Source organism: Chenopodium album, chromosome 7, assembly GCF_948465745.1.
Source record: "Chenopodium album chromosome 7, dcCheAlbu1.1, whole genome shotgun sequence".
NCBI lineage: Eukaryota > Viridiplantae > Streptophyta > Magnoliopsida > Caryophyllales > Amaranthaceae > Chenopodium > Chenopodium album.
Genome location: NC_137840.1, coordinates 67,536,280 through 67,606,026, shown reverse-complemented (window position 1 = coordinate 67,606,026; position 69,747 = coordinate 67,536,280). Strand labels below are relative to the sequence as shown.

Here is a 69,747-nt window from a genome sequence, read left to right as displayed (position 1 = left end):
TAGGGATGTGCCAAAATCAATAAAGGGTGTGTCAAAATCAATTTCCGATTTTCTATGATAGAAAACTTTTGTTGGGGCTTAGTTGACCTTGACCCGTACAGCTCTGGCTTAAACAGAATTTGTACACCAATAAATAATACTCCCTCCGTTTTTAAATACTTGCTCCATTTCTATTTTTTGCACTATTCATTTGTCCTACTTTGACTAATGTTTGTGATTTATACATAAGAAAAAATATAGTCTTGTGAGTACTTGTTGAAAATTTCAATTGTTAGAATTTATACTTATTGATAATTAAAGATATTAGTGATCAAAGATTAGCATCGGCATGCGTGTTCAAGGGAAATGGAGCAAGTATTTAAAACGGATGGAGTACAGAGTAAATCACTTATAATGGTAAAGGAGTTGGATATTTTGAGTTTTCATTAATTTCTCTCTTATAAACACACACGGAGACACTTATTTATTTATTTATTTATTTTTTTTTTTTTTGAAGAAACACACTAGTTGACTTAAGTTTTGAAGAAGGTTCCTTAAAACCACGGCAGTGACATGCTTTGTCTGTGCAACTACCTCAGCTATGATTCAAATTAGTGGTAAACGAATTAATTAAGCTATAAAATTTAAATCATAGCAACTTATCCCTTTCTTCTTATAGATGGTAAAATTTTGTAAATTAATTTATACGTTTACCAAGTGTAATATCTTTCTTAAAATGCGTGCTGAAGGGGTGTGTTGCAACTAAATATAAACGGAGGAAGTATTTATTTATATGTTTTCTTTCACTAAATTTGCCAATAACTTAATTTGTGATGTAAGACAAAATCGAAAGAAACTTTGAATACAGCTAGCTATAGCGCACATTGCACGCGTTGGTTGCCCTAGTACACTAAAAATTACAAGTATGATTTTCGGACCTGAAATTTGTTTTTATACACCTTATAATGTTCATGCAGCATGCACATTAGAATATTTTCTCATAGAAGCTAGTGTCAAAAACAATACCATTGGAGAGACACATTACTTTTAATTAATTAAGGCCTTAAATTTAAGTGAAACAATATACCGAGTAATATTCTTTGAGCCAACTTATTAGCAGAGTTGAGACACATTTGAGCCATATTATAAGCAGAGTACAAACTAGATCCAACAATCTGTGAGTAAAATCCTTGGATAAACTCACTTTTTAGACTAAAAAGGAACACACGTCTTAAATGAGTAAAATCCTGAAAGCAAAATTAGCAATACAGCCAAGGTTAATTAGTAATATGCAAAATACATAATTCACTCACTTTTCAACAACAAAGTAGTGTATAAAATCAAAGAGATTAAAGTGAATGTCAAATTAACCAAGCTTCAATGGAAATCAAACATCACATAATCACACTAGCATAATTTGTCAAAAAAAAAAAAGGAAGGGAACCACTCAACCACATTATAGTATAATTCATTAATTTGTCAAAGAAAGAGGAGGGGGTACCACATTATAGTATGCATCAGAAAAACTCTTTCTTTAACGCATATACGAAGGTTTATAAACCATCACCCAGATCTATGTACAAACATACTTGAAAATATGATGTAGGTCAAAAGATAAAGATACATCTTCCAGCTAGCATAACTATCTACATCTATAAACATGGAAAAATTGATGTAGATCAAAAGAAATGATTAGGGATACTCACCTAAGATATTTAATCCTAGAATTTGAAAACCTTGGCGTTATAAAACAACTTAACTATACATTCACTCTGGCCGCGACATAGAAATAGAAACTCTTCTGACTGCCAAGTAACCTTCAGCGCTCAATACAAGCTTAAAACATAGCATGAAGTACTATAGTTAAGCCATTTCATTTATCAGCAGTCGAATAGAATATCCACCATCGTTGATACTTAAGCCGAACAAGACTGAGTAGCAAAGGTGCAGCTGTTAGTCTGGTACTAGTAAATATCTGAACCAAAGATTACCCTTACGTTTGTTAAAGCCCTTGGAAAGCTACATAATTGCTTCACAAACTTAAAGTCCTCAACTACATTACACATACTGGGTAAAATTACCATCTTTTCCAAGTTGACACAACTTTTAAGCGAAAATTTTGCTAGCAGAAGTAGACTCTGACAAGGTACGGCACAGCAATGCACGGTGACAGTTTTGAGTTGTGGAATCACACAAGGGGAAGAGAGCTCTTCGGAGAGCATGTGGTGGTCATGTGTTTTATCCTGTACATCATTGAATGAAAAAACTATTAAAGAAAAGTCAGGCTAATAATAGAATTCAAATACCCGTCAAAAAATAATACATTTCAAATAAATATGATGCACTGCATACACCTACCTTCCCCCATGAAGATACTATGAGCTCTTCCAAGTGAGGTAAACTTCTCAAGACTCTGCAAATACCTATGAACTGGTCTTCATATAACACAATATGTAAACACTTCCATCTGGTTTGTGGAACATGTAACTCCTTGAAGAATGATTGCTGAATGAAAATTACAGGTATGTCATCGATAACCTAACTTTCTACTTTCTCCTATAACTTGTCCAATGATTGTATAATATATTAATACTCTGTATTCCGTAATATACTAAACACAAATAGATGATCTAGTAAAGAAGCACAATCATGTTATCAAATCAGAGTTTTCTGGTTAATGATAACCGCATGTCAAGTAGTACATTTGATTAATAATAATCCCATGATTATTTTGAGTGTTTTAAATCCATTGTAAATATACACGATTAAATTGACTTAATACCAATGTTGCAATGGTCAATAATTAGCACTAGTAGAGCTTTACAAGGCAAGATATCTAGCTACTCAAGATTGATTTAGTACAAAATTTGATTACTCAAGGCATAATGAACAGAATGCTATTGTAAGATGAAAGATGAAGGGCATATGGTTGCATTAACTAACATCAAGACAACACGACCAGAAGACAACAAAGTTGGAATTTTTTTGCCAACAAGAGATTGAAGTATTGGACAATGTAAAAAATCAAACTAAGTGTAAGGTTCTAGGTTAAACAGGAAAACTCACCAGAAAAGCTCCATCCGAAATTTTAACAACCTCAGCTTTACAAATCTGGTTCACAATCTTTTCAAACCGGGGCACATATCCAATATGAACTTCACGAACAGATGAAATATTAACTATTTGAAGACATGATACTGTGCTACAATTGAGATGAATATTTAGAATTTTCAGGTTGGGGCAATCAAGCACACTTAAGTAACGGGATTTAAGATCTAACTTTTCAATGTTTGGAGCAGTAAATTGCAGCTCGTTCAAGCCATATGCATACCTCAGAACCAACTCTTGTAAAGAAGGGCATCCAAATATGACTTTCTTGAACATCTCATTACTCACCTTAACAAAGGTAAGTGATAATTTTCTTAGAGATCCCATTTGGACTCTACTTAGCCCTTCAATTTCACAGCGATCAAATTTCAGCTTAACAAGAAACTGACTTGTGAAGACACAGCGAGGCAAAATTAAATCAAAATCATCAATTTCAAATTGAACTTCTAATTCCTTGACTTCTCTACCTATTGCAAATCTTATCCACAATTTTATATCTGTGATAAATGATTCACAATCATCATCACACACATCCACATCGAGGAAACGAAGCAGGAATTTATCAACGGGGATCCCTTTGTGAAGCATCAGCACATTGCGTACAAAACTAGTAAAACGAGGAATATGTTCATCATAGTCTATTCTGATACCAGGCCAATTCTCCGCTTTGAAAAATTCATAGTCTTTAAAATGAAGGGAGGAAACCAAAGTCCAAAGATTACCAAATCTACGAATCAACACGGTTCTAACAGCATCTAAAATTGGCAGAAATGAAAGAATGTGCACCAGAATTTCATCAGGCAATTCACTCAACCTATCTCTTGCATCGTTTCTCATAGAAGCCTTACTTTTCTTTGAAGTAGATTCCATGTTTATTAAGCTCATCATAATTCTAGCAAAAAAACAATACTGAAAGGTTCAATTCAGAGAATATCATCAAGCAAGCATAAAATTAGTGGTATAATTGAATAGAGCAACAACATTGAAAAGCTTAATTCAGATAGTATTTACATCAAACATATATTTAGGTCAAAATTAGTGGTATAATTGTATAAGTTAACAAAATAAGGGCTTAGCGGTACAATTGAACAGAATAACATAACATATAATTAGGTCAAAATTGGGGAATAATTTGAACAGAAAAATATCAAAATTGAGAACGAAGAAAAGCAAATTTACCTGATTAAAAGAGAAGGGGTTTGAGGGCAAGATGTAACAGTAGAAATTCTTCAGAAAGGCATGATATTTGGATTTGTTGCAAAAACCAAGTGAAGGGATTACAAGCGAGTTGGTGTTGGACTGTTGGTTGAAGTAGAACTACAGAGAAAGAAACTGGAAATAAAATTGGATCAGTTCAATATTTTCTCAACTCTTCTTTGGTGAAGACGTGAAGTGGCCTAGGACTCCAAGAGCTCGCCTCGAGGTGCAAGGTTCAATTCTCATATGTGACAAATTTCCTCCCCTTTTGACCTTACCAGCTTACCTTAGAGCATTCCCAACAATGAGCAAAAATTGGTTTCCTCATTTTCTCTATACCCATTTTCTCTCTCTTCTAACCCATGAGCATTTTTGTGATCATATTTTTATCCCACCAATGATAAAAATAAAAAATTCTTCCTCATTCTCTCTCTACTCCATCTTCTCTCTTACTTTTACTAATACCCTTTTATATTTCTCTCTACTATATTATTTTTCGGTTATTTCACCAAATGCCACTGAGTAATTTAAAAATTCACCAAATGCCATCGGACTTTTCAGAATTCACCAAATGCCACTGAGTTTTTAAAAAATTCACCGAGTGTCATTAATGACTAACGGCATTTAACTCCGTTAGTCATTAAGGCTAATTATGCCACGTGGTGTATTCTAATTGGTTCACTTTATTATTATTATTTTATTTATCAAAAAAAATTAAAATTAGAAGTTTTCAAAAAAAAAAAATAAATAAATAAAAATAAAAAAATAATAATAAAAAAAAAAAAACTAAACCCCAGCCACTCTTCCCACCGCACCACGGCACCACCGCCCCTACGCCAGCGACCAACATCCTCTTTGGTGTCGGCGGCCACCCTTCCCCTACCATCTCCATCCACTCCCCCCCCCCCTTAAACCACCATCCTCGACACCCTAAAACCCCAAAATTGAAATCTCCAAAATCGAAACCCTAAATTTCAATTTTAAGGTTTTCGATTTTGGGGTTTAAGTGAGGTGGTTCAGGGGGTGGAGATGGGAGGGGAAGGGCTGGTTTGGGTTCGCCGGAGCGGGGAAGAGGCTTCGAATTAAGGGAAATCGATATTGGGGGTTTAAGGTGTCGAAACCCTAGATTTCGATTTTTGGGGTTTTTAATTAAGGGATCCGGCGTGATGGTTGAAAGGGTGGAGCTCAGAGGGGATGAACTGATTTGGGTTCTCCGGCGTGGGGGGGGGAGTTTGGTCATCGGCGGTGGGGAGGGGAGGGATTGTCGAGGGAGAAAGAGAGTTTGTGAATCGCGGCTGGGTTGCGTCGTCGGCGTGGGTTGGCTAGGCTGGGTTGCGTCGTTGGCGCGGGTTAGCTAGGCTGGGTTGCGTCGTTGCCGGTGCGGTTGTTCAGGGCTGGGTTGTGCCGCGGTGGGGACTGGCTGGAGGCGGAGATATGGTGGTAGCAGTGACAGACGGTGGTTGGGGCTGGGTCATGGTGGGTGTTTTTTTTTTTTTTTTTTAAAGTTTTTTATTAAGTAATTAATTTACTAATTTAATAAGCAACCAATTAGAATACACCACGTGACATAATTAGCCTTAATGACTAACGGAGTTAACTGCCGTTAGTCATTAATGGCACTCGGTGAATTTTTTAAAAACTCAGTGGCATTTGGTGAATTCTGAAAAGTCCGATGGCATTTGGTGAATTTTTAAATTACTCAGTGGCATTTGGTGAAATAGCCGATAATTTTTTATTCTTTTTTTTACTTGTATTGTGGACCCCACATGATTACTATTCATCTTAAAAAATGCTCATCCTATGAGCAATTTTCATTTTGCTCATGAGCATTTTAACTTTTGCTCATTGATGTAAGTCATTTTTGTTTTAATTTCACCCAAAGTTTTGCTCATGAGCATTTTTTTGCTCATTGTTGGAAATGCTCTTAGTGAGTGTAACTAGGCGCATATAGGAGGGAAAAATTTTAAATTTGACAACCTTTTGGAAAAAGTTCATCCTACAGTGATATATTATAACGTACCATTATGTACCATTATGCATATATAATGTACTATTAAAATATAAATAATAGTACTTTTTGTGTACTATTATGCATGTAGTGATACTTTTTTACCATCATATACGTTGAATATTTTCCCCCAAAATATTAACCACCTATCACCTACGGAGTAATATACATGTAATGGTATATTTTTCATCCTATATGTTTGCTAAACAGGGTTAATCTACCTTAGTACCCAATTACCCATGTTGTACCCATTTCGAGGCTCATCTTTACCCATGTTATAGTTGACCCATACAACTATGGTGAAGATGTTTGACAAAATATAATGAATAATTCTCTGTGCAATTCTCATTCATCACAATGGCCACATACAATATATTTATCAGTTAGGTATACTTGGAGGACAAGACCAAAATAACTCACAATATTCTCTAGGATATATTCTCACAATATTCACAATTATCTTGTTTCCTAAAATATATCACTGTAAAGCACTATCACACCAACCTTCCAACTGTAAAGCACTATCAGATCTCAACAAAATCCCCTGTCCCGGACTCTTCTTCAAATATCTAACAACTCGCAGAGCTGCTTCCCAATGATCAATCCTGGGATTTTGCATAAACTGTGATAAAATATGAACATAATATGCTAAATCCGGTCTCGTAACAGACAAATAAATCAGTCGATTTATGAGACGACGATATTTCTCCACATCATGAAAAAACTCTCCTTGAGCCAAATCCAACCTGTGATTTTGCTCCATAGGGAACTCTGCAGGTTTAGCATCTAGTAAACCTGCCTCAGTAATGATATCCCTGTAGGGAATTATAGGTACTACGCAGCGGAAATAAACATGAATCATATTCATACAGTACCTAATCCCAAGATCTAATGCATAACACATAAAGAACATATAATCGTACCTTTGAAGCGTGATTCCACGTGCGATTGAGCAAGAACAATGGGAGATAAAGAACCTCAAGCGTGATTCCTCTACTTGGTCCACGGGCACAGATTAAGACCTCCACTAATGCTAGTTAGTTGCATTTGAACCCTTCAATTGACCTTCTATGGAGAAGTGCGAGCAACGAACCACCATAAACCACCACGAACCACCACACACGCCACCAAGGGTGGCCGGCCGTGAGTCCAAAGGGGAAGGAGAGGGAGCCGTGAATTAGAGAGGAAATAAGGGTTTTGGGATTGGTTGCCTTGATGTCAAAATTCACCGTGTGTGAATTATGACTACTTAATTGCAACCCTAGGCATGGATCTTATTTATAGATCTCATCTCTAAATAAGAGCCCATGTCAAAAGCCCAAAACTTATTTCCAATCTAACTATGCTAGCCCAATCCATTTCATGATTAGTTAATTGCTCATGAGGCCCATTAATGGGCCTCTAACTTGCTTAACCCAATACCCTTGTGTGTGACCTCATAGGATCCATTCTAGCGGGATTTGGACCATTTGACTAGCCCAAAGATCATCTCTCATAGTCTAGCAACAGATGATGACGCCCCAAGAGAACGAACTTATTATCTCCATAATAGTGATCCTTGATATATCTAGTAATTGCACTTATCGAAGACACAACTCCTTCAATCTCCCACTTGTCTGAGACAAGTGCGCAATATTCAAATTCCTTAAGTCAATGTGTGTCGATTTGATAATATGATTGCATCTCATGTCGTGATCATATTAGTCTACAAATCTTTTCTTGAAAACTGAGTGAGAATTACAAAACAAATGGTTACTATGTAATCCATTTAAGCACGGCCATGCATTTTCTGAATTCTCCCTCTTCAAGGGGCCAAGACACATTCCTAATTAAATAGGTAGACTCTATCCAATCTTGTGGCAACCAAAGCTCCCACTCAACTTCTGAAATAACCGGGAAACACCCTTTATAATCTCCAGTTACGGGCAGACGTTTGAGTGTACCACAGCCATAACATCCATTGAATGAAATCAATGTTCCACTCATGTCAAAGGAATCCACTAATATATCCGGAAGCTCTATACTTGAACTTCAAAGTAGGTCTATAGTTCGATCATGCATCATTCATGCATATCCATGTGATTGACCGAGCTTCACTACGCTCCTATAGCCCATGAAACTGCGCTATCCAATCAATTTTACATGCTAGTCCATTAATTGAAATAATTTATGTCCACTTTAATGATTTCGAACTAGGAACTTAAATAATATATGAATTTAGTTCACCTGTGGGGTTCCATTCACCAGGTCATCAACCTGATGAGCCCATCAATTCATAATTATTTTGGACATTTTATTTAATCTTGAAACCACGATTAAATAAGATTGAAACTTTGTTTCAATTGATAAACATAATTCTGCAAATGAATGTATTACATATGTAGCTTGTTTTTCTCCAAAAACAAATACAACTTCTAATTACATTATTTGCCTCAATCCAGTTTCATCAGCATGTTTCCCATGCTTTGGAAATGGAAGGGGTTTACTAAGTAGAGTTCATGAGACATTCTCATAAACATGAATTTTGCAATTTCTAAATCTTATAATCATTTTCATCTCCATACACTAAGAATTTTCCTTCGTCCTTTAGCAAGGAAATTAGAAATTTCTAATTTGTATTCCAACATCACATTGGATTTCGATTGAAACCTATTATCACTTGTTCTAAAAACATGTGAATCAAATAGACGAGTATAGTCCATGACATACATGATGCATCCTTTGCAAATTGCATGAGGATCATCACTCAACACCTTAATTTCATCAATCTTTCTCAAAGTATTGAATCATTAAGCAATGTGTCATGTTACATGGGATTGAAACTCCTTTCACTATAATGTTGAACCTTATAAGAATCTTATCAATATAAGCTTCTTAACCAAACTCAAACATCAATCAAAACCTATCTCTATAGATTTTGAATCCCAAATGTACTCATCTTCTTCTTCAAGATTTCCATACAAAATGCATTAGCCATCACTTGACCCTTCAAGAGATGAATAATTGCTCTTTGTACTAGACCAAGAAGACTTCATAGCTCCCACTAAACATCTTGTACACACAAGACCTTTTCTTCATTTTACGAGAACATCAAACAATTTGATTTACTCACAAAATTAAGAACACTAACTCCATGATGCTATGCATCCCTAGGATTATTGGATCTTCAAACTTTTGATTGTATCATATACAAATCTTCTTTCATGAACAATTTCAATAAAGTGTTTTGAAGTCCATCTACCATATCTTATAAGGTAATAATCACTAAAATATCTTTAATAGATCTTTGCAACATGACTAATATAAAGTTTTCATCGTAGTCATAGTCATACTATGAATTAGTTGAATCCTTTAATAAGTCTTTGCTTTAGTTAGAAAACATTTTTCTTTCTTGTCTGTTTTGCTTATAATGGGTGTCACCCAATTAGGCAAATTATCCAAGTGTCATACACTTGATTATAGATTTAGAATCTATTTCAGATTTCCTGGTTTTTAAACCACTTGGAGTCATTACTTGTCAAATCATCTTTGTTACTTGCATAATCATCATGTTCCAAAATGTATATTTTAGAACTCTTAATCAATACGAAATCATATTTCTTTGGCTAAGTTTTACATATGCTAGTCATCATTGTGGGTTTTGATGCAACAATTGAAACTTATACAACAACTTTGTTTAGTTTCAATGAGAAACGACAATTGAGGATGTGCACTTGGAATGTACTACCTTCGACACATGGTTATTATTCCCATTACACTTAATGAGACCACGCGTTGTCATTTGTAACATGAGGTGAATCATGCTCATATTGTTGCTTTGATTCGATTACTTCTCAAATTTCTTCAAGATTTTCAAATCACTTTTCTTGAACTCTTTCAAGGATCTCAAACTTTTCGAGATTCTTATACTCCCACTTGCCTTTTGAGGAGGCACTTTTAGCATAGGGTAAACCAACCATGGTTTGAACCATGTTTGTTTGTTGCTTTTCTCGAACTCTTTTGAGATTTATACTACTCCCACTTGACCTTTTGGAACAATTTCCATAAGGGCACCTACTTGAGAAACAAACATTTTGTGCTAATTATGATTTGTGTAGTAGTACCCTGTGCTCTGTATAGGAATTGATCGTGCATTAAACGATTTAATACAATATTTATTCCTTGCTTTGTAGAAAGACTTAATAAGAACTTTTCTTATCCATATCACATATGAAGTCTTTGCTACAATTTGATTTGACTTATGTAGTTTATTTAGTTTTGTAGCTTATCTTAAAAGTATATCCCTTGAACAATGGTTGGAAGATAGGTAATTTACATCCATTATCAAAATATATCTTATATAGATTGATAGCTCCCTTCATAAACACTTCACAAGGTTTTCTTTCGGAGTTTGTCGTAAAACGATTTCACAACTCTTGGATGTTCATCAAGGTCTTGGCTTAAATTCTCATTATTACGATCATATCGCAATAATTTGAATGTGTTGCCAAGTATATGTCTTGACTTAAATTTTCACAATTACAATCATATTGTAATGTAATAATTATTTTGTCAAGTTGATACTGAACTTCATACTGAACATTTTGAACTTTTCAAAATTTTCACTCTTATGCTTCAACTAAGCACGTGTGATCATATCACAAATGAAGTTTTATTGTGCATCTCTAGTCTTTGAACCTTTGGTTTTCTTACATCAATATGTATTCGACCTTGAGTTCACATCATCATTTCTCTAAATGGTGATTTTGTCAAAATTTCAAATTAGAATGATAATTACATATATCAATGGATTCATAATCTAATGATATTGAAAGTCCATCCCTTTGGATCTTTCGCATGCAATGTTCATTTTTATTCGAATTATTTAACATTTTAGAGACAATTCATTTATAGAAATGGTTCAATTATTTCTATCATATAGAACTTTGAACCTATTTAGCAACTCAAAACACATTATGACTCAATGAAGCATAGAATAACATTTATTCCACGTTTTTGAATCTTCGACGCTTAGTCAGTACTAACATTGAATGTTGTTTTGATGATGGCAAGAATGAATAACATTTATTTAATTCTAGCCAATAACAAGGTAAGGCGAAATATAGGTTCTACTTGTAAAGTTGCAACTTTTGCTTCCAGACTCGTAGACTCTACTTGTGAAGTAGCAACATTTTCTTCTAAACTTATAGATTTATTTCTCCTTTAGCCATACTTCTTCATTTAGTTCAACCTCATTCTCAATGAGAGAGAACTAAACAAGACATCATATGTCCAAGAAGTAGCAATGTGCTAAATCAATTTCTATAATATACTTCTTAAATTGGAACATTTCCATTCTTTTACCTTCCAACTATATGAGGTAGTTTCTAATCAATTGGAATTGGTCCATTTAATTTGAAACATTTGTTATTCATAACAACTTTTAGCATGTAAGTAGTTCTTGGTTTGAGAATGAAGTAGCAACTTGTTTGCATTTCTGGCCTATAACTTCTTAATGCAATCCTCATATATTCCTAAACCTTTCTCATTTGAGCCACTTAGAACACTTCTCTTAGGTTCAAAATGATGCTTTGCTTAACTACTTTAAGCACATTTCATGATTTTGCTAAGTCTATTCAAGCATCATTCATATTAGAGTTTAATAAACTATTTAACTCTTATATAAAGTGGATGAAGAATAGCGTCAATTGATCAACTTTTGATCATAGAGATTTCCAATCACTTTCTTATATTCAATCATATTGAAGATAAGAGATGTTATTGGACTTTTATACTTGTCTTTTAGAGGGTTTGTACCTCCCATATCATTATATCCCTTGAAACGCTTTTCAAAATGAAGATGTGTTGGCATTTTACTCAAACATTTTGAATAAAACCAACCTTAGACATGTGACATGGATTTCTAAAACTTGCCTTTTAGAACCATCTTAGCAAAATTGGAATATAGTTTTATGGATTATCTTTTAACCTTTTGAGAACGTTTCTCAACTTTATTTTCAATCGAGGAGATTATATATAATAAAATTAGAACGACGTGTTACTTAAAAGTAAACGCAAAATTCAATCATGTTTAATAAAAATTTTAAAGTACCATAAACGGTTTTAAAACTGGTAACTTTAAAACATTTATTCAATTTTAATTGATCCCTATTGAATAAAATGATTCCAAGATCCTTTATTTGTGCAATGATTGACCGGACTTTGGCCCTACCATCAACCATTACATTTTCAAGGTGAGTAAACTCTTTACTGATTACAACTCTTTGTAATTCTTGGTTGAATAATTAACCATCACATGTTTAATTATTACCCTCAGCTTCAAGGTTCTAAACTCTTTAGGTAACCTTGTTGAGTATAACCAATCAAAAGTGTAAAATTTGTTTTACCCCCACTCCCCTAAGATATAATATGACACCCTGCTTTGGCATGACCCATCATAAATATCGAAGGTTTCATCGGGTTTTTGATTGGAAAAGCAACCTCAATATTACTGGGACCTAGATTATTATGTTGTGATTAAATAGTGAACTCTAGCGCATCATCACAAAACATCAATAAAATCTAACATGCATAATAAACTGAATGCATAAACAAGACATAGCATGGCCCCTAATCTTAAGAAACTAATAAAGCAAAAAGCTCCCACTTGAACCTTCATGGATCTCATCCACCTTGCTCCTTTGGGCCTTCACTTCATGGGCTTCTTGGATTAACTGCAACCTGAAATTTTACTCTATTCTATCTACTACTTAAATAAAATGAAATAAAATTACAAAAATACTTTATCGGTACGTAGACCGTACTAAGATTACAAAAATACATCACGATGCGCAGATCGTATTTAGCAATCTACTGGGCCATACTAGTCATTATATAGTAGTAAATAATATCATATATTATAAAGTGCCACATAATAAATCACTCATCATGCTTTCCTAAACTACAACATCGAATGTTCACAATTAAGGAAACATGGCACCAAAATATCTCATATTTTAATTAATGCAATTAGATAATATCATATATTATTCATGACCATCAATAAAATATCATATATTCTAAATTAGTCATGAGATAAAATCAAATCTTATTTTAATCTTAAAAGATAAATCATATTTATCCTCAAAGATTATCCTAACAAAGTTAGGAAATTCTATCCTAATTACTAGCCAATCACAAAATTTTAAATCAATTATATCCAATATTAATTATGGGATAATCACATTATTTAAATCAATTATTATCCTTTTGGAATATGCTCAGAATATCCTAACAAATCTTATCCAAAATTAACCACTTTAATTATGGATAATTACCAATTTAACAACTTTAAATATGGATAATATCAAATATAACAAATTTTGAATATTTGATTTTATCCTAAAATAAAAGATTTTATCCAAATAAAACCAATTTTATCTTTTAAAATTAAAAGATCATATTTTCAAAATATTTTATCTCATCCAAAATAAATCATATTTATCTTGAAATATTTTTAAAATAAAATAATAATAATAATTTAAATTATTTTTTTTTTTTTTAAAATCGTGTACCACCACACCGGCCACCGTGGTTGGCCAGCCGAAGCTAGCCACGGTGGCTGGCTGCCAACAGCAGCCACTACCGCAAGGGCAGCAGCGTGGCAGCAGCACTAGTAGCCGTGGCAGCAGCCGTGCAACGCTTGCACGCTGCTGCCCATAGCCACCTTGGACCGCCGCCCTCCCTCCCTCCCTCTTGGACTGCCACCAGGTCGGCAGCCGCCGTGGCTGCGCCACCCAGCCGCGGCTGCCGGCCTCAAAACCTTTTTTTTTTTGTTTTCAATTTAATTAAAATAACTTTTATTAAAATTAAATCAAATCAGTCCAAAAATTAAAATTAAATCAATATTCAATCTTAAAATTAGGGTTCATCATAAAATTAATCCCAATTTAATTTTAACTTTTAAAATTAAATTGATCATCATACATAAAACATTTTTATGCATAAATCAATCCGATTAAAATTATGAATCATAAAATAAACCGAATTAAATCAAAATCAAGCACAAAAATCATATTTTAGGGCTAGGATTTTCGAAAAATTCGAAATTTAAGGTTAGGGGGTTCGAAATTTTCGAACATATTAGGGCTAAAAACGGTCATCTTCATGGCTATTTGAGCATAATTAAATCACATTTAATCGATTCCAAAATTTTAATCACATTAAAATAATAATTGAACCATAATTAAATTAATCTCCCTCTTAATTGAATTAAAATTGTGGACTATCAAAGAATTATAGTCAATATGCGTAAATGCAATAGGCTAACTGATACCACTGTAGGGAATTATAGGTACTACGCAGCGGAAATAAACATGAATCATATTCATACAGTACCTAATCCCAAGATCTAATGCATAACACATAAAGAACATATAATCATACCTTTGAAGCGTGATTCCACGTGCGATCGAGCAAGAACAATGGGAGATAAAGAACCTCAAGCGTGATTCCTCTACTTGGTCCACGGGCACAGATTAAGACCTCCACTAATGCTAGTTAGTTGTAATTGAACCCTTCAATTGACCTTCTATGGAGAAGTGCGAGCAACGAACCACCATAAACCACCACGAACCACCACACGCGCCACCAAGGGTGGCCGGCCGTGAGTCCAAAGGGGAAGGAGAGGGAGCCGTGAATTAGAGAGGGAATAAGGGTTTTGGGATTGGTTGCCTTGATGTCAAAATTCACTGTGTGTGAATTATGACTACTTAATTGCAACCCTAGGCATGGATCTTATTTATAGATCTCATCTCTAAATAAGAGCCCATGTCAAAAGCCCAAAACTTATTTCCAATCTAACTATGCTAGCTCAATCCATTTCATGATTAGTTAATTGCTCATGAGGCCCATTAATGGGCCTCTAACTTGCTTAACCCAATACCCTTGTGTGTGACCTCATAGGATCCATTCTAGCGGGATTGGACCATTTGACTAGCCCAAAGATCATCTCTCATAGTCTAGCAACAGATGATGACGCCCCTAGAGAACGAACTTATTATCTCCATAATAGTGATCCTTGATATATCTAGTAATTGCACTTATCGAAGACACAACTCCTTCAATCCAACGCATACTTCCTCTGGCAAATAAAAATTCCCTATTTATTCCGGGCTATCTCTAGCCCCAAAAAATATTTCAACACTCCAAGATCTTTCATCTTGAAACAATTTCCCAGATATGATTTAAAACTGAGCATAGCATTTTGATCATTGCCTGCGACAATTAAATCATCGACATATACTCATCGACATATACTAACACATTGAGCTGCATTTTACCCTTTGTCAGAGTAAATAAATAATAATCATAATATGACTGTTTAAAGCCATACTTTTTCAAAGCTGTAGCAAGCTTTGCAAACCAGCATCTTAGAGCTTGTTTAAGCCCGTACAACGATTTCTTCATCCTGCAAACTTTGTCAGAATTATCTTTCTCAAAACCAGGAGGAATTTTCATATATACCTCTTCTTCCAAATCACCATGAAGAAATGCATTATGAACGTCCATTTGATGGACTTCCCAATTTTTCACCGCCGCTACTTCAAGAAAGATCCGAACTGTCACCATTTTTGCCACTAGAGCAAATGTCTCATTGTAGTCTAGACCTTCAACTTGATGATTGCCAAAGATAACTAGCCTCGCCTTTAATCTCTGCAAATTTCCATGCTCATCATATTTCTCTTTGTACATCCACTTGCTCCCGAGAGCCTTTTTACCGGGTGGTAATTTTTCTAGCACCCAAGTGCCCTGTTCTTCAAGCGCCTGTATCTCATATGCCATTGCCTTTCTCCAACCCTCATGTTTCATGGCGTCCCTGAAAATTTTGGGTTCATTTCCTCCTGTAATAGCAGCAATATATTTTCTATGTTTCACAGAAAATTGGTGAGAATCAATATAATGTGTTATAGGGTATTCAGTACCTGAGGGAGATGATGTCACAAGTGAACTCTGAGTTGGAGTAGATGGACTATTATTTCGGATAGTGTGTGTTACATAGTCACGGAGTTTCACGGAAGGAATTTTTGGTCTCATGCCTTTACCCAAGGCCTCAATACTCACTGGCTGCCTAAGAATAGTCGTGCCACTGCTATCCCCGTACTGCACATCTTGTTGTTCTGCTGCTTGATGCGAGTGGGCAGGAAAAACGTGCTGCCCAGGAGCACCTTGCGGGCTGCTGCACTGATCAATCCCACCAGCGCCCGCTGGAGAGTCAGCGGCCTGATCAGATGGCCTGGCAGACTCTCCCGCGGCCTGGCTGCGGGTTGTAGTGGCTGCGGTATCACCTGCTGCCCCATCATCATTTATCACGCACTCCCCTTCATCCTCCAGGCATCTCACATTACTTCCCACATCTCTGACGCACTCCTCTTCATCCTCTAAACACCACTCATCATCACTCACACCCCTATTTACACACGACAAGGAGCTTGGCACCGAATTATCACTCACAGTAGGAGTTATGAAGGGAAATTCATTCTAAAAAAAAGTCACATCTCTAGACACAAATAATTCCCGGGTTTCCAAGTCATACACCTTCCATCCCTTTTTCCCGAAAGGATATCCAATGAACACACATTTTCGGCTTCGACTAGCGAATTTGTCACCCTTACTTTTAAGATTATAAGCATAACACAAACACCCAAATACCCGAATATACTCATATGAGGGCGATTTGCCAAATAACATGTCAATAGGAGTTTTATAATCAAGCAATCGAGAAGGTGACATGCTGCTTGCACACACTCCCCCCAAAATTTCAAAGGCAAATTTGCTTGAAACCTTAAAGCTCTAGTAACATTCAAGATATGTTGATGTTTTCTCTCAACACGCCCATTTTGTTGAGGCGTACCCACACATGAGGTCTCAAAATATATCCCATTTGCAAAAAAATATTCTTTCAAGGAATTAAATTCCGTACCATTATCACTACGAACCACTTTAATTTCTTGAGAAAACTGACGTCGAACAATAGCAACAAAATTAAGAAACATATACTCAACTTCCGTTTTGTTTCTTAATAAATAAGTCCACACACCCCTAGAGTAATCATCTACTATAGTAAAAAAAAATAATGAACACCACAAGACGATGGAATCTTGTAGGGCCCCATAAATCCAAGTGAACAAGCTCAAAAATTCGACTAGATTTATTTTGACTCAAGGGGAAACTACTCCTATGTTGTTTAGCTCGAGAAAACACATCACATGATTTAAATTTATTACTACTACGACTCACAAATGGAAGTTGTTGAAGCACTTTACCCGAAGGATGCCCCAGTCGCTTATGCCACAACTTTGTCGAATGATCCCCATCTATCTTCATAGTCTTCACCATAGGAACACCCCGAAAATAATATAGTCCATCCACTCGTTCATCTGTTCCGATCACCTTCCTCGTTGCTAGGTCCTGTATAACACAAAGTTTATTAGTAAATTGCATTACACAATTTGATTCATCACATAATTGAGTCGCCGAAATTAAATTGCAATTCAATTGCGGTACATAAAGGACATTCTCAATAATCAAGCCCCCTTGCAATAGAACCGATCCAATTTTGGAAGCATTGGCATAATTCCCATCGGGCAATCCCATCGGATAATGGCTCACATTCGTCACATTTCTCAAAAGAGATAGATCACAAGTCACATGATTTGAGGCACCAGTGTCAATAACCCAACCCAAATCGTGCTTACCGGGAAGCTTGGGCTGAATAGAGTTTAAATAATCAAGAAGTTGTTGTATTTGAGCCGACGTGACCCCTACAAGAGCAGCCCCATCTACGGTGGTGACAGCCGAATCCCTAGCCATCACGCAACTGCACAATATTCTTCTAATTGATAAAAAAAAAAAAAAAAACTCACAATGCTACACACGATTCTTCACGCAAGAAAGATAATAAAATAGAAGTTGTGAACCCTCACAAATTCTCAAACAAATACGTGGAACTCAAATTCCCACAAATGTAAATTGTATACCCACTAACTTAATCACAACTCCCAATAATTATAAGTGTGAACTCTCACAACTATAAAAAATTTGCACCCAAATATATGATCCCACAAGCAAATGAATGCCGCAAATAATCGTCACAATAGTTCCGATCCAAAAAAAAAAAAATTATGTGAACTCTCACACTCTCACGATTTCACGAAATTATGTAAATTACGTGTAATCAAGTCGTTAAGAAAAAAAAATTGGATCAAACCTAAGCTCTTGATACCATGACAAAGTATAATGAATAATTCTCTGTGCAATTCTCATTCATCACAATGGCCACATACAATATATTTATCAGTTAGGTATACTTGGAGGGCAAGACCAAAATAACCTAAAATAACTCACAATATTCTCTAGAATATATTCTCTCAATATTCACAATTATCTTGTTTCCTAAAATATATCCCAATAATGTTGAATATTTTGAGTTTCCATTAGTTTCACTCTCATAAACACTAGCTGAATTAAGTTTTGAAGAGGGTTTCTCGAAACAACCCCCAAGGGCAGTGACGTGCAGGTACCTTGTACAAGAATTGAGATGGTTGGTGATGATAGTGTTGTGATAATTGGGTTCATAATATTGTGATTACTAGATGAAAACCCGTGCGATGCACGGTTTTTCATACATAAATCTCAAGAAAAGCTAGATATTTTTCGTATTTGATTTATTTTACTATTTAATAATTTCAGAAAAGAAAAACACATAATAATTTAATTAAAGTTTATTTGTTGTTGTTAGTTATATGAAACTTGAATTTAAAAATATGAATAAATTGCAAATATGATATCTTTCAAAAAAATTCTCTGAGTCCCTCGTGTAGGGTTTGAGAGAGCGATAACATAAGTCCCTGCTAGGGTTTCAAATTCCTAGTATTATTTCACCGATTTTGATCTGTTTTCCGCTGCATCCTGCCTTGTGTATTCGCCTATTTGATTCTACTAAACCATGGATGAACAATTGGTGAAGGAATGGGGAAAATTGAAACTTACTGAGGAGGAAAACGTGGTTTTTGGAGAGTCGAGTGTTACTTCAGCGGATGATGGAACAAAATCAAAAATTGCCCTGTCATTGGTGGGGAAACTGTTGACAAAGAAATCCTTCAATTTTGAAGCCATGAAAAAGGTTCTAAAAAATCTCTGGCGTATCGATGACAATGTGGCGGTTCGTATGATTGACACAAATCTTTTCGTGTTTCAATTCTTTAATAGTGATGATAAGAATAAGGTGCTGGAAGGAAGGCCTTGGGCGTTTGATAATCAAATTCTTCTACTGAAGGAGACAAAGGCGGATGAACAGCCCTCCGAAGTCGAATTTAAATCATGCCCTTTCTGGATTCGACTTATTAATGTTCTTTTCGGGAAACGAAGTGTGCAATTTGCGCGTGAGTTGGGTAACTGTATTGGTGAGTGTTTGGAGGTTGATGATTTCGACCCTCTTGGGTGGGAGGAATTTTTGAGGGTCAAGGTGATGGTTGATATCGATAAACCTCTTCGACGAGGGATGAAGGTTGCTGTTGATTCCCACACCTCTAAGTGGGTTGGTTTTAAGTATGAGAGGCTGGGAGACTTCTGCTATTATTGCGGAAGGATTGTCCACAATGACAAGGACTGTGATGATAAAGGAATCTCAGAGGGAGAGTCTCCCATTGTCTTTCAATACGGGCCCTTCCTAACAGCCTCCCCTCTTCAATGATCCCGTGCTGCTGTACAGGAGAGGGAACGTGAGAAAAAATGGTTGGATAATATGGCTGCCCGGGGTAGAGTTCAAAAAAATGATTATAATGACCCAAAGTCAATCCGATTAGGGCCACCAGGTGCTGCTAGGAAGCTGCTTTTTTCTTCTCCAAACGATCATGTGATGAACTCCCCGAAAGAAAGAGCTATAAAGCTTAAAGCTGTTGCAGTTGAGGGCAGAAAGGAGATGGTTTTGAGACCAGTGCTAGTACATGGAGAAGGGAATGAAGCCTCCAAAGAAGCCCCTAGTATGGAAGCTGTTCCTGCACTTGTTAATGATGACATATGCTCTGGCTTGAGTAGTTTTTTTACTAATAAGGTCGGTGGTGTGGAACAAGGGGTGAAATGTAAGAAGGTTGCCCGAAGAAAGAAAGTGACTAGTGAGTCTACTGCTATGGAAACATCAGAAAGCTATGATGGTGGAGTTATTTCACGCAAGAGAAGAGCTGATTCTCTAGGTAGTGAGGAAATGCAGACTGTAAGTACTACTGGGGAGAAGAAGCTGAAGATTGATTTTGGTGGTGTACTTGACTCTAAAGTAGCGGAGGTTGTTAAGCAACCCCGCGAACTACAATGATAGGCCTTTCGTGGAACTGCAGGGGGTTGGGGAGCCCTCGTGCAGAGAATGCGCTTAAAGGCGTAATTCGAACTGAGCATCCCCACTTTGTCTTCCTCTCGGAGACAAATCTAAAAGGTAAGGAATGGGAGAGTGTGAAACGAAAGATAAATCTGAATAATTTTGTTGGTGTCGACTGTGATGGTAAAGGAAGGCAAAGAAAGGGGGGCCTTGCTATGTTTTGGAACGATGAAATTGACATAACTCTTCAGTCAATGTCTCTGAATCATATGGATTTTATTGTTACCAATAGTGACAGCTCTCAATGGCGGTTGACAGGGATTTATGGCTACCCAGAAGAAGGAAGAAAGGAAGATACCTGGAGGTTAATGATCGATTTGAGTGCGAGATGCTCTTTGCCATGGATGTGTGCAGGTGACTATAATGGGATTTTAAGTCATGATGAGAAGCTTGGTGGGAATATTACTCATCAGAACCTGATTGATGGCTTTTGAGATGCGGTTGGTAGATGTAATTTTCGTGATTTACACACAGAAGGATACAGGTTCACATGGTCAAATAATCGAGAAGCAGATGAAAATATCCAAGAACGCTTAGACCGTGCGCTAGTTTCGGATTCATGGTTCGAGTTATTCCCCTGCTCAAAGGTGGAGCATTTAACTAGGAGAAAATCTGATCATGTGCCCATTAAAATCACCATCCAAAAACAACCTCGAGTGGGTAAAAAGAAGAAGAAAAGAAGGCGTGGCTTTCGGTTTGAAAAGGAGTGGTTGAGGGATGACGAATGTGGTAACATTGTTGCTAAGTCATGGGCTATGGGTGGGATTCTTGATGTTCTGGGGAAAATAAAAACTTGTGCAAATAATCTTAATTCTTGGAGCAAATCCCGTAGTTGTGACTTCTCGCAAGAAATTACCTTGAGGAGAGATCGAATGAAATCGCTTATGGAGGAACCCCCAACAGTAGAGAACATCAGTGAGATGCGTGTGATTGACAATGAGATAGATGAACTGGAACGCCGTGAAGAGGAGTATTGGGCTCAGAGAAGTAGGCAAACGTGGTTACAAGATGGTGACAAGAATACCTCCTTTTTCCATATGAAAGCTGATCAGAGAAGGCAAAGGAATACCATAAAGGGAGTTAATGATGAAGGGGGGACTTGGAGGGATGACGAGCAGGAAGTGGAAAAGGTTTTCCTTGACTTTTTTAAATCTCTGTTTGAGTCGAAAGGCAATGTTGAAATGGAGCACGTGCTAGACAAAGTACAATTCAGAGTGACTGAGGAAATGAATGCAAGCTTGACTGCAACTTATACAGGGGAGGAGGTTCGAAAGGCATTGAAACAAATGCACCCAACGAAGGCACCAGGGCCTGATGGGATGGCAGCTCTGTTCTACAAAAAATACTGGCACTTGGTGGGGGAGGAAGTGATCTCTTACACTCTAAATGTTCTCAATAATGACGCATCAGTGGAGGACATTAATCACACCCATATTGTTCTCATACCGAAGAAGAAAGAGTGCATATCAACTCGAGATTACAGACCAATCAGTTTGTGCAACGTGTTGTATAAATTGATTTCCAAGGTTCTCTCTAACAGGCTCAAACTCACTTTACCTCATGTGATCAGTGAGTCGCAAAGCGCTTTTGTACCGGGACGCTTAATAACTGATAATGTATTAGTTGCATACGAGATGTTCCACTACCTCCGGAAGAAGAAGAAGGGCATTAAGGGTTTTATGGCCCTAAAATTAGACATGAGCAAAGCATATGATCGTGTCGAATGGACCTTTGTTGAAGTATGATGAAAAAGCTTGGCTACAACTCGTCTTTTATTGAACTCATTATGAGATGCATATCCTCTGTCTCTTATTCCATTTTGTTCAATGGTTTCCCAACTTCTGAGTTTAAGCCTAGCAGGGGGCTTCGTCAAGGAGACCCCATATCTCCCTTCTTATTCTTAATATGTGCTGAGGGTCTCTCGGCCCTGTTACGGGATGCAGAAGCTAACAAGATGGTTCATGGAGTCAAAATCTGTAGAAACGTAGTTCCTATCTCTCACTTATTTTTCGCAGACGATAGCTTGCTATTTACGCGGGCTTGTGATCAAGAAGCTGAGGCTATCTTGGATATTCTTACCTCTTATGAAATTGCATCGGGCCAAAAAATAAATCTGGAAAAATCGGAGGTTTCTTTCAGCCGGAATGTGAGTGCAAATATGCAGAATACTTTTCGTATGAAGTTAAATTTCATGGCTGTCGAGGAGCACGAAAAATATCTTGGATTACCAACTTTCATTGGTAGGTCTAAGAAAGCTGTTTTCCAGATTATCCAGGACCGGGTGTGGAAAAAGATCAAGGGATGGAAAGAGAGATATTTGTCGAAGGCTGGTAGAGAAATTCTTTTAAAATCCGTGGCACAGGCTATACCAACTTATGCAATGCAGTGTTTTAAGCTCCCTGAAAGTGTCCTCAACAACATGAATTCGATTTGCAGAAACTTTTGGTGGGGCCAAAAAAATAGTGAGAGGAAACTGGCGTTGATCAGTTGGAACAAACTATGCAAGTCAAAGGATAGTGGTGGGGTGGGAATGAGAAATCTGAGTGCTTTTAATATGGCAATGCTAGCTAAACAATTCTGGAGGCTTCTTGATAATCCGAACTCAATGGAAGCAAGGACCCTTAAAGGGAAATATTTTCCGAGAACTGACATCTGGAATGCAAAGCTCCCTCCAAGCGCAAGCTACACTTGGAGATCAATTTTTTCTGCTAAGGAATTGGTGAAATCTGGAATACAATGGCATCTGGGGAGTGGGAGACAAATTAGGTTCTGGAAGGATGTATGGGTTCCTGGCTTACCAGGGGGGAAGTTACTCTCTAGCCCGCCTAGTGAAGAAGCTGCTAACTCCTGTCCTTGTGATTGGAAAAGTTCGAATGGTGAGGGGTGGAATGTGGAGGCTCTCCAAGAAGTGTTGTCCGAAAGTGAGATCGAAGCAATTGGGAACATAAATTTACAACAAGTGAACAAGATGATGTGCTAGCCTGGAAACATACGAAGAATGGGGAGTTTTCAGTAAAGAGTGCTTACCATTGTGAACTCCAAAGAAGAAGTGAAGAAGCGGAAGCTTCAAATGCACCTGAGAGAAGCTGGCTTTGGAAGAAAATCTGGAAGGCAAATGTCCCTCCAAAGGTTAAAAATTTGGTGTGGAGAGCTGTTTATAATGGCATTCCCACCATGGCAATCTTGAGAACAAGGGGCATGGATGTGGATGAGATTTGCTCAAGATGTGGGGAAGGACACGAAACTATTGTTCACATGGCTCTGTTATGTAGAGAAGTCAAGCTTCTCTGGCGTCTATCTCCTCTGAGATTGGATATGTGCGAATGGGATAAAAGCCTGCTTGAATGGTGTGAAAATTTCATCAAGAGCACCACTTCAGATCGTGCTTGGGAGATTGCAATGATGTTCATCTGGCAGAGCTGGAATATGCGCAATAGCTGGGTATTTGAGAAGAAAAGATGTGATCCATTGCAAGCATGTGAGAGAACAGTTAAGTTCTTGGAGAATATGAAGCGACCCTGGTGCGTTCTGATGGACAGTACCAGATTTCCAACATAAGCACCTCCCTGGTGTGGACTCCCCCCTCTGTTGGTTTGACAAATTAAATATTGATGCAGTCGTGGGTTCTGAGAATGTGGGGTTGGGTATGGTTGTGAGAGACTATTGTGGGGATGTTCTTATGTCAGCTGGGAGAAGTCTGAATTTGAGGATGGAGCCTAAACAAGCTGAAGCTGCAGCAGCTCTATTTGGTATCAAGTATGCTTATGAGGCGGGGTTCCGAGCTTTGGAAGTGGAATCAGATTGCTTGAATTTGATTAATCTTCTCAATGGTTGCGCAAAGGAGAATTCTACTACACAAGTGATAGTGAATGACATCTTAGCTCTGCTCCAGTTTTTTAATTCTTGCTCTTTTTGTTTTGTTAGTAGGAAATGTAATAAAGTGGCCCGTTTTATGGCCAAACTAGCCATCACCTTTGAGGATGACTTGGTGTGGATGGAAGAGTGCCCTCAAGAGGTGATGGAGTATGTTATTGCTGACAAAAATTTAATATAATTTGAGTTTGGGTGTTTGTCAAAAAAAAAAAAAAGATATCTTTCAAAAAAAAAATAAAATTGTAAGTATGATATTTTATCGGTTACATATTAGGATAAAATTTTTAATGTGAAAAGATTTTTTTTTTTTTTTTATACATATTTAAATCCTAAATCATTATTTGTTGCTTTTTAAAAATAGAAATATTAAAAAAAAATAAATAATAAGTAAAACATGTTTACAATTTATCTTCTAAGCTATTTCTTCATTCACACCCATATCACTTCCATCAAATAAAACTGGATAAACAAAACATGTTAGCAAAAATAAAATTTTCAAATCAAATCTACCCATATCACTTCCATCAAATAAAACTGGATAAACAAAACATGTTAGCAAAAATAAAAATTTCAAAATCAAATCTATGGATTGAAAATTTTTAATCGTCCCCAATTGTCGCTTCTTATTTGTAACGATTGAAATATATTAATGGAGTAAACTTTTCTTTCAATTAATTTTTAACAAAATTGTACAAAGTTGGCTTTAGGCATGAATGTAATCAGCCTGTAATTAAAAATAAAATTAAGTTAATTTGATGACTTGATTAAGCTACCTAAATCACAAAAAATTGTTTTAATCATAAATTAATTAATAAAAACTAAAAAGGTTTATAAAAAATTTAATAAATGTAGACGATTTATAAATATATAATACATCCTCGTACTTTTATTTTTCAATCATTTTTGCTTGAATTTAATTCTCTTATTAAATTAAATCTACATGTAAAAACAAAATTTAGTAAATAAGATATAAACATATAATCATTAAACAGCCCAAATAAACACAATGTAAGCAATAATCACAAATATACATTGAAACATGAATTTTTAAAATTAAACTAAGAATTACGCAGCCACCGATGACCTAAAACTGACACAAAATTTGCTTGATTTGGTTTTGTATTGATATAAAATTTTATTTGGGTTGTAGGATGTGTCAATTTATAGTGGTAGGCATCAAAAATTTTAATTTCATTATTATTAAGGAATAATTTTTATTTCTTATCATAAACACTATCAAGATTATCTTAAGATTATAAATCCTACATCTAAAGATGATTTTTTTTTTAAAAAAAATGATAATCTTTAGTTTTTAAATAAATTAAATTCTTATGAATCACTATTCGTTGTTACCTACGTGACAAAATCTTTAAATCTCATTCGTCACTTTTGTTTAGGTGGCAAGTGCATTTTTTAATTCTATAAAATAGAAATCTAATTTTTAATTGGTAAAAAATATACCATTGCTTATGTGGCGCGCCAAATGCTCTCCAAAAATGCTTACTTTATTTATATATACTAGTTATAAGCCCGTGCGATGCACGGTTCTAGTAAATCTTTTTAATTAATTTAAGATTTTTTTATATGAAGATCATTCATCGGATACTGGAATAAAATTTCTAATATCATAAGATAATTTTTTTAAAATTTTAACACTAAAGTTATCTTTCGTAGGTTTATTTATTTTACGTGGCGCTTGAATTTAAAATTCCAAACCTTATTATTTAATTTTGCTTAATAAAAAATAAACGACATATCATTTTATTTATTGATTAAAATAAGTCCTTTGCAAATCATTTTTAATATCTAATCTAATATATATATATAAAGGGGAGTTTTTCCCCGAGTTTTTAGAGAGCCACGTAGGATTTATTTTTCTTAGCGTGCCATGTAAGATTATGAATTTAAGTTGTAGCCAATTAAATAAGAGATTATTAATTTATTTTACAATTAAATAATTCAAATGCCACGTTAGCAAAATTGACGAATGAAATTTTAAAGTTTAGGGTTCGTTTGGCATTGTTGTGATTTTCTGTTTTTTGTTTTTTTATTCTCTAAAAGTATATGATATGAGTCCCATAATGAATCAAAAAATTTATAAACTTATTAAAATTATGATAATTATGAAAACTGACAACAGAAAAGTGAAAACTCCTTTTTCTTGTTTTCTGTTTTTGGTTTTTGGTTTTCAAAAAAACAGGAAACTGAAAACCAAAACTGATGCCAAACAAGCCCTTAAATTAATTAAATACAAAATATTATATTTTAAGATTAGAAATTTTATCTAATATTTTAAAGCTAATATAATACGTAGTAACAAAAATCACATAAATATGAAAAATATTTTTTTAAAAAAATACTAACAAACCGTGCATCGCACGGGTTTCATCTAGTTTTTATAATATTTGCTAGGGAGAGATATTTACGATCAAAGATTTCATCCATATATGTAAAAAAGATAATTATTAGTTTTTTAAATAATTTACATTTTAATTGTTCACTATTCGTTATTTTTACCTAGGTGGCAAAATTTTTAAATCTTATTCGTCACTTTTTCTTAGGTGGTGAGTGAATTTTTTAATTCTAAAATAAATTATTAATCTAAAATTTCATTGGTCAAAATAATACCTTTTCTTATGTGGCGCGTCAAATGCTCCCGAAAAATGCCTACTTTATTTATATATATTAGATTAGATTATTATTATTATTATTATTATTATTATTATTATTATTATTATTATTATTATTATTATTATTATTTATTGACAAGATTGTGATTAATATTATTACGAGATAATTAATTGTTGTATAGCTAGCTAGGCTTTCACTATTGTGTATTAAGTTAACTATTGTTTAAATTTTTGTAAGATCTAGCATTTGAAAATGTTAACACGAGTATGTTTTTTAACTCACAGATTGTATTTCTTCAGATGAAGTTTTTTTATTAAGGCTATTGTTAATCAAATCTACGATGTATTTAGTTTTAAAGTGTGTACTTATGTTGGAATTCTTGATTTTTTAGGAATTATATGTAAGTGCCGTTTGGCTAAATTTTATTAATGAAATCCCTTTTCTTCTTGAAAAAAAAAAGAATTCTATACTATTGTATAATGAAAACCTTGTAAAATAATGAATAAAATATTAGGGAGTATGTCGTTATCTAAGGAAATGTGAGTTCATTCCCATATATAAATTTACATTTCCTTGGATAATGAAGTAACATTTTCTATTATCCTACATGTATGTATTGTACATTATTATTTCCTTCAAGAAAAGCAGATTAACAATGTAATTTGAACCAATAATGCAACAACTAACTTCAAACCGAGTACAAATTAAAAAACCAAAAGCAAAGAAAATACAATAGAATTACATGTATATATATTAACCTTGTGATTTGTGAATCCAGCCTTAAAACATCAGAGCGGTTAATACCATCAACACTAACAGGTTGAGTTTACTTAAAGATTCCTCTGTCAAAGCAAATGTACACCAGCCATACGAACAAGTGTTAAATCCCACCACCATTATCATCACTGCTAGTCTCGCCAAACAACCTCATTAGGGCTGCTTCTTCTGCAATCAACTAAATAAACACCGTCTTTAACAATCGTATGAATGCCAAACTAAAGACTGAGGTGCAAAAATGCACGCATGCAGCTGCTACTAGTATATTTCTGACCCACAGATTACCCTTGCATTGGCTGATGCTCTTGGAAAGCTACATAATCGCTTCACAAACTTAAGCTCCTCAATTGCTACCAATTCATACGTACTGGGTAAAATTACCATCTTTTCCAAGGTGACACAGCTTTTAAGCAAACATTCAGCTAGTCGAAGCTGACTCTGACAAGCTACCCTGTAGCCACGTATGGTAACAGTTTTGAGTAGAGGAAGCACGCAAGGGGAAGACATCGAGAGCTCTTCAGAGAGCATACCCTGTACATCATTGGGTGAAAGGACTAACTATTACATGAAAGTTAGGACAATAATAGATTTCATGTAAACAAGAAGGACAAAATAAACCTACCAAGGCTTGCTTCATGTTTTCCTGTGAATTTGAGAACACTATGAGTTTTTCCAAGTGAGGTGAACTTCTCAAGACTCTAAAAATACCTATGAGCTGATATTCATTAAGCTGTGACAACTCAATATGTAAACAATTCCATCTGGTTTGTGGAATATTTACCTCTTCGAAGATTGATTGCTGAATGAGAATGACAGGTAGGTCATCAATAATCTAATTTTTTACTTTCTCATGAAGTTTCTCCAATAATTGTATGATAAATTAAATAACAAGCACCAGAATGTGATCAGAATAAACCACCATAGTCGTGTTAACTACCAAAACGAAAATAAATAAAAAGGAAAATCCTTGACTTGTGCAAGGAATCGATAATTCGATATTTAGGGGAAGGGTATGTTAGTCATAGTCTATTAGTAGTAACTTGGGAATAAGCTAGAGGTTTGTTAGGAGGGATTTTCTATAAAAAGGTCTCATTAAAAGAAAAGAGGACATGTTGAATATTGTATGGTTTGTCATTGGGAGAGAGTGAGCCTCTCGAAAGCTCATACTTAGGAGAGAATCCACCTTTCGAAAGTGAAATCATCATTTGATTTACTGAAATTCTCATGTTATTAATATAATTATCATTTTCTTCTTAATTTCTGCCATTTTTAGTACTATAAGCCATGCCAGTTCCTAGCAACTTGATCTTTAAACTCCATATTGGATTTTAGAATTAACCATTGCAAGTTAACTAATTATCTAAGCCCATGAATATTGCTCTGTGATTTGAATTCATCTGAGATATACAAGATTAAAATTGACTTAATATCAGTGCTGTAAATCTGTGGTTAATAAGTAGTTGAAGGCAAGTTTTGTAAAATGCCATTAAAGATTGACTTAGTACACAAAACTCAATTATTTGAGAGATAATGAACATAATTCAATTTTAATCAACTAACATCAAGACAACACCCTACATGACTACAATATTGAAATTTTTTTGCCAAAATGAGATTAAACAGTATAAAATATCAACCAAAAGTGTAATGCTCTGATGGAAACAGGGAAACTCACCTGAAAAGCATCCTCTGAAAATTTGACAACCTCAACTTTACAAATCTTGTTCAAAATATAATCATACTCGTCTATAGATTGGAGATGAACTTCATGAACAGATGGAATATTAACCCCTCGAAGATATGATGACTCCTCTCTACAACTGAGATGAATATTTAGAATTTTCAAGTTGGGGCAATCAATCTCAAATAAGCCAAAGGAACTAATATCTAACTTTTCAATGTTTCGAGCAGTAAATCGCACTTCATTCACCTCATCTACATACAACATAACCAACTCTTGTAAAGAAGGGCATCCAGATATTATTTTCTCAAACATCTCATTACACATCATAATAGAGGAAAGTGATAATTTTCTTAGCGATACCATTTGGACTCTACTTAGCAACTCAATTCTACAGTTATGAAGTTTCAGCTCAACAAGAAACTGACTCGTGAAAACACAGCGAGGCAAAATATAAACATCATAAGTATCCGTTTCAAACTGAACTTGTAATTCCTTGACTTCTCTACCTATGGCAAATCTTATCCATAACTTTATATCTGTGACTAATGATTCATCACACACATATATATCGTAAAAATGAAGCAGGAACTATTGATGGGGATCCCTTTGTGAAGCATTAGCACATTGCGCACGAAACTAGTAAAACAAGGGATTTGCTCCTTGGGAACTATTGCACTACTAGGCCAATTTTCTGCTTTAACTTCAGAGTCTTTAATATCAAGGGAGGATACCAAAGTCCAAAGATTACCAAATCTGCGAATCGACATGGTTCTAACAGCATCTAAAATGGGCAGAAATGAAAGAATGTGCACCAGAATATCATCAGGCAATTCACTCAACCTGTCTCTTGCATCATTTCTCATAGAAGTTTTATTCTCATTTGAAGTAGATTCCATGTCTTTTTGAGCCATTGAGGCCATAATCTATCAGAGAAACAAAATTGAAAGGTTTAATTCATAGAGTAATATTAAGCAAGCATAAAATTAGCGGTATAATTGAACTGAACAACAAAATAAGAACTTAAGAAGCTTAATTCAGACAGTACATACATTAAACATAAATTTAGGCCAAAATTAGTGGTATAATTGAATAGAATTACAAAATTGAAAAGCTTAATTATGAGGGTATATAAATCAAACCTAGAATTAAGTTAAAATTAGTGATATAATTGAATAGCACGAGTATAACAAAATTAAAAACCTTTTTTTTAAGAACTTCTCATAATTAATCTGAATTTATAATATCTGCAAGAAATCAAAATAATTCGAACATAGCAAAGGCTTATCGGCACAATTGTTTAGGATAACATAATTGAAAAGCTAAATTCAGACAAATTTACATGAAAACTATAATTAAGTCAAAATTAGGGAACAAATTGAAAAGAATATCTAATTTGAGAATGGTGAAAAGAAAACATACCAGATTAAAAGAGAAGGATTCGAGGGCAAACCGGCAAACTTTATAACTTGAAATTCTTCATTAAAAAAAAAAAAGGATTTCAGGAGAGTTGGTTGGAGTAGACTCATTAGAGCAGGAGAAGGAAAGGAGTGAAGGGATTTCAGGAGAGTTGGTTGGAGTAGACTCAGTAGAGCAGGAGCAAGGAGTGACAAATATATATATTAAATTAGAGCTGTAAAAAATTGACCCGACCCGAGAACCCGACCTGAACCAAGATGATCTGAACCTGACCTGTACCCGAACAATGGGGTAAAACTAGTGACTTGTAACCTGACCTGAACCAACCTGATGTTAACCGACAACTGATTTGATTCAATATTTTATGACCTGAATCCAAACCCGCACCCGAACCGATAGTAACCGTCAACCGATTTAATTCGACCCGACAACAATCCGAACCCGAACTAGTACCCGACCCTATTAGAACCTGAAAACGTTTATAACCCAACACAACATGTAATCGAAGCGAGTCATGGATGGTTTAATAAATTTTACATACCTTTTATTCTTTATTACTTCATATATATAGGTATAATAAAATCTTGATAATGGTTGAACAAATTATGCAAAGAGTAATTAAATAAATTAACTTGACCACATCGATCGAATTTATTCGAATTGAACTTGAACCAAAACCAAGAATGATCCAACTTTAAGATTATCCGACCAAATAATTATCTGACCCAACCTTAATTAACCCGAACCCGAATGTACCATCTATTAACCCGATCAAACCCGACTCAATACTACCTGAAGTTGAACCCGTTATGAATTTGACTCGAATCGGACCCGACCTACACCCGAAAGGATAAACGACCCGGAATAACTTAAACCGAAATTGACCCGACCGAAACCTGAACCTGATCTTAGGCTAGATTGACCCGACACAACCTGATCTTGATTTGACCCGAGACCTGATTTGACCCGACTTGAATACCTGAATTTACAGCTCTATATTAAATTACTGAATTTGCCCCATTTGACTTCATTTCTATAATATTACTACGGATTAAAAAACTTATTACTACGTAATATTAATAAGATATAAAATGAGACGAATCTAACAAGGTCTCATATGACTACATTATCTCTGGTTGATTAATGAGAACATATGGTCAAAGATTTTAAAGTTTGACACATTTATTTGCAATGGGTTATCCGCTCATGATTATCACCCAAATTACAAATTAAGTGGATATAATAAAAATACTATGTAAATAGTTTCGCACTTGCTGATCTTAAGGCCTGTTCACATTTACTTAAGTTCAGTTCAGTTTAGTTCAGTTCCATTCAGTTCAGTTCCTAATTTTCTTTTCTCATAAAATATTCATTTCAGTTCAGTTTAGCTCCAATCAGTTCAGTTCAGTTCCAATCAGTTTAGTTCAACTCAGTAAATGTGAACAGACCCTTAGTCTTAAAATGTCGTGTGTATAAGTATTTTTATTGATTTATTTACAATTTTATCTAATAAATGGGGCAATCTCGTGACCAGACAAATTTGAATAAAACAAGGGCTTGCGGCAACTGAACAGAATAACAAAATTGAAAAGCATAGTATAGAGAATTTTCACATTATAGCCCATTTATAGGGAAGAACTTGTAAAGAATAATATCAAAATTGAGAATGGAGAAATGAAAATTAACCTATTTAAAAGAGAAGGGATTTGAAGGCAAAGAACAGTAGAAATTCTTCAGAAAGACATGATATTTGGATTTGTTGCAATAACCAAGTGAAGGATTACAAGCGAGTTACAGTTGGTTGAAGTAGAACACTAGAACAGGAGAGAAAGGAGCGACAAATGAATATTGGATCACTAATTTTTATAAACAAAAATCTGATTAGATTATTTTCGGATTAGTGGATCCACCATTGAATTTGATGTAGTACGTAGTGCAATAAATCATCATAATTAAGTTTATTGCCTTACATAAGTCCACCATTTTTGTACAACCCAAAGCTGTAAACTACATCATAGGATATTAGGATCACTGCTCTGATCCCTGAAGGTATGTACCATCAATGTGTTATGAGTATTACTAAAGCGAAATATATAGAAACTCACACACAAATGTAATAGATTATGCATAAAGTAGAGGAGATCTATCAAAAGACTTCGTAATTCACCTCATTGAAAGTATGTATCAGCTATACATATATATAATGTGTAATACAATCTTACACAGAATTCATCAGATGTCTCAAATCCAACCACCATTATCTAGCCACACAAAGCACTTCCGTACAGCCGCATTGTCCCAGCCACCATCTTTGATATGAATGCCAAAATAAAGACTGAGGTGCAAAGGTACAGCTGCTACTAGTATAATTCTGAGTATTCTGACCGACAGATTACCCTAGCATTGGCTGAGGCCCTTGAAAAGCTTAATAATTGTTTCACAAACTTAAGCTCCTCAACTGCGACCAATTCATATGTACTGGGTGATATTACCATCCTTTCCAAGTTGACACAACTTTTAAGCAAAAATTCTGCTAGTCGAAGCAGACCCTGACACGGTACCTTGAGCCCACAAATGGTGACACTGATAGTTTTGAGTTGTGGCAACACACAAGGGGAAGAGAGCTCTTCGGAGAGCATGTGGTGGTCACTTGCCTCACCCTGAGCATCATCGGATAAAAAGACTATTACATGAAAGTCAGGCCAATAATAGATTTTAAGTAAACATGAAGCACAAAATACACCTACCAAATCTCGACACAAGTTCTGCCATGAATATGAGCATACTATTAGTTCTTCTAAGTGAGGTGAACTTCTCAAGACTCTACAAATACCTATGAGCTGATCTTCATTAAGCCGTAACTTGAAATGTAAACGCTTCCATCTAGTTTGTGGCATATCTAACTCCTTGAAATTTGATTGCTGTATACGAGGTAAGTCATAAGAAAATTCAACTTTCTACTTTCTCATACAAATTCTCCAATGATTGATTATTGTAAGATAATTTTAGTAATAAGCACCAATATATGATCAAACATTCAACAAGCACCTCAATCATATTAATCATCAAAAAGAAAAAGAAAAAACAAAACAGATGAATCACCGAAACAGGAACCAAAAACGGTATCAAAACTCAAACTCACCGAAAAAGCTCCAGCAGAAACTTTAACCACTTCAGCTTTACAAATCTTGTCTACAATCTTATCAAAGTGCCAACAAGATTGGACATGAACCTCGCGAACAGATGAAATGTTAACTTCTTGAAGACTTGGCTCTGTGCTAAAGCTGAGATAAATATTCAGAATTTTCAGGTTGGGACAATCAAGCACTCTTACATCACAGGAACCAAGATCTAACTTTTTAATGTTCGGAGCAGTAAATTGTAGCTCCTCCAATTCATCTACATACATCAGAACCAACTCTTGTAAACAAGGGCATCCGAATATGACTTTCTTGAACATTTCATTACTCACCTTAACATAGTTAAGTGATAATTTTCTTAGTGATCCCATTTGGACTCTACTTAGCCCTTCAATGTCACAGCGAACAAGTTTCAGCTTAACAAGAAAAGGACATTTGAAGACACAGCGAGGCAAAATGTAATCATAAGAATCATAATCAAATTGAATATTCAATTCCTTGACTTGTCTTTTGATTGCAAACCTTACCCATGATTTGATTTCCTTATCATCATCACCCACATCTATATCGTAGAAATGAAGCAGGAATTTATTAACAGGGAACCTTTTGTGAAGCTTTAGCACATTGCGCACAAATCTACCAAAGCGAGGACCTTGCTCATCAGACTCTATTGCACCATTAGGCCAATTTTCGGGTTTTAAAAATTCAGAGTCTCTAATATTAAGGGAGGATACCAAAGTCCAAAGATTACCAAATCTTCGAATCGATACAGTTCTAACAGCATCTAAAATTGGCAGAAATGAAAGAATGTGCACCAATATATCATCAGGTAATTCACTTAACCTGTCTATTGCATTGTTTTTCATCATAGAAGCTTTTTTATTATTTGAAGTCGATCCCATGTTTTTTTTGAGCCTGTCAAAATTAGTTGTATGATTGAACAGAATAACAGAATTGAAAAGCTAAATTAAGAAAGTATTTACATCAAACAATAAACTAATAAGTCAAAAGTAGTGGTATAATTGAATGTATCAAGAACATGAAAAGCTTAATTCGAAAGCATCAAACATACAATTAGGTCAAAATTAGTGGTATGATTGAATAGAATAAAAAAAAATTAAAACGCTTAATTAATAGAGTTTTTACATCAAACAATAAATTAAGTCAAAATCAGTGGTATAATTGATAGTATTTCGTATAACAAAATTTTGTAACTGAATTTGTATGAACTAATCATACATTCATACGTAGTAGCTAAATTGAAATTAAATTGTCAGAAATAAGTTACAATATTCGAACAAAATAAGGATTTAGCGGTACAACTGAACAGAATAAGATAATTGAAAAGACAGAGAATTTTTACATCGGAAAAGAATTAAGTCAAAATTGGGGAAGAATTTGTAAAGAATAATGTTAAAATTGAGGATGGAAAATAGAAAAATAAAAATACCTAATTTAAAAGAGAAGGGATTTGAGGGCAAGAAACAGCAGTAGAAATTATTCAGAAAGGCATGAAATTTGGATATGTTGCAAAAACCAAGTGAAGGAATTACAGGCGAATTGGTTGAAGCGGATCACTTATATAGTTTTCTCCACCCTTCTATGCTCCATTTGACTATTTTAAGTTTTAGTTCGTCCTTGACTTTGTTCTAGACCGCCTACAAATCTACAATGGCCCGTTTATTAAGCAATCATAGATTGTGTAACAAAATTGTCAATTTCTATAGAAGTTAAATTTAACCCGACCCAAACTCAACCCGATTTATTTCATTTATTGTTTTTTTTTTTTTTAATTATAATTGATATTATCACACCGAGATAGTTAGTACCTGTTCTGATTTGTTGAACTAAAATGAAGTGAATATATTATGAGAGAAGGAAATTAACGAGCCCTTATTTAGCACAACCTAAATCCAAACCCGAACTTGACCCATGTGCACACTGGTGCACATGCATCACCAGCCAAAAAAAAAAAAAGGTTATTTATATAATAATCAATCTCTCTTTGATATTGTTACCAAGCAACATCAAAGAGATAGGTTATCTATAATATTCGGTGATGTCTTTGATTGTTTATTAATAACCGGTCTTAAGTTATCACCTTTTTAATAATTTTACTTATTTTTTTCTTCTATTTACATATTTATATGTGTGCAACCAATTTTTAATTTTTTTTTCCTGAAACTTCACAATTAAGTGAAAAAATAATTTTTTTTTTATATTTTTTAAAATGATTTTTTATTTTTTTAAACATGTAAGATGGACTTTACTTACTATTTGGTTGTTGTATAAATTTTTATGTCCTATTTTAAAATTGAAATCAATTTGGCTATAATATAATTTTGGGATTTAAATTAATTTTGAACTAGATTCGAAAAAATAAAAATAAAAATTGTACTTACTCAATTTTTTGTAAAACTCAATTTGTTAGTTTTTTTTATTTATTTATCCTCATTCCTCAATATTTATTTATGCTTGCCTATGGTTAGTTAGCTTTGGCACATGTGTCAGTGTCAGTTACAAGGCACTTCTGAATTTCAACCCAGATAACAATATTTGTTAAATGAATGAGTATAAATCATAACTCATAAGTTTGCAAATGTGAGTGTCTAGTTCTACTTCGTACTGTATAAATTTGGTAAAAAATCAAACATAATGATGATCCAATCAGAGCACCATCAAATAAGTATCAAAGAAAATAAAAAAGAATAGTTTCATCTATCCACTGTCTAGCTATATATCCACTGTTATCTTTATTTCTAATTACATATTACTCCGTATGATAGGAAGTCCTGCACCAGAAGATGCAACTCTGTTGTGGATTCTGAAATTCTGCAAAAGGCAATCGAAGCGTGAGATTTCTGGAAAGAAAGATTTCTTACAAAAGCAAAAGTATGAACGAACAAAGCAAATAAGAGAACCTTGAATTTGGCTGGAAATCCCAGCTTCTGAATAATTCGAACATACTGTAAGAGAGAATAATACATGAGATACAGTAATCGAACATCAAGAAAATGAAATAGTCAAGTAGCACGAAAATGGAACAACCTTGTTTCAAACAAAAATAAAATAGAACAACCTCTCATCTGCACAACAGAACAATGACTACTTACCTTAAGAGCAGCTAGTTTCGAGTCCTTCTCGCTCTTAGCTCCAGTGCAAATCTAGATTGGCAGATAATCATCAGTGAACGAACACACATTGAATAAAAAAAAATACTCAAAGTCGACCCTTTTACAAAATTTCTAATAATCAATATCTATCAAATGGAATCATACTTGGGTTTAACAAGCATGACAAGTGACAAACTGACAACTTATTCAGGCGGTATAAGTGAACACAAAATCAATTAACACGGTAATTTCCCTAAATCTTAAAGAGAAAACCCGTTTTAACAAATTTTTATATATAAGAAGAGCTAAGGTACAAGCTCACCATCTTTCCAGAAGCAAATATTAGGGCTTTCGTCTTTGGCCCCCTTATCCTCATAATGACAGCTGCATAACGCTACAGAACAGCAGAATAGGAAACAATTAATCATAAGTATTTTAAGGCATTAAGAAAAAAAATTAAGATATTCATTAACAAACTCTAAGAATCTACCATTGGATTATACTCTGCATTATGAGCTTCCGATGCAATAGCTTCAAGATCCAAAGTGCAGCCTATGTTGACAGTTGATACAAAGTTTTTACAAATATAAAGAACAAAAATTAGCATGAAGACCAAATAAGAAACAAAGTAACAAACACATACAGGCCGGAAACATAAAATTTAACCCGGAACATAACATCATAATTTATAATTATCAACCCATGTACAACAACACGAGTACTACTCGTAACATCCAAGAAATTATATCACTCATATAATAATACAGAGTACCACCTAACTACGCCAACCACTCAGAAACTATAATCACAAGATTGATGCAGTTTATAACTCTGCATTTACATTATAATGTAAAATTTAACCCGTAACATAACATCATAATTCATAAATTTCAACTCGTGTACAACAGCATGAGTGCTACTCGTAATATCAAAGAAATTATATCACTCATTAGATAATAATACCACCTAAGTACATCAAGAAACTATAATCACAAGATGCAGTATATAACTCTGTATTTACATTATAATGTAAAATCTTTCGGGTTTGTTTCAACTATATCTTTAAAGAGAACATAATCAAAGAAAATGATGAACAATAATCAAAGATTAATCTTTAGACCCTAAAAAGATAGTACGAAGAAATTTCAAACACATATCTATTGGAAAGGGATCGGAGAAACGAAAACACTTATATATCAATGCAAAATTATATAGGTCGATTATGCACTACTGATACTCTGATACAATATGATCAACCACTTTTAACGGAGTATAATTTGAACTTTGAAGCATATTATTAATAACTCACTTAAAAAAAAATATCTAACTAGGATCAAAAGCCAAATTCAATCAAAAATCATATTATTGATTCTCACCTATGTCCTGCGTGTGGCTGGCCACACCGTATGACCACTTATAAAAGAACAAAATAACCTTGATTAAACTGACAAATAGCCCATATAACATTGACGGAATAACTCCTTTAACACTGATAAAGTAATCCCTATTACACAACGAAGTAACTCCTATGATGACTGGCTATGGCCAACCACATATAAGAATTTATAATTTTGTGTATATGAAATTTTAGAAGTATATCTCTGGCTATGAAATTTGGCTTTATTTATTAATGATAAGATATATTTCGTATGTTAGATTATTTATTAGCATTTTATTTTATATAATAGCAATAAAAAATAGTCAAAGTTGAGGAAAAAAAAAAAAATCAAGTGTATTATTCGAGAACAAGTAAAATGAATATGTCAAAAACAACCTAAAATGGAAATTGAGTAGAGTTCATTAATCCGTAATAAAAAGGCACACAACATCTATAAAATAATTTGAATTCAATAAATGCATAACCATGCAATTGAATCAATCAAGGCACTCCTGTTTTTCATGAAGCACATAACCTATTTTTTGTGAGACTGTAGTATGCAAGAAAAATAAACAACACATAGCTTTGAACCTAGAACTTAAAACATCAATAAAATCATCAAAGTTTCAGGGTTGAGTCCACTTAGAGATCCCTCTACCAAAGAAATCCTAATCAGGCAAGAGTACACCAGCTATACCAACAAGTCCTACAAGATAATGTGACCATCATTATAATCACTGCTAGCAACACCAAACAGCGCCATTAAGGCCGCAACTTCTGCCTTCAACTAATATAACCGCCGTTTTTAATATGAATGCCAAAATAAAAACTGAGGTGCAAAGGTGCAGCTGCTACTTGTATACTTCCGACTCACAGATTACCATTGCATTTGCGGAGGCCCTTGGAAAGCTACATACTTGCTCCACAAACTTATGCTCCTCAACTCCTACCATTACCATCTTTTCCAAGTTGACACAACTCTTAAGCAAAAATTCTGCTAGTCGATGCAGACCCTGAGAAAGTACCTTGTGGCCGTGCAGGGTGACAGATTTGAGTTGTGGAATCACACGAAGAGAAGAGAGCTCTTCGAAGAACAAATGATGGTCATGTGTTTTCCCCTGTACATTATTGAATTAAAAGACTTTATTAAATGAAACTCTTGCCAATAATAGATTTCAAATAAACATGATGCACAAAATACACATACTGAAACTCGTTGCATATTCCTCCGTGAAGTTGAGAATACTATGAGTTCTTCCAACTGAGTTGAACTTCTCAAGACTCTCAATATACCTATGAGCTGATCTTCATTAAGTCGTGACTCAATATGTAAACGCTTCCATCTAGTTTGTGGAATATCTAACTCCTTCAAATTTGATTGCTGAATGAGAATGACAAGTATGCTATCAGTAATCTAACTTTGTCCAATAAGTTGACCAATGCATTATGTGATCACATTCAACAATAAAGCACCAGAATCGTGTTAATTGCCAAAAAGAAAAAGAAAAGAAAAATCCTTGATTGGATCTCTAAACTCAATGTAATTTGGATTTTAGGAAAGATCATAGCAAGTTAACTAGTACACAATAAAAACCAGTGAATGATTAAATAAACTCAACACCAATAACGTAATGATCAATATTCAATAATTAGTAGAAGGCAAGATTTCTAAAATACTATTCAAGATTGATTTTGTACAGGATTCACTCATGGTTGCATCGACTACCATCATGACAACAATATTGGAAATTTTTTTACTACAAGAGATTGCATAGTTAAATATCAACGAACCAACATGTAAGGTCTAGTGAAAATAGGGAAACTCACCCGAAAAGCTTCCTCTGAAAATTTGACAACCTCAGCTTTACAAATATTGTTCACAATTTTATCAAACTGGTTAGTAGATCGGATATGAACTTCACGAACTGATGGAATATTAACCACTCGAAGATTTGACCTTGTTCTACAACAAAGGTGAACATTTAGAATCTTCAGGTTGGGGCAATCAAGCACACTGATATGATCGGATTCAACATGTAAATTTTCAATGTTTGGAGCAGTAAATCGCACCACGTCCAAGTCAAAGGCATAATGCAGAACCAACTCTTGTAAAGAAGGGCATCCAAATACGACTTGCTTGAACATCTCATTACTCACCTTAACATAGTTAAGTGATAATTTTCTTAGTGATCCCATTTGGACTCTACTTGGCCCTTGAATTTGACAGCGAAAAAGTTTCAGCTTAACAAGAAAAGGATTTCTGAAGACACAGTGAGGTATAACTTCATTATAAACATCATATTCAAGTCGAACATCTAATTCCTTGACTTGTCTCTGCATTGTTAATCTCATCCAATGAATCAAATCCGTGATTAATAATGTATCATAAATATCACACACATTCGTCTCACAGAAACGGAGCAGCAATTTATCAATGGGATTCCTTTTGTGAAGCCTTAGCACATTGCACAAAAAATTGGTAAAGCGAAAACATCTTTCTGCATTAGGCCAATTTTTTGCTCTAAAAAAATCAGTGTCTTTAAAATCAAGGGAGGAAACCAAAGTCCAAAGATTACCAAATCTGCGAATCGAGACGGTTCTAACAGCATCTACAATTGGCAGAAATGAAAGAATGTGCACCAGTATATCATCAGGCAATTCACTCAACCTATCTCTTACATCATTTTTCATAAAAGCAATACTTGTATTTGAAGTCGATCCCATGTTTTCTGAGGTCATAATCTAGAAAAACAACATTGAAAGGTTAATATCAGAGTTTTATCATCAAACAAAATCAGTTAATTGAATAGAATAACAATATTAAAAGGTTTAATTCAGAGTATCAAACATAAAATCAATTAATTGAATAGAATAACAATATTAAAAGGTTTAATTCAGAGAGTATTGCATCACATATAAAGTTAGGTCAAAATTAGTGATATACAAAGTAATTGAATAGGATAACAAAATTAAAAGGGAAATTGATGAAATTAAGTGTTTACATCTGTTAATAACAAAATGAGAGATCAAGAGATTGTTTACATCTGTTAATAACAAAATGAGAGATTAAGAGAGTGTTTACATCAAACATATAATTAAGTCAAAGAAAGCGATATAATTGAGGAATATAACAAAATTGAAAACTTATTTTGTATGAACTCATCCAAATTAACCTGAAATGATAGAATAGCATAATTGAATAGCTAAATACTTTATTTATTTTTAATGTTTAAAAAAAAAAAAAAAAAAAAAAAAAAAAAAAAAAAAAAAAAAAAAAAGCTAAATTCAGAGAATAATACATCAAAAATAGAATTAGGTCAAAATTACAGAATAAATTGAAAACAAAAATATCAAATTCAGAACGTAGAAAAGACAATTTACCAGATGAAAGAGAAGGAATTAGAAGCCAAGGTTTAAACTTGAATTTCATCAGAAAAACGTGAAATTTGGATTTTTCTGCAAACACCAAGTGGAGGGATTTCAGGCTAGTTTTTGAAGGAGAGCGAAAATTAAGTTGGATTAGTTATATAGTTTCCCCCGTAGCCTTTGCCTTATTTATTCGTTATTTAGGTACGACTTTTAAATCTTGCAGCTTACGGTTATTTTTAATAACCCGTCTGGTAGGTGATAATAAATTATGAGTATGAATAATTTTATTTTATTTTTTTTATTTTTGAGAAAGCTATGAGCATGAATAAATTACGAGTAATGTGTAAATTTACGAGTATTTAATTAGAAAATCAATCTTTTTAAATAATGGAGCTCAATCTTCAAACATTTGTTTTTTTAAAATTTTTAGTTTTTTAAAACTAACCTCAACCACATGTATGTATAATCGGGTATACTCTATGCATGGTATAAATTAAGTTAAATCTCTGTCCATATACATGTAGTCCCTCTGGTTTATTTCTTCTTTATTTAGAACTCGTGTTATTAAATCATCCAGTTCCCAAATACACTCTCTTTTTTGTACTAGTTGTTGTTCATGATCCCCTAGAGTGTGTTCGTATGTTGGTGAGATTATTTCAGCATCTTAGATTCTTCGCATCAAGTTTAAGGTCTACTTGCTCAGTAAAACTTCAGCCCAGATACATGGTAAGAAAACATGCTATATGCACACCAATTAGTATTATGTGCACCATAGTGTACCTAGAAATAGGTGCACCACGAATATACTTTTAAACATTTAATAAAAAAAAATTGAACATTTTGCAAAAAATGAATATTTAGTAAAAAAAAATATGAACATTTTTAAATAATGGAGCTCAATCTTCAAACATTTGTTTTTTTAAATTTTTAGTTTTTTAAAACTAACCTCAACCACAGGTATGTATAATCGGGTATACTCTATGCATGGTATAAATTAAGTTAAATCTCTGTCCATATACATGCAGTCCCTCTGGTTTATTTCTTCTTTATTTAGAACTCGTGTTATTAAATCATCCAGTTCCCAAATACACTCTCTTTTTTATACTAGTTGTTGTTCATGATCCCCTAGAGTGTGTTCGTATGTTGGTGAGATTATTTCAGCATCTTAGATTCTTCGCATCAAGTTTAAGGTCTACTTGCTCAGTAAAACTTCAGCCCGGATACATGGTAAGAAAACATGCTATATGCACACCAATTAGTATTATGTGCACCATAGTGTACCTAGAAATAGGTGCACCACGAATATACTTTTGAACATTTAATAAAAAAAAATTGAACATTTTGCAAAAAATGAATATTTAGTAAAAAAATATGAACACGTCACAATAATTGAACATAAACATGCAATTTTTATGTTCATATTTTATTGAGAAATGTTCATTTTGTATACATTAAATGTTCAGTTTATATTACAAAACTATTGAATTATTTCGATTTAGTTCAAAATTTGTCTGACTCGTAATAATTCAAAATTTGCGATTGTTCAGATTTTTTTCCTATATGTTCAAAATTTGTTATTGTTCATATTTTTTTTACTAAAAGTTCAAAATTATAGGCGTGTTGCATTGCAATTGTTCAGATTTTTTTTACTAAATGTTCAAAAATGGCGATGTTCAGATTTTTTAACTAAATGTTCAAAATTCTCGATTGTTTAGATCTTTTTACTAAATGTTCAAAAGTATAGGCATGATGCATTGCAATTGTTCAGATTTTTTAATTAAATGTTCAAAACTTGCGATGTTCAGATATTTCTACTACATGTTCAAAATTTGCAATTGTTCAAAATTTTTTTTACTAATTGTTCAAAAGTATAGGCGTGGTGCACCTATTGCACCATGGTGCATCTTAAAATTTGCCATATGCACACAACATAACTATCACCCCAAACAAAAGGCCCAACTCAAACATCAATATTTGTCTCCCCTACCACCTCCTCCCTTTGTTACAACAAAGATTCAAACCCAAGTTGGACCTCTGATTCCAGGGTGTGCTACTATTATTATAACTACACCTCTCCCTCAATTCAAACAAATGTTGATATCTTTGCATTGTTGCTACATGGATTCAATTGCTAAGAAGTTTTGAGAAATAGCTCTTCATATGTTATCTACTTTATACTTGATCCCAAAATACATTGGTCAAAAGGTTTCTATCAATCAACCATCACTCAGCCACTAGTCCATCAAAAAAAGCCGGTTAACAGTGTAATTTGAACCAGTAATGCAACAACTAATTTCGAACATGATACAAAATAAAACCTCAGAGCAAAGGAACTGTACTAATAACCTCGTGGATCCAGCCCTAAGAACATCAGGACGGTTAACAATCTTAATATGATCAGCTATAAACTTAAAAATTTATCACTTATCTATCAAAGAAATGCCAATCAGGCCAGAGTACACCAGCAATTTCACCTAGTCCCACTTTATGTAACCATCATTTATTTTTAAATGAATGTGTAAAATCCTCACCACCGATAGGCACATCAAACACCACCGTCGGGCTGCATCGTCTAGCAACACTAGAATAACCACCATCATTGACATGAATGCCGAAATCAAGACTGAGGCATAAAGGTGCAGCTGCAACTAGTATATCTAGGGGTGATCAAACTGGGTACCCGGTTTGAATTTTAATTAGGACCCAAACTCGGAATTGGTTGGAACCGGATCCTAAAATTTGGAACCGGAATTGGAATTGGTTCAACATGGTCTTAAAATTTAGGACTTGGAATTGGAACCACCGAGTACCGGTTCCAGGTACCTATTTATGTAAATAATTATTAAAATATAATATAAATTATAATACTTATTTAAATTTATTTTCATTTTTAGCGTTTAACACTTGTATTTAATGCGACATTAAGATATTTTATTTATGTTAGGTATTAAAAATAATTTTTTTATTTTACTACGGAGTAACTAAATAGATTTAACATAAATATTTTATTTTAAAAAAAAAAAAACTTATTTAGTGTAGCATATGTTAGTTAACCGGGTACCCAACCGGTTCCGGGTCCAAAAAATCAAGAATTGGAATTGGAACCAGTTGCAACTGGTTCATTAATTTATTACCCGGCATTGGAACCACTGGGTCCAATTCTAGCTCTGGACCCACCGGTTCCTAACCGGTTCCAATTTAATTTCGGGGTACCCGGAATTTTTGCTCACCCCTAAGTATATCTCCTACCCACAGGTTACCCTTGCATTTGCTGAGGCCCTTGGAAAGCTTAATAATTGCTTCACAAACTTAAGCTCTTCAACTGCTCCCAAATTATAAGTAGTGGGTAAAATTACCATCTTTTCCAAGTTAACACAACTTTTAAGCAAAAATTCTGCTAGTTGAAGCAGACCCTGACAAGGTACCTTGTGGCCATGAATGGTCACAGATTTGAGCAGTGGAATCACACAAGGGGAGGAGAGCTCTTCGGAAAGTACGTGATGCTCACGTGTTTTACGTCTTTTACCCTGTACATTATTAAATTAAAAGACTATATATTACATGAAATTCAGGCCAATAAAAGATTTTGAATAAGCATCATATATACACTTACAATATATCGCCACAAATTCTGATTTGAATATGAGCCTACTATGAGTTCTTCCAAGTGAGGTGACCTATTCAAGACTCTAAAAATACCTATGAACTGATCTTCATCAAGCTGTGACTCGATATGTAAACGCTTCCATCTAGTTTGTGGAATATCCAACTCCTTGAAATTTGATTGCTGAATGAGAATGAGAAGTATGTCATCAATAATCTAATTTCTACTTTCTTCTAAAATCATATCAATTGAAGTGTAAGGCTCTAGTGGAAACAGAGAAACTCACCTGAAAAGCCCCATCTGAAAATTTAACAACCTCAACTGTACAAATCTTGCTCAAGATTTCATCAATTTGAAAAGTAGATTGGATATAAACTTGGCAAACAGATGGAATATTAACCACTTGAAGAATTGACTCTCTGCTACTAATGAGATGAATATTTAGAAATTTCAGGTTAGGGCAATCAAGCACACATCGACTGCAGTATTCAAGATCTAACTTCTCAATGTTTGGAGCAGTAATTCGCAGCTCGTCCAATACATGTACATGCCTCATAACCAACTCTTGTAAAGTAGGGCATCCAGATATGATCTTCTCGAACATCTCATTACTCACATTAACATTGGTAAGTGATAATTTTCTTAGCGATCCCATTTGGACTCTACTTAGGCACTTGATTTCACAGTGAGCAAATTTCAGCATAACAAGATACTGACTAGTAAAAATACATTGAGGTAAATTAGAATCATAAACTTCCTTAGTATCATCAATTTGAATTTCTACTTCTTTGACTTGTCTATCTATTGCGAATCTCATCAATGAGTTTACGTATGTGATAAGTGATTTATCATCATCGTCATACATATATATGTCATTGAAATGAAGCACGAATTTATCAACCGGGATCCCTTTGTGAAGCATGAGTACATTGCGAACAAAACTAGTAAAGCAATGAATTTGTTTATCAAAATCTATTATGAAATTAGGCCAATTCCCTGCTTTGAAAATTTCATAGTCTTTAAAATCAAGGGAAGAAATCATAGTCCAAAGATTACCAAATCTGCGAATTGACAAAGTTCTAACAGCATCTAAAATTGGCAGAAATGAAAGAATGTGCACCAGAATTTCATCAGGCAATTCACTCAACCTATCTCTTGCTTCATGCTTCTTTGAAGTAGATCCCATGTTTTTTGAGGTCAAAATCTAGCAAAAAAACATTGAAAGGCTTAATTTAGATTTTAGATTTTAGATATTAGATAGGGAAATTATCATTGATACACCTCAAGTTCCGACTTTTATCAATTGTACCATTACTATGTTTTTAATTATCAACAGTACATTCATGGTTTGGGCTTCTTAACTACCGTGATTAATATGTTAAAAAAAAGTTAATAACGTTCTAATGATACCTTCTTAAGTCATTAAATAAATGAAAAGTCTAAAATACCCTCTCTTTTTTTTTTTTTACTTTTCCCCCCAACTTTTCCCTTGGACCTTTTAATTTCCCACCAAAACACGAACTTTGCCTCCTGTAAATATGGTTGCAGCACTCTTCTTCAACCTCACTTCTCTTTGACTTTGTCTCCTATAATATTATAAGCAAATATTGAGTATTAAAGCTAAAACAGGGCAAAATTAAACCAAAGTGCATAATTATACCATGTAATTAAACCAAAGTGCATAATTCACGCTCATAACTACACTAGACATTGAAAATATGCAAACAATAATTTAATCACTTAAACATAATTCACATATTCAAGAAATTCACAAAATTTCGCAACAATATACAACAATAATTCAATAAATATGCTAAAAACAGATCATAATATAGATTTTTTGAGATAAAATATCAAGAATGGTAGTGATAAATACCTTCTAATTAAAGTCGATTTCCCTTATTTGCACTCGCAATACTGGAATTTTCTCTGGATGAAAACCCTAGCTTTCGTGTTCTTCAATTCAAGCGCAAGATATGTATGAATGAAACAGAGTACGTGATAAATGAATGCAGAAGAAGGAAGTCTAATCATCATAATTGGAAGGGGGGTTTAATTATGGCAGAAGGAGGAAAAAAGGGCTTTTAAAGAAGGGTATTGTAGTCTTTGTCATTTTTTATTAACCTTAACTTATAACATTAGAACGTTATTAACTTTTTTTTAACATATTAATCACGGTAGTTAAGAAGCCCAAACCATGGATGTACCGTTGATAATTAAAAATATAGTAATGGTACCATTGATAAAAGTCGGAACTTGAGGTGTACCAATGATAATTTCCCTATTAGATATTACTACGTATTATACATCAAACATAATACTTAATTAATTAGTACATACTTATAAACAATAAAATTGAAAAAAGCTTAAGGCTCGTTCTTTTCACCTTAAAATAATACTAGTACATAAAATTAGTGGCATAGTAGAATAGAATAACAAAATTGAAAAGCTTAATTTTGAGAAACATATGATAGATATTATATTCATGATAATATTTGTCGCAAATTATGATAGATTTTATGTATATTTTGTATCTTTATCGTATCACAACTTTAGGTTTTCGATCCTCATTCTTTATGTTTAATTATTTTGTTTCCGCTTTCAATTCCGAACACATCACCGCCCCTTAGGCCTTAGCTATGAGCCTATGACGAAGGACGGTGACAACCCGCCTCCTCGCTCTACCACCTCCTCCTCCACCCTCCACCCTCCACCGAGTTCCACCCGGCACTCGTGAATACTAATATCAAGAATTCAATGCCGTTAACTCTAGATTATATAAAAATAAAAAAATAAAATAAAAAAAGGTCCAATATTCTTATTGGATGGAATTGTTTGAAAATCATGTTTGTGCATATAATGTCCTTGATCCTATTGATCCGGCAACACCTCGTCCCTCCGATATTTCGGACACTTTATGAAAGCTTATGTGGTCTAAACTCAAGTTGATTGAAATAAGTCAAAATAAGTTGAATAAAACAAATGTTTAATGTTACAATCGAATAAAATAGCATAATTAAGAATGGCAAAAAGAAAATATACCTGATTATAAGAGAGATGGTTTAAGGGGCAAGCTTATATACTTGAAATTCTTCAGAAAAAACATAAAATTTGGATAGGTGATTTACTGATTTGGTGCAAAAGCAAAGTCAAGACGATGATTTTATGATACGAGTTTATATAGATTGCCATACCAGGGGTACAATGGTAATTTCCCATGACTATTATTTGTTGAAGCGACGTTGTTAGTTTGTTAGTCTATTTGGAATGGAGAGAGAAAGTGAGAAGGAAAATAAGAGAGATAAAGAATGACGAAGAGAGAGAAAGTATGCCAATTTGATCATGAAGTAGTAGGAGGAATAAATGACAGATACGTGATCTCATTGTATACTTTGTAATTTGTATCATTAGAGTACTTTGTACTAGTATTTATTATTAAAATAAAAAAATTAAAAACATTAAAAAAAAAAAAAAAAGCTTATTATGGAGTAGCTATTAGCTTGCTATTTATTCCGTAATTTATTATTTATACTACGAAGTATATTATTTTTTTTATTTTTTTGTTTTTGGCAAGTTTTTCTTGAGTAAATTAGCAAATGAGCTTATTGAATCTAATTTGTTTGACCAAATTAATTTCAGTTTTAGCTTTAATGGTCAAGCTATAGTAGACATGAATTTTTAAAATTGCTACTGTAGTAATTAAAATCCCTATCTAAAACCATTAATGTGAATTTGGCTAATGGTAGTCCTTGATTACCGAAAGGTATCTTAAAATTATTTGAAATTAAACTTGTTAACATCTTTGTACTTTATGTATCTCATTATACTTGAAAAAAATGGGAAAAAAGAAAATAAAAAAGAAAAAAGAGTTTTATTGAATAAAATAATGTGATACATGAAGCATGTAATTAAGATCCTAGAATGTGATAATTAAAATAAAATAAAGAGGAAAAAATTGATGCCCCTATTAATGTAAATCTAATCACTTCATACTCAATAAAAGCTTGTTCAAAGTTGAAAAACATAATCCCTCTGCCAAATATCTATTAGTGCCAAGCTGAATTGGTTCTTTACATTCGTTCTTACACTACAAGTTCATTGCAATCTGCAAGTTGAACTGATATTTATCATCAACTAATTGACAATGTAAATTTGATGTAGTGTAAGATATCATCATAATTAAGTTCATTGCCTTACATATGTCCACCACTTGTACAACCCGAAGCTGTAAACTACGACGTATATTACTGTTCTGACCGGATAGAACCGAAACCTGCATGTATGTACATACCACAGTGTGTTATGAGTATTACTAAGGCAAAACAGAGAAACCTACAAAAATGTGTAATATATATGCACAATTACAGGTAATAATAAGACTTAATTTCTATTATGTAAATTGGTGTTTAGGCCAAATTAAATACATTTTGGTCACCTCATTGAATGTATCAGAGCTTAATACAATTTTACACAGAATTCTGTCTCAAAAAGATTTCACTAGCTAGATAAACAAGCTCATCATCATTAGCTATTGAATTCGCTTTAAGCCAATAGCCATGTATTCAAAGCTATCCCTAAACAACCAAAATTTTGTAGTTGTTCATTCCCTTTACAAACTACTATCGAAAATGGTACACTCCACACTCTATTTCAATTCAATGGGGGTAGAAACACACCTCGATTGCTAAGTCAGGCCGGTAAGAAACCATGTCATGGCCTGGCCTGGGTATGCAGGTTGAGATAAATGAACATAATTTTTAAAGAACATATTTGTGAATATTACTCTAGATTGAGTTCTTAGGTTGATGAGATAAATTTAGCATCTCACCATCAAATTCAAGGTATACTTGCTCAGCAAAATTTCAGCCAGCAAAAATGGTAAAAAAAACATGCTATATATATGCACAAATTAGCCACACAACATAGCACACCTCATATACTTCTAAGGAGTTGATTTTTTTTCGTGATAAAACGTTTAATGCACTAGTAAGACATGAAGAACTCATGAACTCGAACTAGTAGTAGTAGTGGTGGTAGCAGTAGTAACAAAAATGATCTCATGCTTAAAGAAGCAATGTACCTAGTCAAAAAGAGTTTCACACAAAGAGGATGAAAGCAACAAACCCCAATAGTTTGTAAGGCAAGTTTAAACTATCTTATTTAGGTACACAAATTCCTTTAATTTAGGCCACCTTAAACCAAAGGCCTAATTCTAACATCAATTTTTGTCTCCCCTGCCCCTTCCCTCCCATTGTTAACACGAAGATTCGAACCCAACACGAAACCTTTGATTTCTATGTGTGCTGCCATTATAGCTACCTCTTCTTCAATTGAAACACATGTTGATTTATTTGCAATTTTGTTTTGAAAATTTGCTCCTCATATATATGTTATCTAATTTTTAATTCTGTAAATCGAATAAATGGGCCAAGTAATCTACTGAAAACCACCAAAAACTACTACAAAAAAATGTCATTGATCGAAATTAATCATCACATTGATATGAAGTTCTCAAGTGCATCAACATAAGAACAAGTTTACAAGTACATGAACATAAAATCAAACCATAGTCTAAACCAAAATTACGCTCCCATCCAAAATTAATTGTCACATTGATAGTATAATTTAATAAAGGCGAATATACCAATATCTGATCAAATGAAATGGTGGTTAAAAAATTTCATTCTCAACCACTAGTCCAACTAAAAAAGTTGGTGAATGCTATAATTCAAATCAGTAATGCGACAACTCATTCCGAACACATTAAAACTAAAACCAAATTACGAAGAACAAAACGGTAAAATTATACTAACCTTGAGGATCCAGGCCTAAGAACATCAGAGCGATTAATATCATCAACACAAACAGGTTGAGTCCACTTAGAGATTTCTCTATCAAAGAACTCCCAATCAGGCAAAAGTATACCAGCAATACCACCAAGTCCCATAAAATATGTTACCATCATTTTCTTAAATGAATGTGTGTAAAATCCCACCACCATTACCACCACCGCTAACCACATCAAACACCGCCGTAACGCCGCATCATCCGCCATCTAGTCCACCGGCCACCACCTAATTTACAAGAGCGAAGTACTTTTTTAATAAGGAAAGGTACACAAGAAGTTTTAATTTACGAGGGCGAAATTAAGACAACAATAACTTGTTAAATATTTGTGAGTAGTAACACTTAACACTAGTAAGGCATGAAGAGGGCATGAGGTTGAAATTGTAGTATAAGTGGACTAGTACTAGTAATGTCATTTGTATTGGTAATAGTAGTAGTTTGGTTTATCTTTATTTTTATTTTTATTTTTATTTTTTTAAGGTAAGTTTATTTTCTTGTGTTGTTGTACAAATTTAATGAAAATCTTTCAATTCTCAACTGTCTGCTAACTCGTTAATTAAATGCAATGGTGTGGTGTAGTGTAGTAAAGGGGTTAATTAGAATAGTGGGTGGTGTGGGTCATGAACCATAATAAAGGATGGGAAACTTTATGTTTTTCCTCATATAAACTATATAAGGCAATGTAGAATTGTAGACTACGGTCTTGTTTAGCAAATGGTTGTTGGCGGTTAGCTAGTTCACTTGGCTTATTTGACCAGCTGGAATATTTGACTGTTTATAATGGCTTTTGAAATTGGCTGTTTATAAAGGTGTTAGGTAAACTTAGTTGTTGGTTGTTTATTAAGTAATTTGTTGGCCAACTAGCTAAAAGCCAACAAAAAAAACTACTCATAGCAGTTTTTTCATTTTGGCTTAAAAGCCAGTTTTTCCCCCAACTCAAAAGCCAATTATCAAACACTATTTTTGACTGTTTGACCACATAAAAAAGCCATAAGCTAACCAAAAAGCCATTTGCCATACAGGGCCTACATTTACGGTGACAAATTGGCAATAAGAGTGTTTCAGTATGAGAATTTATTTTGCAGTATGTACATGATGTGTACGTAGAATTTATTATGCATAACCTTAACTTTATAACAAGATATGTAGCCTAGCTAGTAGAATTTGTAAGTCATGATGTGTTGTTGCTATCAGATGGAGGAGTATGGACCCATAACTTCATCTTATCCCACCAAGGGTCCATTTAGAAAATATATGCAAGATAAAAAGTTTACGCCACTAGCTAGCACAATTAAATCCATCAGCTAACTTCGAAAAGTCCTAGCCTCCACGGCCTTCTCCTCTCTCTGATCTCCCTATTTTCTTTCTACCGTTCATAAAATTCGTGTGTTTATAGGCCTGAAATAGTCAAATTTCTTCACGGATATTTTTAAGTATTCCAGCACTTTCTCTTTAATTTATTCTTGTTTTGTTATTAGATTTAATAAAATTACATTCTTTGTGTAGTAAGGGTCTGTTTCGATTTATTGAAAACAAATGAACTGATTGGAGATGAACTGAACTGATTAGGCCTGAACTGAAAAGAATTGAAATTAATTGTTTATGAGAGAAGAAAATTAAGAACTAAACTGAACTGAGATGAATTGAACTGATTGGAGCTAAACTTAACTGAACTGAGCTAAAATTAAGCTGAACGAACAGGTCTTAAGTGCCCCTATGGTAAGTTTTGTTCAAATTTAGTTTTTTGAGTTTATTATAGTGCAAGTTATCTTATGAGTAAAAAATTATACAGCCTCAAAAAAAAGTTAATCCATCAATTACAATTAGATGAAACGTCATATGAAATAAAAATCCACGAATACAACAAGTTGAATAGTGGATGAACCTTATTGTTGGGAAAAATCACAATAATATGAAAGAAAAAAGATAGGTTGTTGGCTAAGGTAAGCCACAATGCTTCAAATGTTAAAATTTTGGGCATTTGGCAAAGAATTGTAGAATACAAACAATGAGCATGAATCAATGGCAAAAATGGTTGTGAAAGAAAGTTTATATTGCTTTTGAGAAGAGAAGTACACTGTGAAGAGAAGTTTTCCAAAATCCAAATATTAGAGGTTGGTGAGAGACGTGCATTAGAGAATGAAAATTGAAGGTGGTGAGGAATGTGCATCACAAAATTAAAGAGGCCTGCTTCAATACTTAAAAAATTTGAAGAAGGGGGGTATGACGAAGTTATGCTTCAATACTATAGTTTCCCCAGTTTTAGGTCTTGTTTGGTTGGCGTAGAAAATGAATTCCCGATACTAATTTACAGAAATTGACTCCGTTATAAATTTTCAAGGAATTACACAAATTAAGGGTTTGTTCTCATCAGATTATTTTCAGTTCAGTTCAGTTCAACTTTAATAAGTTCAGCTCAGCTCCTAATTTCCTCCTCTCATAAAATATTTATTTCATTTCGGCTCTAATAAGTTCATTTCAGCTCATTTCAGTTAATGAGAACAGGCCCTAAATATGGAAATTTGTAAATCATAGGAATTGTGAATGACCAAGAGTGAGGACGATGAATAATTTTCCATGTTTTGTGGTTGAAATTCCAATAAATTGTAATTTCCTTCGTTTTTGCTTTTTAATGTCAACCAACTAACATAGCCAAACGGAAATTTATCAGAAATTGGAGTGCCCATAGAAGTTAAAGGCAACCCAAAAAAAAAAAAAAAACGGACAACACCTTAGTTTTAGGATGATTTGGTTTAGTCAATGCTTTATAGCTTACAAGAAGTATAATAGTTGGATTGTGACAAGAACTCAAATCTCACAATTTTTTTGGTCTAATATTTGTGAGTCGAACCTTTTGAAACTGAAGGAAAAGGGTAAAAGATCCCCACCTTTAAAGTGTCTTCAGTAGGGATAGAACCCCAATTAAATATGGCTCTGGGTCGCGCCCTGTGCCAGGCCCATGTGCTTTAGGCTTAGTTAGGCCCGACCTTTGGCTTGGTTCATGAGTTTCGTGTTGTGCCGTGTCGGGCCGAAGTTTTAAAAAGGTTGGCCCGTACACGGCCCCAGTCCCACGTGTCATCGTGTCGGGTCGTGCTAGCCTTACGTGCCTAAGCATAATTGCATTGACTTTAACATGTTTTGTTGTGCCGGGCTCGGTCGTGTCGTATACTCGTATCGTATCGTGTTTCTACTAAATAAAAGCAGTCCACAGAACTGTGTCAGGCAGGGCCGGCATTGTGCCCGTGTCGTGTTTTTTCGTGCTGGCCCTCAGGCCACTCCAGCCCGGTGCCATCTTTACCTCAACCTTAAGTGTTTTTTTTTTTTTTTTTTCCAATCTAGTATTTGCAGGTCAGACACTTCCGCACTTAAAAGTAAAGGAAAGGGTAAGGAAATCCCTACACCCAAACACCCTCCCTTGGCATAATTCGAACCTCAAACATCTAACTTCTAACATTGAGAGAAACTTACCAAATGAACCAACACTTTGTTGGACTATTAATTTTTGTTTTTTTTTTTTTTTTTTTGTTTTTTTGTTTTTTTTTTTTGTTTTTTTTTTTTTTTTTTTGGTGGGTAGATGCTATACAAGCCGTTCTAAATGATTGTCTCGACACGGCCCAATGCCAAGCCAACTCCCAACCCAAAGTCCAATCCAACGGTGAAAGTAAAATCAAGTTATCAACCCAATAACACAAGTTATTACTCCAAATCACCTAATTAAGTGTAGCACTACAAAATAACCAGAACAAAACAACCAACACTCCAGGCTCCAGCCGCCGGCGTTGCTCGAGAGAGGAGAGAGAAAATTTGACGATGAGGCTGTTAACACACAACATGCTATCTTCCAACATCAAAGGTGTTATCAATGGCTTTCCTCTAAAAATCGAAGCAGCCAAAGTGGTGGAGAAGCAAGTCGATATGAATTCCGATTTTCTCATCAACATCTTCAGCAAAATCGAATGGAAGCCATTTGTTGATGCTGCTAAAACCTTGGGTTTTTCCGAATTACCTGAAGATGTTGATCAATCTTTGCTTGATTCTCAGGAATTTCTTACCAAGTTTCATCATGCTCTGCTTGAGATTCATCTTGAAGAAGGTGCCCTTGTTTGCCCTGAAACTGGGCGTAAGTTCCCTGTTAATAAGGGTATTCCTAATATGCTTCTTCATGAAGATGAAGTTTGATTTTGATTCTTTTTATTACTTGAAACAGTGACGATTGTAATTTGTAATTGTTCAATGGATGCATATTAAGTGTTTGATGAAATGTCTCAATAAAGAAAAACGTGTTATTTTGATGCTATGATGCAAGTTGAGTATTGATATTGCTGTTTGGTTTTCGTGAATTAATTGAATGAAATTTACGAAACAGTTAAGAGCTAAATCAATTGATTACCATACTAATGCAAAAATGAAAGTTTACATAAATTACCATACATTGAATGAGGGTTACAACTTACAAAAACACTATAGACAGAGTATAGACCTATCGTTAATAATGTGACTACTCGTAGTAACTAATTGTTGTACACTTGTACATATGGCTCCCTAGTGAAACACGGGTTAAGATAAACTTGCTGGGGAGAAAAAATGATGATCCTTGATGCTTCAAAAGTTCATTCTTCGCTCTTCTGTTTGTTTCTATAGCGAGGAGTGTAACAGGGTGGTGGTGGCACACCGAATACCCAATCAAGAACATTTAGGTACTTAGATCTGAAGACCTCTCGCTCTTGTGAATAGCAATGCATAATAATGGCTGTTGAAAAGCTAAATACAACCACATCGGCTCTCTTGATGTTTACTAGTGATTGAGGGAGATATCCAATGTCAGCCATACATGTGAAGAAGCTCTCGATTGCACGAGCTAGGCAATACAATGATATTTCGATTCGTCTGCTTTTCTTTTCAATGGCTAGTGCAAGGCCAGCTGGGGTCTGTTTAAGAGCCAGATTTACCATTAGGAAACATAGAGCAAAACCTGATTTGTTTTTTCTTTATTTGGATGGAAGAAAGGAGTGGAAGTGTCAATAGAAAAGGAAAGACTAAGAGAAGAAAAATTACCGTCCCCATTGCCACCATTGGAATGTTGCATTTCTTGAAAATCCTAAAAAGAATGCATGTCCACATCCTGAAACAATGGGTAAGTTGTACTTTAACTTCAGTTGTATAAATGCAAGATTCACTACAATTCCACTAAGGATCCTGTTTATAAGTAATAAAACTACGAAGTATGAAAGATTCTTAAACTCGGTGGGCTTAGTTCCAGTTTAACCCATTTAATGCATACTAAAGGCTTCAGAACGTATCATGCGCAGTCCATAGTTTAGAATAAAGAGAGGAGCTCCGTCAGAAAATTTTAAGTTATACAGCAAACAATCTTAAAAACAGAATACAGGAGCAACCTCCAAATGCCAAAGTGTGTGTGTGTGTGTGTGTGTGTGTGTGTGTTGTTGTTGTTGTTTTTTTGACAGAACTGCCAAAGTTTTCAGACACGTACAATTCGAACATTAGCCTCTGAGTCTCACAGTTTATCCCTCAATATGTTATAAAATAGTTTTCTGCCAGAAGTACTAGTGAACATGTAGCAATAACAGCACTTTCCAGTTGTTAACCCAAGAGATACAAATACTTGTTGAGCCAATTACCATTGAATGTAATGGACAAAAGAATACCTACCAGGCAGAAGCACAATATGAAGACAAGAACAAGCTTGACCGTGCAATACCAATAACACTCTTCCCCAATATTGGGTATGGTCTGCACAACAAAAGACAAAAACATTGTTAGAAAAACATAGTGATTAGCAAGGATTACAAGGATTAAAACCCCATAGCCTAATCTTCAAGAATACAAGGTGCACCATGAGGCAGAAATATATCCCGTCAAGGAGTCTTTCACTCAAGGCACAACAATTTGAGAAATCCCCATATATCATTTCAATACATAAGCTCTACTAAGAAGCACAAATGTTATACTCCTATTGGGTTGGGCTCTACTAAGCAGCACACATGTTATATCCTACTGCATTGACAAATAAATTAAATTTTGTCCTGCTTTAATACATGTGTTACTCGCAAAGAGTTTTAATCAAACAAAGATAAGAACTGAAGGATAAATTTGGTCACATCATAATGCAATGTCTATGATAATAAGCCTCACAAAGCGTGGGAAACAAGGTGGGTAGTGAGATACAGTCATACAGAAACATCAGCCAGGTACTACTTAGGTCATTCAGCACTCCCTAGATAGGGTTTTTTTCACCTTTCCCTCATGGTACTTGAGGTGTAGACTGTTGGGTACAACATATCTATTGATGCAGAAACAGATGATTTGAGGACACATTCAAAAATCCTATCAGCCTTCTACATATTATAATTAAAGCAAAAGGTTGTAACGAAGGTACAAGGCATATAATTTGAACGAGATAACACAAAACCACCTCTGCTAGGGGCCATTTGCAGCATAATGACAGACTGGCTAGTAAAGATCTTACCTTTTCAATAGGTCTTTACGATGAACTATTAGTGCAGGCACCAAATATACTGGAAGATACACTGGAAGTGCTCTTTTATACGCTTGAATAAGAAACGTGAAGACATGAGCCGCACATGATTGATTCCCATGAACAATCTGCATTATCCATTGAGATCAACAATTAGATGCTGCTAGCATTATTATATGTTGTCCCTTTACTCTACCAAAGCGCACTGTGTAAGATCCCTAACACATATGGCCATGAACAGACATCACATACAAGCATGATTATATAGAGGACACTTTATTCTCAAGTTGTGATCACTAAAATCTATAAACCAGCTAAAATTTTCAGCAAAATAGTATTTACTTGTGGAGGCAAATGTAACCTTCAAATTAACAGAAAATTTTCTCAACTATCTAAGGAAATAAATATGATAACAGTGGTAGAGAAATATTCATACCGAGCAGGGAACTTTCATTTCTGGGTCTAATTTGATGTTTATACCCGTTGACTTATAATAATTCTCTATTGCCCCCAGATTAGAAAAAGGCATGCCACAAGCGATCTCTTTCACACCCTGCAGGATAGACAAATCCTTTGCTCCATGTTTATTGAGGAACAACTTGTATGATGAAGGCAGAGATTCTTGCTTCAATATGTAAGCAGACCTGAAAAGGCAGGTCCCAATTTAATTACATAGCTTATGTACTTGGAAAATGTTGTATGCCTATATCAGCAAAAGCAGGACTGCTGAAAAAGCTAGCTTTCTTATATACCAAATTACCAATTAGTCAATTGAGGCAATGAAATAGTAAATCTAGCGCAGGAAAAGAGAGACACCGTAGAGACTGCTGACAGACAGATATATACTTTAACTAATGTGACTCTGCATTCTGTATAAAAGCAAAACTGACCTCGTAACACTAGAGCACAAGATATTAATTTTAGATGAAATGAAGAACCTGATGCCAAAATTGGGATGCATGAACTACAATCCACTAGCCTATGTCATTCACTAACTCAGCTAACAATATAGCTGGAGAACTAGTATTTCATAAGTTAATGCCCTTTTCACAAAATATACTTATTTGAGATGCCTGCGCAAATTATGTGAAAAAAATTCATTTAAAAGTTTAGTAGTATGCTCACAAAATTTGAGAGGATGAAAGACACATGAGGAAGATGTCCCCATGAGCCCAAGTCAATGGTTTGCAGATGCGACCAAATCGTTTGCTCTTAATTCCACAGCGAGATGCCAAAACAGCTGCTCGCATGAGGATATAAATAGCCAAGCTATTATGTTGTGTATTTAACCCAGTTAATAGCATAGAAGGCCCAGCAATACCACCTGCCAGTAATGCCCTCCATTTCGCAGTCCTGAATCACACATGAAACTGACTTAAAAAATCAATACAACTAGACAAGTACAGGCATTGGAGGAGTTTAACTTAGGGGATAAAAAGTTAGAACTATAACTCCTGTTTCAATAAGTATAGCAAACACAAATTAGTAACAACCCTCCGTATCTTCACAAATAACTTGAGAATTCACTGCATTTTGATATCATATAGACTACAAGAATAATCACTCATCTTAGCTACTGTTAAACTGGAAAAAATGCAATCAAACTGCGCATTTTTTACGAAGGATCTAGCAAAGCCAATCATTTAATAGTGGCAAGGAGCCACACGGATAGGTTCGTATTGAAGGCTTTAACAATATTTTTATTTCTTGTTCATTAGACACACAAAACCAATACAACTGATAGCCCTTCCGACTCCAAATGGAAACATGATCAGAATGCATCTGAAAAAAATTGTCACTTTACTTGAAATAGTAACAGTTAATGATTAGAATTCCTGAGCAACCCAACTTAAATAAAGTGATGAGAATCACATGGAAATGACCTAACTATTATACTCCGTAAAACATTTCTCAGTAAATCATGCCATACCCTTACCATAAGATTGGGACAACGTGACAACTAATTCCGGGAGAACCACGCATAACACATGAATGTGAGCTCTAATTTGCTCAAACATGTCTTATCCAATCAACAATCAACAAAGTTTCAATTTCATGGTAATGCTATACAAACTAAACAAAATTACAGCACTAAACTAGACACTTTAATCAAGCTATAATTAAGCTAAATTATACAAATCAAATGATGAGAATTAAGTTCAGAAACAAGTTACCTACGATGTCCACCCAAAGTCGCAACAATTTCATCAACTGAAGAAAAAGTACCAGCGAAAACACCAAGAAACAATCCATATCTCAAAGTTTCCTTAATCACCGATAAAATCTCCTCACTACTCGAAACACTACTCACTTTCCTGAAACATGCAACCAATTCAAATTTCAAATCCTTAAAAATCCAGCTCAAAATTACTAAAAATAGTAAGTAACAAAAACGAAGCAATGAAACTAACTTGAGAGAATTGGGGGATCTCCGGCGACTCAAGCGAGCGAGGAGAGAGAAAATCGAGACACCGCCTTTCAATCCAGCACCAATAGAGAAACCTTTAACGGCGGCGGAGATAATCCGGCGAAGTTTATCGGAATTTGTCTCGGAAGATGACGGAGATTGATCGGATTCCTGGCAATGCGGACAATCATTATGGTCGGAGATTAGGTCATCGGTGTCGGAAAAACAGGTGGTGCCGTCGGCGTGCGGCGGCATGATCGGCGGCGATGAAAAAAAGAGTGAGTGAGTGAGGGAGGAGAGAGAGTGGAAATAACAGGTGGCGAATTAATGGTAGTTACGAGGTTAAGGAGATAAATTCATTAATGGGGAATGTGTATTGGAAAGAATTAGAATTGAAATTTCAAAGTTTAATTCTATGGATTTGGTAACGTGTTGTGGGTTCTTACATTTAACAACAACAACTATGGTTTCGTGTTATGTTTTTGTATTAAATTTTGGGGGGTTGGAAAACATTTTTAGGTGTTGATAATTACGAGGATTCGAGATATTTAGAGTAAGGCCGGCTAATGTCTATATTGGGTTATTTAGAGAAGAGAAAGAAAAACTAAAATATTTTTTAAAGAAAATTGATTGGACTTATAAGAAAGAAAATACTCATACATGTCAGGCTCCTAATTTCTTTCTCTTATAGAATATTCATTTCAGCTTTATTAAGTTCACTTCAATTCAACTCATTTAATAAAAGTGAACAGGCCTTAAGTCGGGTTTTGAGTGTTAGAAATCATTAGGAGTTTATGGTATGTCATAAGTGGGTATGGGAGTTACTCATAGATGACGAAAAAAAGTGATATTTTCCAAACAATTTAATAAGCACAATCAAAATGTCCAACTGATGAGATTCTTAAGTACTCAGTATAATAATTTTTCAGGTGTATATTTATTCACCTGATTTTTAATTATCTGAACTTATTAAACCTTATTAAAATTTATTAGAGTTGTAATTTGAACTTAAACACCCTTATTTGAACTTATTTTACTTGAACTGAATTAATCTGAATTTATTAGACTTCAAATAAGAAATAATTATATTGATTGAAATGGTATTAAGTTAGGAATGCATGACAAAATCACGCGTCGTTCGGTGTAATTAATGTTAATTTTACTCTAATATTTCCACTTTAATTCTCTTATCTAACGCCCCGGGGGCACTCATTAGGTTTTGCCATATATATAAGCATTAAATATACTTTATAAAATGGAATTCATTTGGGAATTCATGATAAAATCACGCGCAAATCGGTGTAATTAATGTTAATTTTCTTCAATATTTCTCTTTTTAACTTCTTATACATAGCCCTTAGGGCGACGCTATGTTTATATTAGAGGTGATCAAGGTTAGTCCGGCCCTATTTTGGCCAGCCCGAAAACTTAATTTATTTGGGCAGGTTTGGGAATAAGTTTTTACGCATATTTAGTTGATTTTTAGGCCCGACCCATAAAGCCCACACAACCCCGAACATTTTGGACGGATTTAGGCACGAAGCTTGGCCTGCCCGAGAAGTGAGCATATTTTTTTTAGTTTCGGCCAACCCGGCCCGGCTCAATGATCATCTCTAATTCATATACGAAGTAAATTAGAAATATATAGGAATGGTTATAAACATACCAAACTTCCTCTTTTTTCTTCCATAAATAAACTTTCTGAAATAGTGCATAGTTATTATTAATTGAGAAAACGTTTATAGCCTATCACCCTTTCTTTGTCCCTTGTCAATTTAAACATTGAAAATATTTTTATTGCTCCAACCTAAATTGATTACACTAATTAACATTTTGGATGTACGTGTATGCTACTTATGTTAGTGAAATTTAGAGCTGTCAATTCGGATAAACGGGTCGAGTTTGAGTCGGGTCATATCGGGTCGGGTCATTACGGGTTTGAGTCGGGTCACTGAAATTCATACACTGATAGTCTGATACACATTTTTAATAGCTCATCTAAGGTTTTTCACGTTTTTGTTTTTCAATTTCTTAATTAGCAGAAGTGACAATACAAGCCAATTTAGTAATGTGCAACAACTAAATGATGGCGGTAGTACTTGTAGTCTTGTAGAACAGTAGAAGCATGTTGCCAAGTTCTTTTAATTAGTTCATCATTTATGTACCTCTTTGGAGGTATATTTATAAATGATCGGTTTAGTTGGCCAACATTGACAACATTAAAAACTTAAATTGACAATAACAGTTGGAAATTAGATTTTTATTTATTAAAAACAATAATAGAAAAAAATAATTGATTTTTTTTTTCTATTATTATTTAGAAATAATAGAAAAAAAAAAGTGTAACACTTAATAAAAACACAGCCGTATTTGATAAGTGTAACACTTAATAAATTACCGATGGAGTAGTATTTATACAATAATACTTGCTATTTTGAGTATTTTCATTATATGGGCTTATGGGGCGCAAAAGATAAGTTACAAGTGGAGTGATATCCAAATAATCCAATAGTTGTTGATAAGGGACCAAAAGCACATCCATACAAGTTTCAGCTGTTTTGATAGAGTGAAATCCATCAAAAACAATGGCTGCCAAGTTACTCTTTAATCAATACTGTCTAAAGCTCACTACTTTTACACCACCATCACTCCTAAAACATCAACCATCTCATAGAACTTTAAGCTTCGGTCTACACCCGACTCAAAACGATGGAGTTCGAAAGGCTAAGAGGTGCTCTCCAGTGGTGGCAGTTTCTGCAGCAATGCAGCCACTTGACATGACAGAGGAGAATATCGAAAAGGTCTTGGATGATGCTCGGGTCGAGTTAGCTCAACTTTTCGATAGAGAAGTTGGTATTACAGGTCAAGTTGAACTTGCAGAGCTGGATGGCCCATTTGTGAAGATCAGATTAAGAGGGAAGTTCTGGCATAAGAGAAGTACAGTGGTGGCTAGGCTTGAAAATTATTTGAAACAGAGGATTCCTGAGATTCTGGAGGTTGATATTGAAGATGAGAAGCAGTTGGATGACAGTCCTGCCAGTTTCTGATGCAGTTATTGAGTTTTGTATAATTGTTTGTGCAGATTGTTAATTATGGTCTTCTGTTTCATCTTGAATTTTGTATCAGAGATATCGCTGCTAAGTTCAGTTGCCAGTAAAATTAACAGAACAAATCGATGTAACAGCAGATGCAATATTAAATTAAAAATAATACCGAGTAGCGTAATTATGATTTGAATCTCATAGTGCATTGCTTAATTTCTGAAGTTTTTGAATGTCTCAGGTCAGCCAGTACCAAATACCATCGATGTACAGACTTAGTCATCACATTATACCAATCTAAGACTGAAAGAGTGTAAGATTAAATTAGGAGATCGATGTGTTGGGAAGTCAGACATGGGAAATGTGGGAGTAAACCAGAAGAACAGTAACACCTTTTCAAACATCCTAAAATTGTATACGTGACTATCAATTACTGATAGAAGAAGTAGGTTGTTTCAAGGTTGCCTTAAATAACCAGCTCGACAATACATACACAAATTGCTAATAGCTCTGTCAAAATGGAAAGGCAAGGCTGAATTTGATATATTTGCTGACTTGCTGTCATAAATTCAGGGTTTACAAAAGACAGAAAAATTATTTTAGAATTCGCGAGTTTGTTCACATCCAAATCAAGGTTCTAGCCCAAAATCTTTGATCTACAGGCAATTCAGGTATCTTTCTACATCTAGCACTTCAACAGATTTGTCGATTTCCCCCCAAATTTGCAGTAAGCTAGGGCATTAATGGCCATACGGCTACTGCATACAGACAATGCACATGAATTGACAAGAGCGGAGCACCAAATTCAATATAGCATGGGATAAGAGGATAACCATAAATACTCCCCCAGTAGGTGACTGAAATACTGAATACCAGCTAACCATATTTTTGGAGAATTTCCTGGAAGCTGTCAGAATGCAGTGGCTTTACCAATCTCAATACATGACATGCTCGTCCATGGCTCCAACATCGACTGGCTTCAATGCAATGCAGCTGCCGCTTCCTTTCATTCAGCTTTCAGAACTATCTCCATTAACTCAGACATTAAGCAAGTTCCCCCTTCCAAAATCCCATCTACCACTGATTAACAACAATTGTCCTGATGAGCTCCGAAATGTTGTTCTGCTCACCACAAACTACAGATTCTAGCTTCAGTCTCCCGGGCAACAACAGTTCTGAGACAGTAAAAATCAGTCATAAACTGATGAAGTTAACAAGATTTAGACCCAAAGAAAGGCACAGGTTAGGAGTTTAAAATCTGAACCATTTCCATTTGTAACACCAAAAGGGATGTGAGACAGAAAGGGCCAAGTACAGCAGATAGTCTCAAATAATTAACTGCACATGAGAGATGAGACAAGCACTCAGCATATGAAAATACAGATGAGCTTTTTTGTAGGGGGCTAGGGTTAAAGAAGAATGAACCGTAACACTCATATATAAACGTGTTATTAGTGCACAGAAGGCGACTTGTGCAATTTAACACTGTCCTAATTCCAAAATGATAATTGATGCAATGATCGCAAATTTTCTACAACAACAGCCATGTATATGGATCACATAATAAGGATTAATCACTATACCGGACCTCCTAAGTCCTTACATCAATAATTTACACAGCAATACCCGGTTACCCCCTTATCATCCGGATACAAGAACTAGCTGTGGCCTGTGCTGCAAATACTGGTATCAAATGTTAGAGATATGATATCTACGGAAAATATAGAGATATGAGATATCGGAAAATATATGTATGATATATTTTCCGTAGATATCATTCAGGGAATAATATATTTAGGTTTATGATATGTTAAGATATTATTTAGTGAATATATCATTAGGATATATGGTATATCTTTTGGGAAGATTATTTCCTATCTCATGAGCATAGGTTTTGTATAAATACTCAACTTATTGATGAATAATAATCAAGCAATACAAAAGCTATTCATTCTCTCTTCTCCCTAATTTGTCATGGTATCAAGAGCAGGTTAAATCTTGGGACCATTCATAAAAAATTTCCCCCTACCGGTGGGTTAGAAATTAAACCCATCGGTGGGATGATCCTTTAGCAAAAATTACCAAATTTTTTTTTAGTTTATTCCGCTGTGCAAGTTAGTGTTGGTGCAGAGTTTGATTTGATGACTTGATGTATACATTACATCATGCGTGGCTTTTCTAAGCATTGAGATCAAAATAAAATTGTTGGTGTGTCTTTGACTCTCAAAGATGATGAAAAAAAAAAAGTTTTCGGCTCTCTTGTGTCGTGAGACAAGAAATTGGTTCTCCTTGTGCCGTGAGACAAGGTTTGTGAGTTGATTCGAGCATAATTTTGCTCCTTTGGATTTGAGCGTGGTTTACTCTGAAAGACCAATAAGAAAATTTGAGTGTGGTTTACTCTAAAAGACCAATTTGAGTGTGGTTTACTCTAAAAGACCAATAAGAAATTTGAGTGTGGTTTACTCTGAAAGACCAATAAGAAATTTGAGTGTGGTTTACTAATATGTCTAGTTTATATAGTGTTTTATCCCCGTCCCTTGGTCGTTATTAGTAGTGCTTTTGGCTCTTTCGGGCCACTTTTATTACTAATTTGTGTGTTCTAGTGTTTTCGTAGTTTTAGTTGTATTTTACAGGAAATTGCACTCTTGGAGCATTTTCCCGGGCTTTATGGGATCGACTACGGAAGCTAGAAGGACACGACCACTTTTGGAGCCCAAGATCGGTGAGAGCCGGTGATTAAGGGCTCGGTAATTGGGATCACGAGGCATTTGGACCAAGTATTCGAGACCCGAGAGGAAATATGGATTGAGCCGAGAAATCTAGCTCAATCAAAGTTCAAGCCTCGAAGAAGAAGACCGGGCCCGATCGGGCAAGCATACGCCCGATCGGGCGGCTGCGCGCAAAAGGGACCTCAAGGGAGAGGCGCGCCCGATCGGGTGAGCTAGGCTCGATCGGGCGCGGCACATCAGTACAGGGCGTTGTAAAAAAGGCGGGCCCGATCGGGCGGCCCTTCGCCCGATCGGGCGGCCCTTCGCCCGATCGGGCGCGTGTTTTCCTAGAATCTGATTAGTTTAGTTTTAATTCGTGTTTTAGAAAAGGTTTAAATACGATTTGTACGGAATCATTAGTTACCTTCTCTCTTAGAATTTCTCTCTCTACTTAGTATTTTTCTCTCTCTTAAATTCTCTCTAAACTCTTGTTCTTAATATTTCCCTTAATTCCAGATTTATTTTGGTACAATTTCTTCCCTTTTTAATTTCAGTTGTTTTAATTGTTTTCTTGATTATGCTTTTAATTATTTATTTGATTGGTTTAGTTATGATGATTAGTGAGTAGTTTAATTCTAGGGTTTATGGGGATCCATAATTAATATGAAGGGATAGTTTGCTATTATTGATTTTTGATATTGCATGATAATTTCCTATTGAATTGTTTTAATTCTTTGAAATTAGATTATGAATCGAGCAGATGTAATTTGATTGTGAATGTTTAGCAATATTGAATTGATGAATCGAGCAGATGTTGATTTAATATAAAAGGCTATTTTTAATAGGAACTTAGGTCTAGTAAATTGCGAGAGCCTGTTAGATCTATGTTGGTTAATAAATTGCGAGAGCCTGTTAATCATGTTATCTATGCATTGTTGATTATTAATTACTTCGTTCTATCTCGGAATATTAATTATTGGTGAACCTGTGACCCTAGGTTTCCTTATTATTGATTCTTTTCTCCCTAAACTTATTCTTCGTAGTATAGAATTCTTACCTAAAAATATTGGTTACTTAGATAATTTAGAGTATAATAATTAATTATAATTAAAAAGACCTGTTTCCCTGTGGAGTTCGACCCTACTTCCCTATCTACCTTAGTTAGTGATTTAGGTAATTATTTTTCAAATGTGCCATGATACATATGATTATTTAACATTGGAATTTATCTCAAGTTTTAATGTTATTAAAATGAATGCACTAATCACTCATGTACAATTCCGATTATTAAACAACGATGTGAGACTAACTCTTAAAGAATTTGGAAAGTTGTTTGATTTAAAATCGGATAAACCTATTGAGCCCTCTCAAGACCACACCGCCGTGGTCTATAAGAGGCTAACTGGGGAGGATTTAGTGAACCTCCAACATGCCAAAGGGACGTGGATTCAACATCCCGTCCCAAAACTTTGGCAAAGATTTGCCGGCCTCACTATTTTTGGGAGGCATGAACCGGCAAATGTTAGGAGAGATGAATTGGAACTATTGGCATCCTATATAATTCCCACTGCTGAAAAATTGAACATACCCCATAGGATAGCCAATCACTTCCAAAGGGCGGGCAATGCGGCCGAGGCTAGTAGGTCTAGGGCACCTATTTACTTTGGGGGGTTAGTGACCCACATTGCTAGGAAACACCTAGGTTGGAACCCGGATGGGCATAGGAAAGTTGTGGGATCGAACCTCATGGACCTACCCTATTTAGGGAGCTTGAACTGGGTGCAACCGGTGGGGAGTGATACTTGGTGGATAGTCCACCGAAAATCGGGTAGGAGAGACCAATCCTTTACCTTACCCAACCCCGCCTTGACCAAATTTGAGAGGGGGAAGCCCTCTTATACTTTCGAGATAAATGGTCAAGGTGAGGTTCAACCACCTCACCCCTCACCACAACCCCACCACTCCCCCATTCACCACTCACCACACTACCAACCACCTCCACCCTTCACCTATGGCATGCCCACTTCCTCGGTCGATTACAACGTCGACCCCAATGCCCCATATGACTTTTCGGCTTTTAGGAGCCAATTAGACCGCATCGAGACGGGGCAAGGGAGAGTTGAGGGTATGATGCAAAACCTAGACTCTAGGTTAAGCACCTTAGATGGGCGGGTTGGTCATATACAGAGGAACCTAGGGAGGGGCCTTTATCCCATGTATGATGATTACGCCCGTCGGGGGGCTATTCCTCCCGATTGGTTCCAATACCCCCAAGGAGGGTATTCTCACCCCGGTGCGTATGGTACTTACGTGGACTACTCTTCGGTCCACGGATATGGGGGTGATGCTCCTTTTGGGGGTATGGGTGGGAATGTAGACCCTAACTACTATGCAGGTGGTTCGGGGTATGGAGGTGGTGGCTCTAGCCATGGAGGAGCCGGTTCTAGCCACGGCGGGGGCTATTCGAGGATGGATGAGGATGAGGAGTAGGCTACTCTCCCAAGTCAATGAGGGCATTGCTTGATTTGGCTTGGGGGGGTGTTCTTTCACTTGGTAATTCTCTTCCTTTTCTCTCTTTATTTGCTTTCTAGTATAGTTTTATTTGCTTTCCTAGTGTAGTTTTTATTGCTTTCTTATATATGAAAAATACAAAAAAAATTGAAAAATAAAAAAAAATTCAAAAATACGTTCCAATGAATTGTAAATCATGCTTCCCTGTGCCCCGTACTTGAGAAAAATTGTTTTGATTCTTGGTATTCGATGATGAATATTGTGGATTAGTTGATCATGATTTGATGTTTGATTGTCTTGAAACCTTAATATGCGTCAATTTTGTCCAACTACTTGTGAATATAGTGCTTGACTAGTTGATTTGGTTAGGAAATGTGTGATAGTTCCATAATTCCTGGTATGTCAATGAATTTGAGTATTGATTTGCAACTATGAGTAGTGTTTCATGACTTATTATTATGCACATGAGGAGGACGAAGGCGTTCATTCTTTTAGGTAGCCTTCAGAGTATTAGATACATTTGTTCCCTTCTTGTTACCCATGTTGTTGCTTGTGCCCCTTTATTGTTTATTTAGCCACATTACAAGCCTATATGAGCCCCATTGGTTACTAGTCCCAAGCTTGGCTTGGGGGAGCTATTAGTTGGTGAGGTGAGGGAGTTGTGGTGTGCATATTATTTGCACAATGTGGGAATAAAAGAAGAGTTATTGTTCTTTGATTTTTTATTGGAAAATATTGATGTTGTGTTTCAAAGTTGAAATTTCCAATATGAGTTAAAAAGAAAAAAAAAAGAGCAAAAGAAAAAAAATTTATGCTCAAATGTTCTATTTGAAGGTTGTTCTAAAGAAAAAAAAAAAAAAAAAGAATGAGTTCAAAGTTTGTTTTTCACTCAAAGTTCTACATTATCATATTCTTATGAGTGAAATTGTAAGTGTTGGGATTGTTTATTTTGTTTGGAGTATATTTGGTGGATTGTTGTTTGGAGTTGGTTATGTTGGAGATGTGTATGATCATTATTTTTGATCATGGGTTTATTAGGATTTGGCTCCC

At 34.8% G+C, this 69,747-nt stretch overlaps 10 protein-coding genes and 1 pseudogene across 15 annotated transcripts; 3 read left to right on the top strand and 8 right to left on the bottom strand.

The window, feature by feature from the left end:
- Window positions 1-1,466: 1,466 nt before the first annotated feature.
- On the bottom strand, window positions 1,467-4,479 carry LOC145638170 (F-box/FBD/LRR-repeat protein At5g53840-like). 3 transcript variants are annotated; one of them, XM_081689132.1, is made up of 4 exons: window positions 4,267-4,479; window positions 3,046-3,979; window positions 2,338-2,484; window positions 1,467-2,222 (listed from the first exon to the last, which is right to left on the bottom strand). In XM_081689132.1, the coding sequence occupies exons 2-4, from the start codon at window positions 3,973-3,975 to the stop codon at window positions 1,944-1,946; spliced, it is 1,356 nt and encodes a 451-aa protein (XP_081545258.1). In that variant the 5' UTR covers window positions 3,976-3,979; window positions 4,267-4,479; the 3' UTR covers window positions 1,467-1,943. The 3 variants fall into 3 exon arrangements, with proteins under 3 accessions (XP_081545258.1, XP_081545260.1, XP_081545259.1); XM_081689134.1 differs by having other exon boundaries at window positions 2,338-2,409; XM_081689133.1 differs by lacking the exon at window positions 4,267-4,479 and having other exon boundaries at window positions 3,046-4,145.
- Window positions 4,480-19,277: 14,798 nt separating this feature from the next.
- Window positions 19,278-20,024, top strand: LOC145640558 (uncharacterized). The gene has a single exon (XM_081691812.1). The coding sequence runs from the start codon at window positions 19,278-19,280 to the stop codon at window positions 20,022-20,024; it is 747 nt and encodes a 248-aa protein (XP_081547938.1).
- A 7,901-nt stretch (window positions 20,025-27,925) lies between these two features.
- On the bottom strand, window positions 27,926-31,238 carry LOC145638169 (FBD-associated F-box protein At5g18780-like). Of its 4 annotated transcripts, none has more exons than XR_014114624.1 (5): window positions 31,087-31,238; window positions 30,416-30,590; window positions 29,659-29,803; window positions 28,606-28,782; window positions 27,926-28,514 (listed from the first exon to the last, which is right to left on the bottom strand). XR_014114624.1 is itself a non-coding variant. In XM_081689129.1 (5 exons), exons 2-5 carry the CDS (start codon window positions 30,585-30,587, stop codon window positions 28,242-28,244), a joined length of 882 nt encoding a protein of 293 aa, XP_081545255.1. In that variant the 5' UTR covers window positions 30,588-30,590; window positions 31,087-31,238; the 3' UTR covers window positions 27,926-28,241. The 4 variants fall into 4 exon arrangements, 3 of the variants coding, with proteins under 3 accessions (XP_081545255.1, XP_081545256.1, XP_081545257.1); XM_081689129.1 differs by having other exon boundaries at window positions 29,659-29,918; XM_081689130.1 differs by having other exon boundaries at window positions 28,606-28,626; window positions 29,659-29,918.
- A 1,791-nt stretch (window positions 31,239-33,029) lies between these two features.
- Window positions 33,030-35,127, bottom strand: LOC145638168 (F-box/FBD/LRR-repeat protein At5g56420-like). Its single transcript, XM_081689128.1, has 3 exons — window positions 34,226-35,127; window positions 33,831-34,004; window positions 33,030-33,743 (listed from the first exon to the last, which is right to left on the bottom strand). Exons 1-3 carry the CDS (start codon window positions 35,123-35,125, stop codon window positions 33,444-33,446), a joined length of 1,374 nt encoding a protein of 457 aa, XP_081545254.1. The 5' UTR covers window positions 35,126-35,127; the 3' UTR covers window positions 33,030-33,443.
- Window positions 35,128-36,986: 1,859 nt separating this feature from the next.
- Window positions 36,987-39,477, bottom strand: LOC145640557 (TATA-box-binding protein 2-like). The gene is made up of 6 exons (XM_081691811.1): window positions 39,438-39,477; window positions 37,827-37,888; window positions 37,659-37,730; window positions 37,337-37,387; window positions 37,106-37,189; window positions 36,987-37,055 (listed from the first exon to the last, which is right to left on the bottom strand). The coding sequence occupies exons 1-6, from the start codon at window positions 39,475-39,477 to the stop codon at window positions 36,987-36,989; spliced, it is 378 nt and encodes a 125-aa protein (XP_081547937.1).
- Window positions 38,976-42,485, bottom strand: LOC145638167 (F-box/LRR-repeat protein At3g26922-like). Its single transcript, XM_081689127.1, has 4 exons — window positions 42,096-42,485; window positions 40,542-41,456; window positions 39,922-40,095; window positions 38,976-39,832 (listed from the first exon to the last, which is right to left on the bottom strand). Exons 2-4 carry the CDS (start codon window positions 41,451-41,453, stop codon window positions 39,566-39,568), a joined length of 1,353 nt encoding a protein of 450 aa, XP_081545253.1. The 5' UTR covers window positions 41,454-41,456; window positions 42,096-42,485; the 3' UTR covers window positions 38,976-39,565.
- A 2,843-nt stretch (window positions 42,486-45,328) lies between these two features.
- On the bottom strand, window positions 45,329-46,873 carry LOC145640556 (F-box/LRR-repeat protein At3g26922-like). The gene is made up of 3 exons (XM_081691810.1): window positions 45,974-46,873; window positions 45,697-45,870; window positions 45,329-45,610 (listed from the first exon to the last, which is right to left on the bottom strand). Exons 1-3 carry the CDS (start codon window positions 46,871-46,873, stop codon window positions 45,329-45,331), a joined length of 1,356 nt encoding a protein of 451 aa, XP_081547936.1.
- Window positions 46,874-49,654: 2,781 nt separating this feature from the next.
- On the bottom strand, window positions 49,655-51,824 carry LOC145638166 (signal peptidase complex-like protein DTM1). The gene is made up of 2 exons (XM_081689126.1): window positions 51,501-51,824; window positions 49,655-49,960 (listed from the first exon to the last, which is right to left on the bottom strand). Exons 1-2 carry the CDS (start codon window positions 51,740-51,742, stop codon window positions 49,873-49,875), a joined length of 330 nt encoding a protein of 109 aa, XP_081545252.1. The 5' UTR covers window positions 51,743-51,824; the 3' UTR covers window positions 49,655-49,872.
- Window positions 51,825-55,268: 3,444 nt separating this feature from the next.
- LOC145638164 (multifunctional methyltransferase subunit TRM112 homolog A pseudogene) lies at window positions 55,269-55,831 on the top strand (annotated as a pseudogene).
- A 103-nt stretch (window positions 55,832-55,934) lies between these two features.
- Window positions 55,935-60,988, bottom strand: LOC145638163 (uncharacterized). Its single transcript, XM_081689125.1, has 8 exons — window positions 60,442-60,988; window positions 60,205-60,345; window positions 59,156-59,383; window positions 58,467-58,674; window positions 58,022-58,158; window positions 57,205-57,285; window positions 56,590-56,656; window positions 55,935-56,462 (listed from the first exon to the last, which is right to left on the bottom strand). The coding sequence occupies exons 1-8, from the start codon at window positions 60,690-60,692 to the stop codon at window positions 56,145-56,147; spliced, it is 1,431 nt and encodes a 476-aa protein (XP_081545251.1). The 5' UTR covers window positions 60,693-60,988; the 3' UTR covers window positions 55,935-56,144.
- A 1,936-nt stretch (window positions 60,989-62,924) lies between these two features.
- LOC145638162 (uncharacterized) lies at window positions 62,925-63,674 on the top strand. The gene has a single exon (XM_081689124.1). It carries the CDS (start codon window positions 63,023-63,025, stop codon window positions 63,482-63,484), a length of 462 nt encoding a protein of 153 aa, XP_081545250.1. The 5' UTR covers window positions 62,925-63,022; the 3' UTR covers window positions 63,485-63,674.
- Window positions 63,675-69,747: the final 6,073 nt, after the last annotated feature.

Excerpts from the sequence above, each read along its gene's own strand:
- LOC145638166 (XM_081689126.1), bottom strand. The coding sequence starts at position 51,742 with ATGGCGGATGATGCGGCGTTACGGCGGTGTTTGATGTGGTTAGCGGTG. Across the intron at positions 49,961-51,500 it reads CTTAGGCCTGGATCCTCAAG|GTTTCGGTTCTATCCGGTCA; the intron begins GTTAGTATAATT and ends ACATACATGCAG.
- LOC145638168 (XM_081689128.1), bottom strand. The coding sequence starts at position 35,125 with ATGGGATCGACTTCAAATAATAAAAAAGCTTCTATGATGAAAAACAAT. Across the intron at positions 34,005-34,225 it reads TTTCTGCTGGAGCTTTTTCG|CAATCAAATTTCAAGGAGTT; the intron begins GTGAGTTTGAGT and ends CCTCGTATACAG. Across the intron at positions 33,744-33,830 it reads AGAACTTGTGTCGAGATTTG|GGTGAGGCAAGTGACCACCA; the intron begins GTAGGTGTATTT and ends GATGATGCTCAG.
- LOC145640557 (XM_081691811.1), bottom strand. The coding sequence starts at position 39,477 with ATGGCGCTGTTTGGTGTTGCTAGCAGTGATTATAATGATG. Across the intron at positions 37,388-37,658 it reads TATTTGCTTCTGGAAAGATG|ATTTGCACTGGAGCTAAGAG; the intron begins GTGAGCTTGTAC and ends CTGCCAATCTAG. Across the intron at positions 37,056-37,105 it reads TCGTTCATACTTTTGCTTTT|AATTTCAGAATCCACAACAG; the intron begins GTAAGAAATCTT and ends TGCCTTTTGCAG.
- LOC145638163 (XM_081689125.1), bottom strand. The coding sequence starts at position 60,692 with ATGCCGCCGCACGCCGACGGCACCACCTGTTTTTCCGACACCGATGAC. Across the intron at positions 59,384-60,204 it reads ACTTTGGGTGGACATCGTAG|GACTGCGAAATGGAGGGCAT; the intron begins GTAACTTGTTTC and ends TGTGTGATTCAG. Across the intron at positions 58,675-59,155 it reads CTTTCATCCTCTCAAATTTT|GTCTGCTTACATATTGAAGC; the intron begins GTGAGCATACTA and ends CTGCCTTTTCAG.
- LOC145638167 (XM_081689127.1), bottom strand. The coding sequence starts at position 41,453 with ATGACCTCAGAAAACATGGGATCGACTTCAAATACAAGTATTGCTTTT. Across the intron at positions 40,096-40,541 it reads TTTCAGAGGAAGCTTTTCGG|CAATCAAATTTGAAGGAGTT; the intron begins GTGAGTTTCCCT and ends ATTCTCATTCAG. Across the intron at positions 39,833-39,921 it reads GGAATATGCAACGAGTTTCA|GGGAAAACACATGACCATCA; the intron begins GTATGTGTATTT and ends AATAATGTACAG.
- LOC145640558 (XM_081691812.1), top strand. The coding sequence starts at position 19,278 with ATGGATGAACAATTGGTGAAGGAATGGGGAAAATTGAAACTTACTGAG.
- LOC145640556 (XM_081691810.1), bottom strand. The coding sequence starts at position 46,873 with ATGGGATCTACTTCAAAGAAGCATGAAGCAAGAGATAGGTTGAGTGAA. Across the intron at positions 45,871-45,973 it reads TTTCAGATGGGGCTTTTCAG|CAATCAAATTTCAAGGAGTT; the intron begins GTGAGTTTCTCT and ends ATTCTCATTCAG. Across the intron at positions 45,611-45,696 it reads AGAATTTGTGGCGATATATT|GGTAAAAGACGTAAAACACG; the intron begins GTAAGTGTATAT and ends AATAATGTACAG.
- LOC145638162 (XM_081689124.1), top strand. The coding sequence starts at position 63,023 with ATGGCTGCCAAGTTACTCTTTAATCAATACTGTCTAAAGCTCACTACT.
- LOC145638170 (XM_081689132.1), bottom strand. The coding sequence starts at position 3,975 with ATGATGAGCTTAATAAACATGGAATCTACTTCAAAGAAAAGTAAGGCT. Across the intron at positions 2,485-3,045 it reads TTTCGGATGGAGCTTTTCTG|CAATCATTCTTCAAGGAGTT; the intron begins GTGAGTTTTCCT and ends ATTTTCATTCAG. Across the intron at positions 2,223-2,337 it reads TAGTATCTTCATGGGGGAAG|GATAAAACACATGACCACCA; the intron begins GTAGGTGTATGC and ends AATGATGTACAG.
- LOC145638169 (XM_081689129.1), bottom strand. The coding sequence starts at position 30,587 with ATGGCCTCAATGGCTCAAAAAGACATGGAATCTACTTCAAATGAGAAT. Across the intron at positions 29,919-30,415 it reads CATGTCGATTCGCAGATTTG|ATGAGGTGAATGAAGTGCGA; the intron begins GTAATCTTTGGA and ends TGTTGTATGTAG. Across the intron at positions 28,515-28,605 it reads AAAACATGAAGCAAGCCTTG|GGTATGCTCTCTGAAGAGCT; the intron begins GTAGGTTTATTT and ends AATGATGTACAG.